Source organism: Centruroides vittatus, unplaced genomic scaffold (genome assembly GCF_030686945.1).
Source record: "Centruroides vittatus isolate TY-2023 unplaced genomic scaffold, ASM3068694v2 contig_364, whole genome shotgun sequence".
Taxonomy (NCBI): Eukaryota; Metazoa; Arthropoda; class Arachnida; order Scorpiones; family Buthidae; genus Centruroides; species Centruroides vittatus.
The window spans coordinates 3,846,043-3,918,131 of NW_027122188.1; the positions used below are offsets into that span (position 1 = coordinate 3,846,043).

The 72,089-nt window shown below is 27.1% G+C and overlaps 1 long non-coding RNA gene across 1 annotated transcript; it reads left to right on the plus strand.

Moving 5' to 3' along the window:
* The first annotated feature begins 21,776 nt into the window (after positions 1 to 21,776).
* LOC136975186 (uncharacterized) lies at positions 21,777 to 30,692 on the plus strand. The gene is made up of 3 exons (XR_010880763.1): positions 21,777 to 21,944; positions 28,580 to 28,730; positions 30,192 to 30,692. It is a non-coding gene; the product is annotated as an uncharacterized lncRNA (long non-coding RNA).
* The last annotated feature ends 41,397 nt before the right edge of the window (positions 30,693 to 72,089 follow it).

Here is a 72,089-nt window from a genome sequence, read left to right on the forward strand (position 1 = left end):
TAACTGTTCTTACAACAATAAAAACCGAGAATTGTGTTGAAACTCGGCTAAATTTACCTGTTGTCATTTGACTAACGTCTTAGAGGTGGTAGGCCAGCATTAATCTTAAAAGGGAGGAATAGGGTCTAGTGACAGCTTTAGTGACAGTCACGTGTAAGAGATGTAAGGAGGCGTATCGAAGGTCTAATTATCCATCTCATGACTAGTATTCCTTGCGTGAAAGAAGTGTTACAACAAGGAAAGCAATCCTTCCTTTTATATAAATGGTCTCCACTTATATCTTCACTCACACTCACATACGCCAACAAATGAAGTTTGACATGTTATTCAACTCATTCTATATTCTATTTTAAGCCATAGATTAATTTTCTATTTAAACAAAGTGTAAATCAATCTTTAACGCACTCAATTAATCAATGTTAGTTTAAAAACAGCTTAAATTAATGATTAAATATTAATTAAATCAGATATATATTCTTAAAATAACATAAAATTATAATTAATATTATTCAATTTTCTTTAATAATTATCCCCTGAGAACAAATAAAAAGAAAATAAATTCTATTTTTCTTTCATTTCTTCAAATCTAGTTTCGATATAAACAATTTTTTCATCAAATATGTCTCACTTTTATTCGTAAATATGAAAATTATACATTAAAAAAAACATCTTGTAATTGTAAATTATTTGCGAAAGAATAGAAATTTAAGTTTGATAAAACATGTAGACAAAGATAAAATAAAAAGAATTTATTTGCAGATCGTTTGCATTATATATTTCCAGCAAATCTACTTTGTTTTTTTAAGATAAAAGTACATAAATAACTCCTAACTACATAATTTCTTTTAAAATATTGATTATTTAAAGACAAATTTACCAATTTTTAATACAGAAATTCTTCTATATTAGATTTAAAATTATAATTTAAGCTTATTATTATCGTATCACAAATTAAGCTTTAAATTATGGTTTGAATAATTATTTGATAGAAAAGAAACATCATATTTTATGTTAAATTATAAATAAAAAAAATTTTTTAAAATAAAATTTATCATTTGTAATGATAACATTTTACATGTGCTACTATTTGTTTTATTTTTAAATTAAATTATGGTTAAAATTAATGCAATCCTATTTTCTTTTCGACAAATATTTATCAAATATTTTTCTAATTTCATTTATTTTCGATCGATAAGAATTTTAAATCGTTTACGAACTGTAAACTGTTTAATTTTCTTAAATATTATGAATCTAATTTTATTTTTTCTTTTTCCAAATTTGATTTAATTTATTTTATTTTTATTTTTTCTTTTATAAACTGTCAAAAATTAGCTTCTAAATCAGGCGTGTTCAATTATTTTGTAATATTAAATTTTATAAAATATATATAAATAAAGAATTGTCCAGATTTGTATAAAAATAATCTTTTCTATTTATTTACAAAAAAATTATAATTTATTAATATTACAAATTTCATAAACAGAAAAGAAAAAAATATATTTAATCTTTTATCTGAATTGTATTCATTTCATTTTTAAAATGTTATAATATATATATAATTTTTATTGCCGTATTTATTAATATTTGATATTAAATCTTACATTTTTATTTTTTTTTTCAAATGATTTTCAATGATCAATATAAAAATAATAATTTAATTTTATATTTTTAAAGTTACCATTCAATTGTATAAAAAAAAAGAAGAAAAATGCTGTTTTGAACGAAAGATATTACTATAAATTGAAGTTTCAATTTGCAACCATTTTTTATATTATTATTATTATTATTATATTTATTTATAAAATGCGGGGTATCTGATGAATTATTTTCTGTGTAATTCGATATCACATAAAAAGTTTTTAGATAGACCATTGAGTATAAAGGATTTTCTGAACACTTCTATATAATCTTTCAATAGCTTACAATATAAATCCTTGATATTTTCTCTTATTTTTTTTACTATTATTATTATTTTTTTAAAGAGGATACGTTAAAAATTTATAGGCGCATCTTTTAACAAGCATTTCGTTTTTTTACTTTAAAAGTTACTTAATTTAATTATAAAATGATTTAAAATCGGACTTGTCTTTAATGCGAATTATAAATTATCGAATAAAATAAAATTCTGAAAGTTCATAGAATTATTTATATAAATTCTATGAGATTTACAATCCTTCGAATCTCAAAAAAGGCCTTTCTTTATTAAAATAATTGGAAATTAATTTGGTTAAGTAGCTCATTTTATAATCTAAAATTATTTTAGTTTATATAAATAATATTTACATAATTTTAAAAACATTTTATTAAATCTGTATTAAATAATTTAACATAGAATTAAAAGCATCATAAATATTTATAGAATATTAATGCTTCGTGACGTTTTTAATTATAAAATATCAACTTTCTTGATTTAACACAGAATTCTTGATTTTGACAAAGATTGAAACATACAGTCAAAGAAGCGAGTGTTTTTAGTGGATAATAAACAAAATTATATGTCTTATTAATGTATTTTTCCTTCCATGTAGTAGAAAAAATATAAGAATAAATCGGTATTATGTCCCTTTTATGAGCATAAATGTAGCAATCTTCAAATCACGAAAATCCCTGTATAGCCTATATGAAATAAATATCCTTTCTTTGGAATGTACAGAATAGTTTTCTTTTTCTTGAATTTTCGGTTTGCAGACATAGCAAATAACTTAAAAAATAAAAATCTTCCTTTTTCCCTCCCTTAAAACTGTACTTTCTGTGATATAAGATCAGAAAATGGGATGCGAAGTAACAAATGTTTCTGTCCTTTTTATCTGACCGCTTTTCTTTGATAGTCACATTGATAATTTACGGAAGGAAGACGAAAAACAGCGTATAGAAGAGAACGAAAATCATCAATTTGTCACTAGTTCACCGCGTGACTCAGATTACGATAATTTGTTACGTACTTGTCACATATTGGTGCTGGGTTTTCTGTCAACTTGATTGTCGACACATCCTTCACAACGACAGACCAAAAAAATGTTCCTAGAAACTGTTAAAAGTTATTTTTTTCTATCAAGATAGCATTCATATACGAGAAAGTTATTCATAATCATACATTCATACACAAATGCATTACATGACTTAAGATCTCTTACTTTCTCTTATTACAGATGACGTATTACTTAACATAACTTACGTCAATGAAACGTGTAATCCTTTAGACTATAGTAAAATAAATGTCAAAATAGTTTGAAAATAGTGACTATTAAGAGTCACTAATATGATCAACTCTTCAACAGAACATAGCTATTATTTATCTCCTCTACCTGTCAAAGAGCATTGTTTGACGGGCCGGAAAATTTAATATAAGTGATGATCGCTGTTCTTCTTTCCTACAGTCATGCAATGGTCATAAGTTCTCATATACAGCTATATGCCATTTATAAATGAAATATTAGGCCATTTTATATCATATAATTTATCAGTTATTAAATTATAATCGTTATATAATAGCGATATTAATATACAACCGATAAATTTAAATATTACAATTAACTTTATTATTTTAACAAGTGTTGAAGGATATTTATGAATTAATAAGCATCGAAAGAGAGTTTTACTTAAGAAATTTAATTGATTTCATCTATTTTAAATTTATTTTTATGTAAAAGAATGTCAGATCAATGGTAAATTGTATTATGAGTAGACATTTTTGAAGCCATTCCACGAAGCAAACTCACTGAAAATTTCATTTTCTATTCGAAACAAACTGATAAATTATATATTATACGTAAGATAAAAATCCTCAAAATGTATAAATATTCATAAATATATATTTTATAATGTATTTACACTTGAACACGAGTAAAATAATCATAAAATTAATTTTAAATACTAATAAACTTAAAAATTACTGAGTTGATATTATAAAATATTTAAATCTCTTCATTGTTTATCTTTAAAATAAAATATATGTTTATAAAAGTAATACTATAAATAAAAATAATTAATTCTTAGAAAAGTATATATAATTGTAGTAATTTTTCGATTAAGATATGCATAAAAATATTGTCTTCTAGTGTTTTTATCGATCTTTAAAGGTGGTCTAGAAGAATACAATATTCAAAAATATCACACGAAAAAATTTATTAAATATGAAGTTAGATTATGTCACGCTTTTATCCACTGGAGACCTAAACAGAATAAAGGTAGTGACATTTTAGCTATTGTTATTTACAAGGCAATACGAGCTAAAGTAATAGGAAAAGATATAACAAATTTTAACCAGGCAGATTCGGAAGGGAGAAGAAATTCTGTTTATGACGTTTCCGAGTAGTTCAGAGATAAACTGGATGAGTGAACACGATTTTGTCGTTTTCGATGTGAGAAGCAGATATGCGTAAAAAACGCTTAAACAGTAGAATATATAAACTTATAAGTTTACACGCTCCTGTTATCATTTTTCGATATCTTCATTTAAAATCAGATTAAATGTATCGCCTAAGGAATGGAAATTCTTTTTTCTCCTTTATCGAAAAATGCGACAGTAACGTTTAACTATTAAAACAAATGTAAAACTATAGATTTTGCTGGTAAATAATAAAAATAGCGATAAAAAAAGGACAAACATTTTTGACAAACATTACAACCTTTCGTCTTTATCAGCTGTAGAAAAATCGTTTTAAACACAAAGTAACATTAGAGTAACGCCTTTCCATCGGTGGAAAAAGAAAATAAAAATATAGAAACAAAGCTAGCGAAACAAACGGACGAAGAAAAAGTTTTCCCCCTTTTTTTATTTTTATTTTTCTTCAATTCTTTGCAAGACAATCTGTTTTAAATAACGATGTCGAAGATTAGCATACATTTGAAAGTCCAGTCCAAACAAATGTCATTTGGGCGATAAAAGAAGATGAGTAATAGCGAGAGAAACGAAGGGGTCGACTCCCCTCATTTCCATAGACTTTGCCATGATAGTTTGACCTCTTTCTTCTTATTCATGTGCATTCTATAGCCCGCAGCATCCAGATTGTCGCACTTTACGGATTAACATATCGTTAAACTTCCATTTGACTAAATTTCCACAACAGAGCTAAACATTTTCGTTTTCTATATTTGCCATACTTTCCATTAATAAGTTATTACAATGTATAAACAAGAAAATTTCTACCAACTGAAAGAAAACTAAAAAAAAATCAAATTTCTACATACCTGTAAATAGTGCTTTTTTCAATTTGTCAGTATCTAAATCTTTTGATAGTTCTTTTTTTTTCTTTGCTCTTCTATCCTTTTTTTCCCTTTAAAACTTTTTTCAAAGAAAGTTTAACCATTTGGGGTTTCTGTCAACTCGAAAAGCTACCTGACTTCACTTTTAAAAAATCTTTCTTATAAGTTATTTCCTTCGGTTCAACATTTGGCAACTGGAAGTAATGTCTCGCGAGATTTTCGTGAAATGTTCAAAAAACATGGAAACGGTCGAATTTCTGCTTGGATTTACTTTCTCCTAAGCTATTCACATTGGTTCTCATAATATATATAAGGGTACCTCCAAGCCCGAACGATATTTATGATCGAATATCAACTTTAACATTTTCAAAGTATGATGACCTTAAGAAGAAAAAAAACACCCTAAAATTTATTTTGATAAATTTTTTTTATATTTTTCTCCCCTCCCTCCTACGATTTTGCCTAGTTTTAAAATCAAAATGCTTTAAAAATATATATATAGAGGGAGAGAAAGAGAGAATGTTACACATCAAATACTAAACTGGCGTACGGGTGGATGAAATTTATATAAAAAATACTCAGTTTTATTGATATTTTTAAAGAAATTTTAACATAAAAATATACGAAAATAACAAAATATATTAAATAAATAAAAACAATATAAATACAGAAGCGAGAGGGGGAGGAAAAAAGTAAATTTTTCCATAATAGTAGGATTTTCATCGAACAGTACGTTTTGGTATCTCTCAGGGTTGTCATATTGAAAAATAATATACGGGCTGTGCAAGAAAGGTAAGTGTCAGGGCCATGCATAAGTCTCGTCAGTTTCTTATCTCGATTCAATTTTCTGCCATCGAACATAGAGAAGTGAAGGTGGGAAGCAGTTAACTGAGGGACAATCCTTATTTATTACCGACTGGGGGTAGTCTGGTCAGTAAGAGATAACAGTGTCCGATGTACAGGCGCTAGTGAAAAATGTCTCCCCATTCACGAAAAAAAGGAAAGAAAAAAATGTCGACAAACATACTTTTATCTTTGTTTCATTTTTTTCTTTCCTTAGGAACAGTCGTTATCGAGTTAAAAAATATTTTTTTTCTTTTCGATTTCGTATAAGCTTTAGTAATGGAAGATGCTATGTAAATAGAATTTTTTAATGTTTATATGTAATTTATAAATGTAATTTTTAATTATTTTCTTTCGGGAGCTCGATATATTTCGATTATAAATTCGAAAGTAAAGTATTTAATGCAGTCAGATACAATAATTTACACACAAGACAAGTAATTTGTGTGTAAATTATCGCACCTGGCTGCATTACTTATAGCGTTTTTTTTCAATGTTTCTATATTATAATTATTTGTTAAAATTAAATTTTATGGACTTAAATTTTGCATTAAATTAAACAATTTTGTTACATTAATTAATTTATTCTAATATATTTTCCTATAGAATTTGGATAAAAATTGAATTAATCTTGTTATTAATAAGCGAATATAATAAACTTCGAAATTATAGAAGATTATAGAGTAAATAAAGTATAGAATTAATAGAAAAATAAGATAATTTATAGGATTTATACATTAAAAATAAAAGAAAACCGAATTTTCTAGTAAAATAGTTCATATAGAAAAATTTTCGTTTAATTAAAGTTATGAAGTAATTTGAATATTCCTGGAAGAAAAATAACACATTAAAAATATTTTATCCGTTTTTTAAAGGAGAATCTATTTTTAAAACTGTCTAAAAATATAATTTGAAAGTTACAAAATCTAAAGTTATTACTTTTTAGCGATTATAATTTTATAAAAATAGATTTTTGAAACCATCCATACGATACTTTCAATGAGATAGAAAAGGAAAGAGAAGAAGGGAAAAAAGAAACAGAAAAAGTCGAGAAAAATGTTCTATTAATGAGTTATAAAAACACTAGGCGTCAGGTTTAACTAAAAACACTTTGAAAGGAAACAACATATGTCTGATTTTTTCCGTTAAGACGTCGATATAACGAAGTTAAAGCATTCAGAAAGAAAAGTGAGGCGCAGAAAGGCCTTATTTTGTCATCAAGCACACCTGGCGATATTCTGTCGCATTTTCCGAGTGTTGTCGGTTTTTCAACCGCACCACATACAGAAAAAATAAAAAAAAAGAAAGAAAGAGTAGAACATATATGGGATTTCGTTATACGGTTTTACGTACATGGCTATCTCGAGAGAGCACTGTTAACGATCGCTGCAAAAGTATCAACTTGGATTTGAAAGTAACGGCTTGTCGATATCAGAAAACATAAAACGGAACCCCACAGAATTGAATTGGAGTGGAACTAATATTCGTCCTTCACTGTTTACAGCCTTCGGATGTAAAAAGCAGGAAAATCGAAAGTTTAAAGTTAGCTTTATCTGCATAAGTAATGTTGTCTACGACTGGCCGCCCGTATGTTTTGATATCGCTTCCTAGAAATCACTGATATTTCTTACAGAAGATTGCCAACTTTGAATATTTCTATTTTCGGAGATAAATTTCAAATTACATTATAGATGTGGGTGTCGCCGTAAAAATTTGATGATTCGCTTCCGTTTCCTTTAAATTGTAAAATATAATAATAATAAATTTAATGTGTTACTTCAAAATTCGATTACATAGAAAAATATTTTAACGCGTGTTGCAGGAATTTTAACACGAAATTTTTTTTATAATTTTTATGAATAAAAATGTAGTAAGTTGTATTATAAGGCCTACTTTCGCTTTAAATTTATAACTTGTAAATCAGGCCACTGTTTAACACTACATTCAGTTAACTTATGGTCACAACTATGTAAATCGATAAGTGCAGAGTAATCAAACGCATTGTAAAAAGTATCTTAGAATTTTTCAGCTTTTTGTGGTTCCTCACTGCTATAAGTTAATTACCATAAGAAGAGTGGATGTGAGGTAATCGGAAACCACCAATGGTGTACGTACCACAGATTAATTTAAGGAACATCGATTCGGTTTCAGATGGTCTACTCTATTAAGGATGATCGGATTTAGCTGACTGTCTCCGACAATCAATATTATCTAACCATGCTTAATATCTTTACTATAACTACATTTATTAATTAATTACTTGGATCTGATTACTTCAAGAAGAAGAAGAAAAAAATTAATAATTAATTGCATACGAAAGTTTATTTTCTAATTTTAATAGGAAAGAAACAAGAAAAAACTATGAATTGTATGTGTATTTTATGATATTATTTTTATCTCTAATTATATAAAGAATTTTATTTATATTTATACATTTTATATATGGTGTAGGATTGTTATTAGAGTCAACATATTGTTTATTGCCCAGACAGGAATCGTTTTTAGGGGTGAGTGAAAAATGGGTTTAAAATGACTAAACTTGATTTATTTTTTTTAAAATTATTTATATCTTGCCCTATAAATTGCATCAGAAGACCTATAAAATGGTTCCATTTAAAATTTTATTTATTTTTTAGGGCTGAAAACAGTATAAAACCGGGACGTATAGTCACCCCAATTATGGTAAGTTTTACATAGCTGCCATTACAATTATGGATTAAACTCATCAATTGACATTTTAAATAAATTATTATATACATGATGAAAAGCTAAGTATTAATATTTTCTTATTTTCTAAACTTAAAAGTAATTCAAATTCTTCGACAGGTTACATAACTTACTTTTGTAGATTTTATAATCATATTTTTTGAATATTATTTCAACTTATTCTCAATTAAATACAGTCGAACCTGTAATAACGTCCACCTCTCAACAGCCACTATATTTTTCGGGAAGTTTTTCTTTGAACAAAAATGCATACAAAATAACCTCCAAACAACGGCCATTTTTTATATTCCCGTCGGCGCCCGTTGTTCAAAGGTTCGATCGTATATATTTTCAATGGAAACTTGGAAAGTGTAAAATTATTTTTCTACTTAAATCGATTTAGTATTATAATAATTCAAAAGTTAATTCAAATCAATATCGAAATTTTCCAACTCTAATTTTACTCATCAACTTCAAAAAGTAAAAAAGAAAAAAATAATAATAATAATAAGTCGAGATACAATTATAATTTTGAAGTGCTTCGTCCCTTTTAGAATAATAAATTTGCAATTTAGATGGCAATTCAGTTCATTATTATTTTTTTCCCTTTCTCTTAAACGAAATTTATATCATTTCGTACGTCTTGAACTGATGTCCTCAATTCCGATAATTGGCCTATAAATTTTAATGTCATGTTAAAATTATAACTGAATCAACTTCACTCGCAAATATCAGAATTAAATAATATTTCTTTATAAATAAAGTCTCGAAAGAATTATAAAAATTATAAAGTTTTAACATAGATTTATGCCCAATTATTCATATCCTTGGCACGTTTTTCCTCCCCTTCTCTCTTTCTTTCGGCTTTGGAATATACTGAATAGGAAAACTGAATGTTAGTTGATTATCAGTCATTCATTTATTGCTTTAAAAGTATTTTAGAATGAAACATAAAATGCTGTTTTGTTTATTGCTTCACATACTGTTGATAGAACAAAAATGACAGCTTGACAAGTTGCAGCTGTCACGTCTTTTACGATTTGACATTTCCAAACTGTAGTTGACACGTCACCTGACAGGTCTGTAAACTTCGAGAGGTGTTTGCACTTTAACAAATAAAAACACTCTTTCAGAATTGCAATAGTTTGAATAGTCTATCAGTTTTCGGGGGATCATTTGTTTGAATTTTTTCAAACTTGAAACAAAAACATTTTTCTTAAAACTTAAAAATATCACCAAACTTACAACAAAAAGTAATTTTTTTTTAATAAGAAAAATTTTACTAGTAATTTAATAGAATTTTATTCAATTAATATTGATTTAATTTAAAATTATAACTGCCTGATAACGTCAATAAAAAGTCTTATTTTGGTCTATTTATTTTCTTGCTTAAATTAATCATTTATTAAATTTTACACTGTAAAGTTAATGGTTTAAACTTGTTAATTTGTCCCGTTATATATTTTATTAGAGGGCAGAGTGTTTTAGGAAACAGATTGTATTTTATTTCTAGACCTTTATCTTATAGTTGAAAAAGATAGAAAGCATTTTAGAAGATAAAAATTTCGACAATCCCAAAGATGTTACACATGGTTTCTGATGATGCTAGAAGAAAACGTTCATCAAAGTCCTCAAATGGACCATCCGATCACAAATCGCTATTTGTCTAGATTGCATGAGATTCAATACTTTCTTTTGATATCCTGTGTTACGACTTTTGTGTTAACTTGTTTACGGATGAAGTCTAAATCCAGGATTTTTCTAAACAACCAACATTTATTTATTTTATTTTATTTTTTTTTGTTTTTTGCACGATGATAAAATTCATATTGATACTTATAACGATATTTTGTTTTTTATTAATAATAATATTAATATTTATTTTAATTATCGAAAATTGATTACATAATTTGAGAAATTTGAAACTAGGTCTTTTGAATATAATTCGATTCTTAGAAGAAATGAATGGAAATAAAATGATACAAGATCGTATTTCTGAATAGAATGAGGATTCAATTATTCGGTAAATATATTTTTTTACAAAGAAACTCTAACATAATTACAGTTTAATGTAATTAGAAAATGCATTTTCATTTAATTAGCATTAAAATTTGCTTGGCTTTTATATTTATCTACTAAATCTTATTGACATTTTTCAAAGTTTACATTGGGTTCAATCGATAATACTCGACAAAGAGAAGAGCATTCACCAAACATTCCTATCAGTTCGATATTTTATTGTTTCGTTCTGGAACAAACAAAACGATCTTTCGCATTACTTAACACGCTACGGCTAAATACAAATTACATTTCAAATATTTCCTTCCGTGGCAAACATGATTTTCCGCTCGGCTGATGTCTTCCAATGTTGAACTAGACATCTGCAGGCAGATTAAACATAATAGATTCCAGACGTTCATTAACTATCTTATCTCTTCCATTAATTTCAGGTCATCTGATCGTTGAATAAATATAACTGAATCTGCTTAAATAATAGAATGCTAAATTCAACTTTGAGATAAATTAACGACATATTTTCATTTCGTGATGTTTGTTGTAATTCCTGACGCTACCAAACTGTTCATAAAGCAAAGCATTAACACGAAACTTGTCTTCATTTTAAGAGTTTAATGAATACGAGGTCGGAGATCGTGTTCCATTCAGCTGCTTAATATCAACGTCTACATTTGTTAAGTATACTCTACGAATATTAAAGTGTCAGCTGTGTTTTGCGCTTTCAAAACGATTTTTAAATGTCTTACTAACCTAATTTTCTCCCCTTTTTTCGGGTGTAAATCGATTTAATTTTTAATGTTTATTTCCTAACGGCAAATAAAATTTAATCACTCTTTCAGTTATAGATTAAAGCGTATGCTTATACATCGATCTAAAAATCAAAATAAGATTTTCCAATGTTTATATTAAAGGGTAATGATTTTATGTTTCGTTTATTGCTTACGGATTAGTCAGGTTAAACTTAATAATACACCAAAGAACTCGTTATATTTTGCATATTCTTAAAAATGTTTTGGATTGTCCATTAATTATATGTACCGTTTAAGATAGAGGAGAATTTGAAAATAGTACACATCATTGTTCTGTACAGTACATGATGGGAAGAGGAATCGAAGAATTATCTACACAAACTTTTTAGTGGTATTAATGGCAGAGAAATTTGTTCTTATAAGCCTACTTACTAGTCATGTAAACAAAGTATCAGTTGAAAAATATTTGCAGAACTTTTAAAAGGCATTTCTTTGATGTCGGGGGTCCGTATGCTACAGTACTGTAAGCGTAATTAAAGGAAAGAGTACATTGACCAAAAGTACATTGTTGTACACAGCAGGAAAGAAGGAAGGAAAAAGTGCTTCAATTCAATTCATAATTAATAAATGGCCCCTTTCAGTTCATTTATGAAAATTCAAATTTAATACACAGTTTAAATTTAGAAAAGATTAAGAATACTTTATCAAGCAGTCAATAGAATATTAGAAGTCTGTTCTACGTCTATATATAACATTTGCTGTAAGTATATTACGAACTTTTGTGCTGCAATTTTCAAATTGCAGACTTATAAATTCCTGCTGGCGTCCGTTTGTCTGTCTGTTATTCCTTAATCTCAAAAATAGAACAAAATAAAGGAAAGCTTAGGGCCAGGACGTCTCGATTGACTATATACGAACTTCCTGTTTGGAACGGAAGTCATGTTATTTCAATTCAAAGTTCTCTCCAGGACGGAGTTACATAGATAACCGCATGACTCTATTGTTAATAGGAAAAGTACGATGTACAGGGGCAAGACACTACTAAAATCAATACAAAAAATTACAGCCTGGCATTGTAACGATGTCACAACAAGCAATTTCTCGTTCAATAATTTGTATTGTCATTAAAATTTTTTAAAATTAAAACGTTAATTGTATAACGTTGTACAGTATATGCACGCAATAAGAGTTGCATTATATTTTAAGAGATGTAAAAAATGTAATGCTATAAATATAATTTTATAGTCATTTTCATTTCTATTTCCACAGCACAAAAAAGAAGAGATAAGCTGATAATATTTTGTTTTAAAATTAAATAAGAAATTATAATAATATAAAACAGCTTATTACTTTCATTATAAAAATAATTTAATTCTTTTCCTAAAATAAAAGATCATGAAAAAGTCGATTAAATATAAAATGTACGGAATTTGTCATTAAAATCTACATTTATCTTTGTATACGAGGAATTCCATTAGAAAACAGATTTCTATAACTACGTATAGTTATGATTGCTTATTACATATTAGGGTTTAATGTTCCGGAGAGGTTAGTTATAACTTTATAGCTCTGTAAAGGCTATGATGAGATATTAGATAATAACTATAATACTACATCAGCATATTTATTATGATGTTTTCAGTGAAAATTTCTATTGATGAAAATTATATATTGATTCGTCAATGCTGTAAATTGAAAAATTCTCATCTAATTGGTTGTGTTATGAAGTAATTTATTCAATTAAGAACATCAAAAATGTAAGATTAATAGCTTATTATTGTGATTTTATTATTTTTCACCTGTAATATAAAATGCAATTGTTTTTCTGACAAATTTATGGTATTTGTAATAAATTTATGTAGAGTTATAAATTTAAAATTATAATATAAGGACACTAATTCGCTTTCATCAAAAAAAAGAAAAGAAAACTTAATTATCTTATCACGTTTCTATTCTATATTTATGAAGTCTTTACCTCTAATTACATTGTAAATAGTTCATTTATTGTTTAAACGATGCTATTATGTCCATAAGTACTATATAAAGTGTCAAATATTATAAACATATAATGAATAATCAATGCAATGCACTGAAGGCCTTAATATATTTTATGACTCCAGTATGTGAAAGCTTTAAATATCTCTTAAAAGCATTTATAGTGCTTTAACATAATAGCATAATATACACTACTATATTATTATATTTATGAAAATTTATAACGAAAAAGAAGATATAAATACCTTAACATAGCTTTTGTAATTGATACATGCTTTATCTTTAAAAACTTTCTTTACATACTTTACTACGTATAGAGTTTGTATCTTCTGTATGTACTTTAGAACTTTAGAGCGTATAGTTTCTATATGTAGTTAAGCTTGAAAAAGCTTTAACTACATACAGAACAATAGTATATTAATAATGTACTTTTCCTTCTGTAAAGCATAATTAGACTATAAGTATATACATTTATTAAAATGTATTTAACGTTATCAAATGGTAAAAAAGTTCAGAGTATAGAAATAGCATTAATTACAATAAATCTGATGCAAATTAAATTAGTGCAAACTTCAGTAGTCGTTGTTGGTTCTTAGCTTTTAATGGTAATGATGCTTATCCTTTAAAATCCTTAGATAAAATCAGTTTTATCAGTTCTTGATCTCACTAGAATAAATCTTGTTGTTCTGTTTGTATTCATTGGCAAATCGAGAAAACTTGATGTAGCTACGGAATCTCTATTATGTTCGCGGCATTTAAAGTATTTCTCTTCGAGATTTAACGAGAAGAATCAATTATTTCACTTAACTCTAGAGAAAGAAGAACTCTAAAGAAACAGTGGTAAACTATCTGATAAGTTTGTCACAAAAGAAATCTTAATTATTCATGAAATTTTAATTCCTTCGTTTATTTCGACTTTTTCACTACAAAGCTTATTCATTTCGAAAATAAACTTTCTTTTTAACTTAGAACTTGAATTCTCTCGGATTTAAAGTTACTTTAGTTTTCTTCTAACCGGTTAAAATAACGAATTTTTTAGGTTTTTATGCGTGTAAAGTAGTAAAAAAACAAAAGAAAACTGCCCTTAATTCTTAATTCTTAAACAAATTTGTAAGCAGGAAAAGTTGCTTTTTAGATAACCAATGTATATAATCGAACTTACAACAAGGTCACCTTCTAATAACGGCCATTTTTTTCACAAACTTTTTTAAACAGAAATGCATACAATATAACCTCCATACAACGGCCATTTTTATGTTCCCTTCGGTGGCCGCTGTTTGGAGGTTCAGCTTTATTTTATTTAATAGATTTTTATGTTTAAAAAAGAATATTAAATTTTATAAATATAATACATTTGTAATTAGAATTGTTTGTAGAAATTTATAATATTACCCCGAACGAACATTCATCTTGCAGTATTGAGAATTGCTGATATTGTTCTGTGTTCACATTAAAACTGATATGCAAAGTTACTTTATGTTTACTTACAGTTTAAATGAGGATTATAAATACATTAAATAAATTATACATTCTGTACACAGTAATATGAACAATGCTTTAAATCAATGATTAGAATTCTCGCTTGAAATAACGTTTAATTATACATTAATTAACGTCGTTGTCTGATTTTTAAGTTTTATAATAGTAACGAATATTTTAGGCAGCCTAACATAATTATAAAAATTCATTATTTGCTTTGACAATATTTATTTTTAACCTTGAAAATTTCGTTTGAAAAATTATGAAGTAAACGATACGCAAGAGTATATTTGAAAATTACGTAGTAATTTATTACGAGAATTATTTACCGGAGTGAAAATAATTTCCCTTCTCTATTCCCAAGGGAATAAACTCATTGGTAACAGTGAAATTTCTATCAGAAGTAGATCTTCTTATCTTAATGACAGCTACAAATTAAATTTTACGAGATCAATTTATTAAAGAGAAAAATGGATTAACATGCACCTTACAGATTCCTTAGGTAATTTGTATCACATTTAATCAGCAATTTTAATTTTAATAAATAATTATTTCAATAATATCATAAAAATATTATGTAGATAAATTAGCACGGCTCGTATAAATTAAACTAGAGAATAGTGTTATATTTTGCTGTACTGTTCATCAGCCAGGCGAATGTAATAGTAAAAGTATTGATTTATTTAGTTACAGAATTTTTAGCATAAATACTGTAGAGTCTTCTGGGTATATAACAACTTTAAAACAGAAGAGATACTCATAGGAAACGATAAAGGTCGCATCATTTCTGAACAGTCTTCAGCGATAGATAACAGTTAATTCTCGACCTTTTCCTATCACCTAGGCCCTGGTAAAGCCTGATTTAGTACCTTATCGGCTCTAGTCACTTTGATTTACGAGAAAGGAAACAGAGCTCTAGGCAAACCTCTTCTCATGCTTTACGTAATAATTAAATCTCTAGCTGGATAATAAATAGATCCCCAGAGGAATTAAGAAACTTTCTCTTTTGCATTTACAACAAGATGGTAAAACATCGAATGCTAGACAGAAAGGGTTATAAAGACATAATAGAACATCTACTCGAGTATAAATGTTAAAGAGATAACGACTAAATTTATTTATTTATTTTTCTCTGCCAATCTTTTATATTAACAGGAAATACATAAAATAAAACTTTCTGAAAGATGAGGAAGTTGGACGAAGAGTCTTGGCAATCTGTGCTTTGTAAGGTAATAAAATAATCATACTAAATTATCGTTTGAAGTGAATTGTATATTAGTGCTGATAAAATATGCTCATATAAATATAAACTTTTTATATTAATATATTTATTAACAACAGATTGTTGTCCATAGAATAAATTCAAATCTATGATGCTTTTACATAGATGAGTTGTGCCATTAGATCAAACACCGGTTTAATTATATTTAGAAACATTTAACTCTTCGTGTTGTAAATAATATTTTATTAATCAGTCAAACTGTCGGGCAGGAAATAACTGTAAGCTAAGCTTAATTTAATAAGATGGATATTAATAAATTCTAAAGTCACTAAAATTAGGAGAGATAATATCTCTAATCATAAATAAATAGCTCTGTGTTGTAATTTTAAATTACGGCACTATGCAAAAGTCATTTTAGGTTATACTCTTGTGATTAGTTTTAGTCATTTAAAGCGTTTTTTTACAAAAATAAAAATTGATTTTGACCAGGAAAGCGAGCTCCGTATTCATGCATCGTTTTAGTTTCTGAATGCATCAACTGTTTGGCATTGAATCGGCTGACGGTTTCATCAGCGAGATGTCCACGCATCAAATTTTCGTTCCTTGTGCAGATCTAGTAATTAAACACCATCAGACAAGATTTATTAACTCTCCGATGAAGGGGTATAGTCCCGCTTACCCCCAGACTAAGGTTGCTATGACAACTCGGTGCGGTTTTGATTTATTAGCCGGAATACCAATTAAGTGACTTGTCAGAAGGTCCGCGATTGGTTAGAAATCCAATTACGTAGTGAATTGCGCATTAATGGTCCGTGTGACGTCACGTCATCAGATGCTGGCAGGGTCGCATCGGTCGCAGTGGTAATCCAGTTAATGTTGGAACTGGTGTTTAAACTCCGAACAGGGACTTCTATTAGGATGTATAAACAGCATCCAATGTTATTAAGCGAGTGCTTTCAGGTGTTAGGATTATGTTTAATCTTGTTAGAAATGTTCTTAATTTCCAACTTGTTATTTCAGAAGATTAACGTAATAAGAATAAAGAAAAATTTTCTGAAATTCTTCTTTTGCACCAGCGGAAGAACGTCTTTTGACAAAAATTTTCTGTATTTAAACGCGACTTCTATAAGATTAAAAGGACGTAAAACATTTACGAAGACACAAATTTCTTCACATTAGATTAACGTAATTAACTTAATAAAAAACAACTAACTTCTCAAGTGATTTATAAGCAAGTTCCAGCATGGTCTTACAGCTACTGATGCATCTTTACTAGCTTAGGTTAGCTTTTCAGACCACTATTTACTGACGAAACTCGCATAAAAATAGAAAACAATACAGCAATATAACACTATATTTTGCATAATAAATGATATCAGAACTTTTTAAAATAATTTTCATTCCTTGGAATCTTTAGAAAACAAATCCAATAATTTGACAAGAATACAAACTTTCGACGCATATCACAAGTAGAAAGATGGTGATTATAGTAAATTAATTACCCATCTCACAATTAACGCCTCAAAAGAAGGTTGAAAAATGGTGTTAGAGCTCATCGATTAGTCATTAAAGGCTAGCCACAATCAGCACTTCTAATCAGTTAAGTGTTTGGTGTGGCGGACTTGATAAATGACCGACATTGTTGTGCATGATGTTTAGAAAAGTCTCCGACTGCCATTATTATAGTAAATGATATAATTTATAGTTTTGAAGAGATGATATGACGGCAGAACGTCAATTGTTTCTTTTTGCCAATATTGATTTTACGTAATTCCCCAGTATGAGAAATGTTTGACGTACTGGATGGATAGACTAAAAAGACTGTTGATTCTGCAAACAAGTAGCAGAATATTCTTTACATGTACATTTTATAAATCTCTACTCAATTGTGTCCTTTACTCGATAGAAAAAAAAACTTGCAAATCACCATTATCAGATGGAGTAATTCATTATTGATAAAGGGATGTAATAAAAATTACAGATTTATAATAATAATTATAATAATTGTGAGACGATTTATGTTTCTACAGTTTGAAAATCGTTTCAAATAACATAATAACTTTTTCTAATTGAGCAATATTCTAGAAAAATTAGCTTGCAATCCCTTATTCTTCTAAATTAATCTATCCGATTTATCGAAGTAATGCTGTAAATACATTCGGTAAAGCAAAATTTCAGCTATATTTTCTTGTTTTTCTACGTTATTATAACTAGTTTTTTTTAATTGCTAATTTTTTTAACAGAATGGAAAATCATAAGAATAGTTTGAATGTTTTTATGAGCCATCAGTCCGCAATGGGTTATACAATTCATCTAAATCTAGCTCATTGCAGGTTAATTTGAGTTACAATGGGGATTGAATACTAGAACGAGAAATGGAAGGTAGCCATGAAAGTCCCAAGAGTACACAGAGAATTCGAACCCAATCCCTAATGGCTGTAGGAGAATACCTTATCGCGTAATCATGTAGATATTTGACAATATTTCTGAAATGGAATAGCTTAGAAACTTAATACTATTTATCAGATTAATTAATAAATTGAGATCTCTAGAGGGACATAATTTAATATTTAGAATATTTCTAAATTGTATGAAGTGATCAATAGAGAAATGATTTCCTTAAAAGTTTAAGAAACATTCTGTGGATGATTTCAAGATTGTCAATTTTTAAGAAATAACTACATCATTCAGTAATCTTAACTTTGATTGGCCAAGTTTCGTTAATTTTGCGATAGAAAACTATTTATCTCGAACTACTTATTATCATTAATAATTATACGACGTATATAAAATCGTTTTAATTGGACAATAAGTAATTTATAAAATCCAAATGACTCGGATTCTTCTGAATTACGAAGCCATACGACACATCTTTGGAATTGGAATTTCAGTGGAAACTGGACGATTGTGTTTACCTCGTTTCACAATAGGAAGCCAACATTAATGCCAGAAGGACATTGCTTTCCTAGTTAGTGCCATAAAGCTGAGTTGATTACGAAATGCGAGGTAGAAGTGCAATAGTCATTTGGGAATGTTCATATCGGAATTGAGATACTGTCATAATGTTAACCGCAATAAACTAATAACTTTCCCTTACCAATGCGTCATGTTGTTTGAAATGTTGCCCCTTATTGGATATTTCTGTCAAAATCTTTAGTACATACAGATGCTAATTTGTCCTTAGGTGTTCCCCTTTAAGATATTGGACTTTTGCTGATTATGTCTCGCGGGGTTCGTATCCTTCAGCGCAGCAATATTTGTTAATTATAACAATGAAGATAAATAATATTTGAAAGCAATAATCCTTCAGTCTTATCAATTCAGAGAATATTAATTTGCTAAAGATTTGTTTGTATACCAGAACTAGTTTATCTGTCTTACTCTTCACAAAGAACTGTCTATAAGAGAACACATTTTTATTATCTTAGAAGATAATAAAAATATTAATCTCTTCATCGATGCTGATGTTATTGAAGATATAAAATTTTTTTACGAATAATTTCCATAAAAGTTAGTAAATTTTTTCATCAAATTAATTTAATAAAACTTTGGAAAGTAAACTATGAAATAGCGAACATGTCCTTTATTAAATAGTTAATTTTCGATCTGCATTGATGTGCTGAAAATAAATTTTCTAATAAGACTTCCCGATTTTAATATGGAAAATTTAATATAGAATGATGGACCTTCCAACAAGCCAAAGCTTAACAAGTGACTTAATTGACTGATGAAAACATTTGATATAAGAGTAATAAATAAATAAACCTCTTCATAGATATGTAATGTTTTTTTTCTAATTAATTTATAAATATTTTATATTATTTATAAAGTAATATTAATGCAATATTTATTAATTATTGTAATTAAAATAATTATTTAATAATTTTATTAAAGATTTTATTTATTTCCTGACAAATTGTTTAGATTATTCAAAAACGATTATAATAAAAATTGACTGAAGGTCTACTTGTTAAAATATTTTTTATTCGCTGATATAATTCTTCGGCTAATCAACATAGCATTTATTCGTCTTTAAATATATTTGAATGTCATGTTTATTTTTGTAAAATGTCTTTGTTAATTGTAAATTATTTTCCTTTAATTCCATAGGTTATTTCGAATTTAAGCAGTAATAGAACTTGTGTTATTGCAGCAATAACTTTAGTAAGCAATTCATTTTATTCTAGACACATCGCAGTTGAAGTTCTTTTCCTCTTAGGGACACACTATTTGCCAAGAAGTCTATCATCGTGAGTACTTTCTTTCTTTGACAATTCTCCTTTCACCAAATCTTCACGTGTATTTTAAGAGCATACCTCTAAAATTTCCTAATACAATTATTAAAGAAACTTTTCAGAATCTAAAATTCTCAAATTAGATAATATCATTTGAAGTGCAACTGCTAAATAATTTCTAGAAATTGTCGTAAATTATTTAGTCATGAGTAATATATATCAAGTGTTTAGATTAAAGAACAATTTATTATTGATATTTCTTAGACAATAATTTACAATTTATTCTATTAATTCAAAAAAATCTCTTGAAGTTTGTTATATAATGTTAAAACGACAAATTAATTCTCGTCATTTTAATTAAATATTTAAATACCTTCATCTGATTAATCAGTTTTTATTTTTCATATAATTCTCGTTATAATATAATTAAACAATTCTAAAATTGATTTAAAAAATACTATTATTCTTTAATTATTTTTCTCTCAATGTAGACTTACTCGTAGTTCTTTATCAGTAAGTTGTTTACTTATAATTCTGTAATAAGCATATACAAATGATATTCTGAATAAACATCAGAAAAATAAACAAAATGTACACCGTCTTAGCAAAAAAATATAAAGAAGTTAATAAGTTAATGGACATATCTTGTTTCTGATGGAATATAAGATTATACTGACTTTTAGTTAAAAGGTTACATATCAAAGCTTATCATAAAGAAATAATTCTTTTCAATATGAGTAAATGAGAGGATTTTTTTTATGTATAAGATTTTATTAAGTATATTTTTAATATATTATAGAAATACTGTCCAACAATAGTGTCAAAGAAGTAATTTACTTTATCAGTTGCTGTTAGAAATAAAAATAAGAAAGGTAAATAAATTTTCTTTCTAAAAATTTGGAACCAAAAGTAAACACAGTAAAAAATCTTATTGAAATATTTATTGCCCACAAAATTGCATCGATTTTTTAAGTTATGCGATACAGAAAAACGTTACGAGTCTATTTGATTTTCAAAACGTGTTAATAATATATTATCTACTTCTATAATAAGACATACTCTTAAGATAGAAGAGAAAAAACAACTCCATTAAAGGTAATTTAATCACGAGGTTACTTAGAAAAGTTTGGTATGATTTAATAACATTTTATTATATTACTATAGTTTCTGAACTTATATTTTAAGAAAATTATCAAGACAGATTGTTAAGAAAATAAGAAAAAAAATATATATATATAAATATATATGCCCAACGCTGTTAGGGTGAAAAATAATAATAAGAAACATTTGGTTATCTTAGTCTACCATTGTTATGTTTATCACGAAATGTCAAGAGAGGAGTAGGATACCTAGATTGCATGTTAGCCTATATTTTCTTGAGAAGAATTCTGACAATCAAATCTGGAATAAATTTAGGAGTTAAGAAGGTGGAAGAAACTTGGAAGGAGTGTTGAGATTCTATGGTAACATATATTTTTCACAGAATCCTAGAGAGTAAGTATGAAAATTTGGTGCATATCAGTCAAAGGGTTTAGAAGTGTATAGAAAACAGACAAACATTTCATTTTATATAACGTAAACATATATTCTGAACTTCATTCTGTTTTTATTTCTAATTGATTAATTTATTTGTTATTTTTGATATTTTAAATTTTATAAGATACACCTTTATGAACGTTAACATTTTTAAGAGTTGTAAATAGTACATAATTATATTTGTTGTCTATTTGACAAGAGAGATTTAATTTTATTTTGAAATGAATGACGGTGTGTAATATTGAATTACATATCATATTAATCTAGTTTTCATTATCGACAATTGTCAGAAATTAAATACTAAAATGATAACTTTAGAAATTTTAAAATTATTAAATTTTTTAAATCAGAATCCATTATAGAACGATTGGTAAGGAATATTTTCTCTAGTTGGTGTCGAGAATTTTATGTCTTTTTGTCACGAAAATATTCAGTTCAAATGAATCTTTTTATTTATGTTTTCGAAGTGGCTCATATTTTTTCTTACTTTCTTCTAATCTAACATCATTTATTGTGTTTATACTTGTATATATATTTTATCACTTATTTATGAATTTATTTTATAATTTTTATTTATATTTTTGCCATGTTTTCATATCATTTTCCAATTTAGTTGATACATGCTTTAATTTTTAAACCTCACTCTTCTAGTTACAATTTATATATAATTTTTAACACTTCTCATATTTTTAATTTGCATTTTTACAAAAATTATAAATATTATATATTTTATATCATATACAACGTTTACTAATTTACAATATATATATATAAGAACAATTATAAACAATTAAATAAGAGAACAATAACATTAAAAACAAATAAAAGTAAAACTTTTTATTGCAAAATGTAATTTCTTTATGTAATGTTAACATAAGGATAGATTTTTAAATGTTAATTCAAAGTATAGAGAAGTATATTTAAATTAAAATAAAATTTTAAGAAATCATTTTGAATAATGTATGATGTCAACTGTATGTAAATCTTATTTCTGTCTTTGTTAACATGTATTTTATTTAAATATTTTATGTAGTCTTACTTATCTCTCTCTCTCTCTATTTTGTTGCAATTCAAATTTTTATTTATGGTACCTTTTCCGATTCTGTAACTGTGTCCGGATTGTCCTATTAAGTCGGATGATGTACAGTACAATTCGTACAAATATAAGGTAAAGTTTCGATCTCGGTTAAATTTCCAAATATATCATTTTGCAATTGTGCAATTACGACAAAGAAAATGAAACTTTTCTTGAATTATTACATATTTTTAAATGCGTTTTTTATTTTGAAAACTTTTATATATTGTCATTATTCTATGTTTTCCTTTTAAGTATTTATATATATATTTATTTATTTAATATTTTATATAACGTTTAGATATATTTATGAAGTGTTTATACTTGAACACTTGTCATTTACAAATCTATTTTTTTTTTCATTTTTTTTAGTGATTCAATCGATATTTTAAAGCTGCCTTTACGTTAAAAAATTCGAATATTATATAAGCAATAAAAATATAATAAATTCATAATGATGTATATTACATGATATATAAATAACTAAATGTGACAGCGAAAAATAATAATATTTTAACGCAAAGTTAACGTCATAAATCACATTGTAGTTGCATAATTTTAAATTAATTTTTTAACATTTTCTATATAAATTTCTAATACTTTTTTAAAAATTTTATTCAACCTATTCTAAATGTAGAATGAAGAGTAAATGATAGATCTAATATGTGGTCTTGGAAAATAATAGAATATTTCTAAATTCGTCGTATCTTCTTATATAGTCTCTGAAGAAGAATATTTTAATGAGGTATATTGTAAGTATAGTTTTATTAACGGTGATAACTTAAATATGGTTTGATATACTAACGAATTTATTCTTAATAAATGCATGTCCTTACAATCTTCATTAAAATGCATTTCGGACAATATCTTATAATTATGAAAATTGCGACGAGTGCTTGTTTTTCTTAATTTTACTTCCATTTATACAACGTTATTTACTTAAGTTATTGAAAATTGTGTTTTTCATTATATTTAAAATTAATTGTCTTCGATTATTATTTCTTTTTCTTCGTGTTTTTAATTTTTTTTTCTGATTAATCTTACTAATTTGTTTTCTGTTTTCAATATTAATCGATCTTGTAATTATTTTTATTGAAAAGACATTAGGTTTCTATGAGGTGGTAAAATTTCAATCAATTTTCTATGAATAATGTAACACACCATGTTACTTACATATAAAATTTTGATGTTCGTCACAAGTTCAATTTCTTTAACAGTTTCGTGACACTAACGTCATGCCGATATATTTTTAATATAGAATATTGTTTAAGTTTATTTCCCTTTGGTGGTTTCTTCCATCACTTACAATAATCTTCAAACACAACCGGTGAATCGTGTTACAATATTTATCATATATATTATTATTTCTATCATATTACAATATATTAGTATTATTACATGTGTCTTCAATTGTCTTATTAAGTGGATTAAGTTATATATATATATATAACTTATATTTACATATCTGTTTATATATTTGTGAGTAATAACAAACGTTTACTTTAGTATATATATATTTCTAAATAGCTTGTTTACACACGTTATTGTTCATCAAATTTCTCATTTATTTTTTATTTTGCTCTTCTTTGCTCTTGGTTATTTTCTAATAAAATTAGAATAGCCTACTACATAATGATTATAGGTCTCTATTTTTAGTAACAGAAACGAAATTACTGTATATTCTTGTACTTATCCAATTTTCGATAAAGATTATTTGCTGTTTTTATACGTTATACGTTAAAGAAATATAAAATAATTATTTTTTCTCTCATGACAGAGTCATACCGATCATCTATGTAACTCCATTCTGGGGAAAATTTTTGAATTGAAATCACGTGGCTTCCGGTCTGGACAGGAAGTTCGTATTTAGTTAATCGGGCCTCCTGCCCCTAAGCTTTCCATATCTGGTCTCGATTTCCATCTATCTAACACTGTTCTCGAGATTAAAGAAGGCAGACAGGCAGACGGCAGTGGGAATTTATAGGTCTACAGTTTTTTTTTCAAATTGCAGCCCAATAAATTTAACAGTTGTTTTAATATTAAACTATTTATATACTTTGTTTCTTTAAGTATATCTTTATTAAGAAAAATTATAGCTACTATTGATACTATATTTTGAAAACAAAAGTTTACTATTACAAAAAAAAAATTGACTACTACTACTAGAAATTTCATTATTTTCCCAATGTTTCGTGAATTATGCAAGTTGATAAAACTCTATGAACGAGTAAAAGTTGACCTTCTCTAGGGAAAACGACTGACATTTAAACCAAATTAACTAATATACATTAAGCTACGGTCGGTTCAGTATGCAGATTAAAGTTAACAGATCATTTATTTCTAGATTCAAAGATTAATGAATTTGTTTGAAGAGGATGATCGTTCAGTTTTCCTTAGTAGCAAATTTTGAAAAAAATTTTATTTATATCTCCATAAAACAAAAGAATTAACTAAGCTTTCTATATTTATAAAAATGTCGTGCACGTAAGATTTTTAATTTCCAACAATACATTGACTACTATTTATAAATTAACGTTAAGGTTTATTCGACCACAAAATTGCTATTTCACCAAATGCTAGTAATAACATTAAATTCAAATAATTCGGTTAATGATAATTGTTGAAGAAAAATAATAAAAGTTCATAGAATGCACGAGAAACTTGGAAATGTAGAAAAGAAATAAGAGATGGATCTATTATATTCCTGGTTAGATATAAAAGAATGGTAATCGATTATCAATATTTCTACCATTTTTTTGGTATTTTTTTTTAGAATCTTATGAATGGAGTGGAAATCTCTTATCAGAAATTCTTGTGATCTTTATTTTGTTATAAAAGTAACAAGGAAAGAGACCCGACTGATTTCTGATGACACATTTGTGAAGTAGTTTATATGGATATCCTACTTAACTTTTTATCAGCTTTAAATTGCCCGAGAACGACGAGATAATTTTTAAACCAATATTAAAATATCTTCCTTTCCTCTGTAAGGAATGTTGAAAGAATAATACTTGAAAATAATTTCCTTCGCAGTTTATTGTACTTTTTCGCTACTACTCGAGACGTTTAACTTTCCTAACATGTCTGAATTTAATTAATTTTTTTTCTTAAGAATATATTACAAGGAAAACAGACGTAAACATAAACATTAATTAAAATAAAATAGAAGACATAAAAGCTCGGGAGTCCGTATCATTGTAATATTACTTTATGGCACCAGAGGGCAGATACGTCTCTAAGGGTGCTTATCGAAAGGAGACTTTATCAAAATCCGAAGATGATCAATACAATGTTCGTGTTCAACAATCTTCCTTACCTGACTCTAACATCTGACGGTCATTTTACCCAAACCATTCCAGTATCAACGATGCTATTGTGGTAGTTTTACCAGAACAGGAAGTTGTAGTCCTTGGTTCACTACACTACAACGTAATGTCATGGATTTGCTGAGTGCAAAAGGAAATTGAAGCTACATCTCTTCCTACTTCAATCATTCTGTACAGAAACTGGATCAACTCGAGTGTGCACGCGTTTAATTATCTATCATTCAAAGCTAAATAAAGATTTAATTATCGTAACTTCTCCAACTCGGAGATTTTTCACAGACAATTTTAAATATACGAAAAAATAAAAGTTAAAGGAGATAAGTGGAAAAGAATCACATTTTTATCATTATTTTTTTTACTTACGCCAGATATTTACTTTTTAAATATTCATCTTATAAAAAGAAATAGATGAAGTTCATCAATGTGAAAGTTAGAGAGATGACGTGTTGATATTTTCTCTTTTTTTTCGCCTAAACTAGCAAACTAATAACATATCAACGTAAAATGAGTTTTCTGAAAACAAATTTATGCTAATATTATTGCGGGTATTTACATAATTACCATCTGAAAGTTTGTTACGAGTAAGATCGTGGTAAGACTGAATGGTAATTGCAGCTATTTACACAGAGACTAATGGTTTCGTTCAAAGTCAGTATATAAGTCATAGATTCTATCCTGTAACTGCTAACTGAAGTAAAATACTTTTAATCGTATCGGTTTTTACATATAATAAAGTCAAAAACTGAATTAATATTTATCAAATTAGTCGACCATAAATGCTGATTTATAAGTTTATTTTTAAAGTTTTCCTGAAGAGTTAGATAATGATAATGCTTCACATTAAGCACATTTAAAATTAAAATACATTTTAAAATCATTTCAAAACTTTTACACTGCGAAAAAGAAAAAAATATATATGTCTCTTTACATCACAAAAAATAGAATAAGTCTATTTTTAATTTACGTTCTCGAATATTGATTTTAAACCATTCATCCAGGAATAGTCTTTTATAACAAACTTCAAAGTATCTATATATACATATATATATATAATTATACATTTTTAAAACTAAAATCATTAATTAATTCTTTAATTGAATGGGAATTTAATTTAATAAAAAATACTTGAAGAAAGTCCAAAGAGCAACATCTCTCAACAAATTCTAAATTACGCTAATTAAGAACTTCAGACATTCATAATAATCAAGTATACTTCACATTTACCAAAATTCTGTAAGAACTAAAAAGTTTTTAAATAATTTTAACCCAAGCGTAACTAATAACATTATTAAATTCATTTTAAATTGTAAAAATTCTCCGAAGTTATTTTAATATAATTTTTAATTTATTTAATTATATAATTCCATTTTTTTCTCATATAAATACGCCGAAAGAATGTTAAGAATATATTTTTTAATATTAAAAATAATATAGAACTTATCTAACTTCTGTTTTCTTTATGCTAACTTTCTGTGACCGAGTTACTTTCGTGGATACTTTAAGACATTTTATATGTATTATGAGTTAAAACTTGGGATTTTTTTTTCTGATGAACTTCTCAAGCTGTTAAAATTGGCTACTATAAAATTAAAAGGACAAATGTCTTTTTAGAATGACCAATGGTTTCTTGTTATGTACGTCTTGGGAAAATATATCTTGCCAAGTTGCCACAATTGATGTTTATTACACATTTGGAGGCAGAATACATTTATTTTTCTACATTAAGAACAATGTTATTGTAAAGAATGATCATACTACAATACTGAAAGACGATATAAGCTTTGCTAGTACTTGCCTAGAATGTATTAATTCTCGACAGTGCTATAAATATGTCAGGGAAAAATTTTATTAATTTTTCACCACGCCAGTTACATATTTTATTTAATTTTAATAATATTATTACTAATGTTATGTTATTTACTTCATTTTAGATTAATAAATTAATATATATTTTTTAATGTAATTTCTCTGTGGTCGTAAAGAATTAAAGAACGTAATTTAAATAAAACCTTTTTCTTAATAGACTTTATTTTTGTTTAAAATGACTGAAATGTTTGTTTCTGTAAGATAACAGTAATTAAAAAAAGCAAATTAAATTATTCATATCATAAGAGTAAAGAATTAAAATTAACTTTTTATTCTTAGAGTAAAAATAAGTTTTACAGTTATCTATCAATGTATTTTTTTTTCAGGAAAGACAGAGAAGTTGTGAGAGATCAGTTCTCATCCAAAATTCATTTCGGGTTAAAGATAGTAGTCGATGATTATGAGAAGAGTAAATAAGCTCGGGATGGAAGGAGGGTGAGATTATCTCAAAGAAATCGAATAGCGGACGATGCTGAGGTAAATCCCAAAGCGATAATTGTCTGTGCCTGTCTCCGTCTGTTTGTTCAGCGACCGTCGAAAGGACCAGTAATCCCAACTCTAGGAGGTTTGTCGGTTCAATGTAACCGTCCAATCCATCAAGAAACTCCCCGGCGGTCCAACTGTCCTGTCTTGTTACTATGGACCTTGTTAGCCTTTCTGTCAACCGACTTTTCCACAATTACAGCGCGTTTTCTTTTTCTCTCTATCCATACAACACTGGCAGTTTGCACTTCCCTATATATTTGTTAGGCGTTCTTCTCCAGATGAAGTTTTCTCCGCCAAGGTATGAGACACATCATCCCGAATTAACGTCAACGGCTTTGAGAGATTACTTCTTTCAATGAAATATATCGTAACAAGTAACAAGCTTGTTTTATTGGCACGTTTATATTGGCGACAGAATATAAAAAAGAAATTTTCACGCACTTTCTCATAATGAGAATCATTTTTTTTAATTATATTTCAAACTTCAAATGACATATTATATATTGGAACGTATACAATTAAACTAAAAAGGTATTTTTATAGTTTTAGTATATATAAATACATAAATAGTTCATATACTACTTAATTCTTCCCAAGATAATATGTTTGATTATGTTTTCTACTGATTAGTCTACGGCATTAATAAATATATTTATAATAGTTCAATCATAATGAATATAAATAATATAGAATACAAAATATCTTAAGCAGTAGCTGTTTAATTACTAAACTGTAAAATGGTTAAATTATTTTAATTTTATTTATAAATAATCAAGTTGTTTTAGTTAAATTAAATCCAAATAATAAATATATTAATTATTTTTCATTTTAAAAATACTAAGTAAAAAGAATTAAATATAAAATAAACTAAAAATTTAATTATTATTTTATTTAAATTAAGCTGTAAAATAAATTGTTTTATATTTAATTATTCAGTTTATTTTCATTTAATTGCTCTTATTCGGCGTTTTTAAAATGAAATGAATTGATATACTTATTATCCGGATGTATTTTAATTAGATTGTAGATGATTAATTAATGTTGTCAATGTGTATATACATTTATCTTCCTTTATCTTTTAATAAAATATTTTCAAATCACTAAATGAAAACAATAAAAAATTCATACTGTTAAATCAGTATTGATATTGTATACTTATATATTATAAACGTAAAACTGTAAGAATATAAGTATAAATATTTGTAGTGTAACATTATATCATTGGTAAAATTTATAAGTTATAAACGTATTATATTCTTCAATTTTTAATTAAGAGAATAAGTAATTAATTAATACTCAAATATTATTAATTATTTACACGTAAAATGACGAAGACTCTAGCTTTGAAAAACTGGTTTACTGTAAAGAATAAAAAAAAGAGGAAACTAGTTTAAGGGGGGATTTTCAAAAAGACTTTTATTGGTTTAAGATCTGATATCATTTTTGTCTCAGATTTAGAGATGAAGAAACTGGAGCTTGATTCTGTGATGTGCAAGATACATACAAAGAAGAGGAAACGTTCAATGAAAACTTTTATTCTCGAACTGTGGAAGACGATAAGAAGTCAGAAGATTATTTATAAAGATAAATTGAACATTAAATACAGTCCAAAGTATGGTCCTTTATACCGAATGGCAAGCGTGATAAAAGTTGGTTGCGAGAACTATGACACTCGTGGGAACAATTTGCTGTCAATAACAATGTCTCTTATTGTTTCTTCTTAGGATCTCTTTATTCTTTATGATGTCCCATTAAAATAGAAAGAAGAAGTATCATAATAGAATAATATTACTCCTACGATATACATTATAAAAGCACTATTTTAACACTATGATTAAACGTCATGAATTTTTATTGTCTTCATTTAATCATTCGAGAATTCTCTGTTAAGCGATGAAAATATTGTTTGTAATTAATTAGTGTAGAAATAAAAAGCTTTAAATAATTACTTTAACCGAGTGTATAAAACAATTTCGTATTTAATTAATCTAAAACAAACTTTGTTTCATTTCATCGAGTGTTTATAAAATGAAAAGAGTTAACTCTTTTCATTTATACGTTGTAAATTGGATATTTTGATGTATAAAAGAATAAATAAAAAAGCATCTTCTTTTCTTCATTAATCATTAATTTCGAGTGGTTTATTTTCTTAAGAATGACAACAATAAATAAATTTCTACACGAAACCAGCAATCTACTTTTACAAAGTTTCATGTTCCAAATATCAGATAAGGGAAAAAGTAAACCTATTTAAAATGAAGATTTATTAGTTTTATGTAAAAATATTACTCTTAATTCCCAAATGGAATATAATTAGATACTTCCTTCAAAAGCTAATCAAAAACATAATTGTACGGCTCTTTTTTCCTGGTTTCCATCATTTCTGGCATTTTCCTTAATCTTTTGGAAAGCTATAGTCTTTCCTCTTTTCTAATCTTTCAAACTTAACATTGTGTTTTTTAGTTGTTGAACGGTCGTAAATATGCAATAAACCACCAGTCTGCGGTTTGATGGAAGTCATTTATGATTTTAAGACCTCAAATCCGCAGCGTTTATATACTTTAACGTTCAATCTTTTTCATGTTTATCTCTTGATGAGATATTCTCATTAGACGAATGATTTCCTTATCCAGACTCTACGCTTTCTCTTCTCGTCATAAAGTCACCAATGAAGAGTTTCTAAGATAAAATTGTTTAACAACAAGGAAAATCAAGGACGAAGAAAAAGGGAAAAAAACGGGGGAGAGGAAATAACTAAGCAAATCCTTTAGCTTTTAACAATGTTCCGGCCATTCTTATTTATCCAACTAAATTAATATCATACTAAAACTTTGCTGGGTTTTATGGATTTTTATGGAAGCTTTGATTAGACTTATTTTTATGGTACCAATAAAACTGTTAATGTTTCAAGTTAGCAAATTAGAAATAACGTCCGAGGTAAGAAAGAATATTTGAATTTGCCTGTTATGTAAAACTCTGAAGTGCGAGTTTTATACTTGGTCGAAAATTTAGACTTTAAAAATTTACATTCTAAGATAAACTTCTATTAAGGAATGAAAACATTTTTCGATAATTAATAAAATAAAAATAATAGTTTATTATTTAATTTACTACACGGCACTTTTGGTAGAAATTAATTACTAATTATTCGTCAGAAGAAAAATTATCAATAATGCTAATGCATTGAATTATTATTTTAGTTGTAAATAGCTACATAATTTATCAATTTAATATATTGATAAAATGATGTATTTATTGCATAAATTCGTGGCAATTTATCTTTTATGTTGGATTTTTAGCTTCTAATATATTAAAGTCTTGTTCTAAAACTAAACGCAACAAAAATAGCATTATAGATTTTAAAATTTTGCAAACTCATATATTATTTTCTCTAATTTATCTCGTAAATTTAAAAAAAAAAGAATCGATAATGAAGAATCTCTAAAGATATTTTTCCGCTGTTTAATGTCATTTTAATGATGAAATTTTCAACATTAAAGTTTCACGAAGTAGCCTAAATCTGTTGCATATTAGCAATACGTGTTTTTATAATGTCTGTGATTATAAGAATTGACCTCTAAAATACTTATTAGCTTCTTATACTTGTTACCTCTTTCAACTCTAATCCTTTAAATGATAATTTGATGATGAGAAACAGAGATAAGTCTACGAAAAAAGGAAAAATATCCGATTAAATAAAACAAAAACTGTACATTTTGTCGTATGAGAAGCAAAAAGTGGACAATACTGAAGAGTTGAACGTAGTTAAAGAATCTTTCAGTCGCCAGTCTTTTTCTTGGGAGTTGTTTCATGACTCTACAAAAGCATAGAATACCTCCTTTGGGACCTTCAGTGACAAAAAATAGAAAGATTGTAACGTTTAAGAGACTTTGGCTACCGAGAAATAGAATTGACCATCCGGAAGAATAACTTTTGATTGGAAAGGTACTTTTCTATCAGAGCATGACATTCTTGTTGAGAATTAAACTATTTAATGTTAGAATTACAAATATATTTAAAGAAAATTGTAATATAATCTCGTCTAAAACTTATCTTTTCACTAATAAACGATGATAAATAATGTCTTTAAAAAAAAAACTTTAAATTATTTTTAAAATTTTCTATCTTAATTTAACGTCTTTTAAATATCTAAATTTAATGACTTAAAATCCCTAAAGTTAATCCTCTCAATTTTAGTTACTGAGGTTTTTACGCGTATTATTTTCTAATTTTTAAAGAGTAAATTAAATAAAACTACGGTTTAAAAATCATTTAAATCGCTACGATAATTTCTAAAAAAATAAACTAAATTAAAACTTTTAATACGTAAAAAAAAATTCTTGTTAAAAATCTTAATCAGATTTCTAACAAGATTTACTTCTGTGATTTTACCATAATAACTCAATGCCATAAACAGTAAATAATTAAAGAGGAAAATTGTTTTAAAACTTTAATAATGACACATTAAATTTTCTTCTTACTTAAACGAATAAAATTATAGTAATTCTGAAAATTAAAAATTAAAAAAAAAAAAAAAAATTATGGAAGATGAAATTTAAGTTGTGACGGTCGGAAGTGGAAGGCTGACGTCACTGGAAAAGAGGAAGTCATCTATCAGGATGACGTCACACGCTGTCAATCGAAGAAGACGCGATAGCAACCGGAAATTGGAGAGAGTCATTAAGTTAATTTCTTTCGGTCCCCCCTTTTTCTTCTTCCCTCCGACGGTTACCTCTCTATCTATCGGAAGTGCTATTTAATTTGCACTGACGTGACGTCATTTCAACGATGGCAGAGGGAATTCTGATCGCAATTAATTGAAGTGAGAAAATTTCTCAAGTCGAAAATTAAAGAAAGTTTTGTCAGCTCAGCCTTAGTTTAAATATAGAACATTTTTAATTTATATCCAGTTATCTCTTTTATTCTCTCTAAACGTTTTAATAAAAATTTTCTTTTAAGAAATTCTTTCGATTCTTCTTTATAACTTATCGAATGAAATGTTACCTTTGAACAGCTTCTTCTTCTTCTTTTTTTTTAAATAAAGTTTATTTCCTGTCCTTGAATACTTCTTTCTATATTAATGCTGAAGCATGAAAGTTTGAGATGAAAATTTAAGAAATTATTTAATTATAATCTCTAAAATTTGCATGATTTCCTGATTAATTAAAAAATTTCATTCTTTTAATGTAACAGTATGTCTCTTACCATCTTAGAGGCTCTTGAGAAATATTATTCGTGAGATCTTTTATTATAAAGAGATTTAAGTTTACGAGTTTATTTTTGTTTTAATTGACTTTCTTTTTATTTCTTTTATTCTTTAAATGTTTTTATCTAATAATTTTTAATTTCTCGCTGTTTCTTGGCTTCTTTTTTCCCCTCTTATGTAAAGATAAGCCAAGTTATAACAGGCCTGTTTTTCAAATATATAACATTTTGGAAGGATTAAAGTCTACATTTTCGTGTGATATAAACTAGCAATTAATTATAATTGCTAGTTTATATTTATCTACAGTGAAATTCACGAATTTTATGCTGTCATTTTGTTTTTTTTTTTTACTCATTTCGATTTCTTTTCTAGATACGAATCAAGTGACATTCGATAAATGTAGATGTATCTGTTTCAAACTTTAATTTTTCTTTCAGTTTTACTTCGTTATTTCTCTGTTGTGTTTTATTTTGTTACATCTGGCAATGACTTTCGACATTGTTTAATTTAAAATATTAAATTTTAATGAAAAACATCTGCTTAAAAATCCATTTTTCTGTAGAAAAATTATATATTTCTAAGATATTTTTCTTTGATAAATGTTTCGAGAAACTAACTTCATCAATCGTTACCAGCGAAAAACATCACTACTGTACCAATTCGAGATTAAAAACCGTTTCGTCGAATTTCCTCTTTAGATTTTTGTTAAGTTTATAATTTTCTCGACATTTTATTTCTATATTGATAATACACACGGTCTATATAATTATTTTCCTGCATTTACAATGATTTTTAATAGCTTACATGATGCGGGTTATAATAGAAAATGCCATTTTAAAACTAAATTATGTTACAATTTTGGCAAATATTTTCACGTTCTTGTTACGATATAAATAAAGGTATTTATTATTATTTTTTATTTTGTTAAAGTTGTCTTTGTTTTTCTTCTTATTTTCGTTATATTTATTTTCTTACATTTTTTTTTCTTCCTTGCTGTAGCAAACAATTAATGGATGAAAGGGGAAGTGAAATGCCATGAGAGTTAATAAAAACTTAATCTTTATAGAACACTAGTTCTAAATTACAACAATAATTGTTAATAGTTATTTACGCTCGAATTGTTAAAGTCTTAAACTTTGTTCTTATATATTTATTCGCAACAATTTAGCAAAAAAATTTTAATGAGGATAAAATAATCATTCCTAATTTTTTTTTAATTTAAAAGTAAAGTTATATACGATGAATAAGAAGTTCGTAACAAGTCACTCCACTTAATACCGGGAAGACTTCAGTTTTTTAATGTTTAACACCATTTTAAAGTTAATTATTTTGTTTTTCATACTTAATATAAAGAATAAAAAAGATATTGTATTTTTTACATTTATAATAAGCTTTAAATTATCATTATTTTCCATAAAATTGTTCATTTAGAAAAGTGATTTAACACGAAAAACAGCAAGAATTGCAAAGTAGGAGTCGCGTGCTATCTTTGGTAGCTTCGTATTTTTTTTTTCATGTGATAAATTCAGCTCATGGTCTAACATTTCATGTCGAAATAAGTTTAAAAATCTTTCGCTGGGATAGTCAAAGAGATTAAGAATGGACATAAACAACATCTGTTTACCTCACTTTTGGATGGCCATAATAGTAGAAGAGTTGCCTTGGGAAGGGTGACAGCTGGTCCGAGACCGCGTGAGATCTTGTTACTTCTTTCACACAATCGGTACGGTTATTTTCAACACGATCCATCATACTTAATGATGCATGTAAAGTAGTTGGATATCTTATCCTTACTTCAATAGCATCTTTAGGATGTCAAACGATGTTGAGTATCTCGATGGAATCTCTCAACAAGTCTCATCTTCGACACGCTTTTTGCTTACTCTCTTATATTTAGAAATGCAGACTCAGATAACAAAATAATTATCCGGATAATACCGTTTTTATCAAAATTACTATTATATTACAACATTATTTTTTAAAGTTATATTATAGAAGATTAACCGATGAAAGGATGGAATTTAAATGATGAAAATTAGGATTACATTTTGTGGGATTGTAAAATAACTAAGATTAAATTACAGAATACATTTTTATTTAGATTTAATTTAGTTTATACTATTATTTTTATTATTATTATCATCATCATCATCATTATCATCATATGCTGAAATTTAATCTATTTAAAATTTAATTTACATTTTAGAAACATTAATTATAAAGATTCTGTTTACGACACACGAAAGTGTAACTGTAACTGATAATTAAAAGAGTATAATTGGTTATTTATAATAAGAAATTTAATATTAGAAAGTTTTACTTGAAAATTATTTTATAATTATAAAGTTTCGAATAGATCTTATTTTGCTAACAGAAAAGATTTTAAAAGTGACTTAATGCAAGCTGAGATTTTAAAATTACATTTTTTTTTATAGCAACACGCTTTTAATTTTTTTTTTAAGTTATAAAATTTTTTCAAATAAGTATATAAAGTAACTACGTCAGAGTGATTCAATTTTTTAAATAGTAGAGAGGGGAAAAAATAATCACCTAATGCGCCCGTTGTAACAGAACCGCGCAATCAATTTATAAGTTATCATCCAAATCCGCAGAATATTTGTATTCGTAGTTTCGGCAATAAACTTCAAATATTTGACAGCTGTCGTCTATGACGCAAAGGGACACGAGAACTATCAGTTACACACTAAGCCAGAGTCAGTATAAGATTGTATCCCAATGTACCGAAAAATTGCCCCACTGGCTTGGGCATTCGATAATTTAGGAAAGCTATTGTCGATAAAATAGGAAATAGTTGTAACGACTACACAACAGATGGTTTCGATTACAAAATTGCTATTGGATGTTCCCCCTCCACCCCTATTTGACCATTTTTTCCAGAAATGAAATACTCTAACCGATCATCAATCTGAAAGAGAAATTTGAACCAAAATGTTTTCAGTCGACTGATGCGAATATTTTTCCATTTAAAAAGTTTTTATGTATTACTCTATCGAAGCTTATTTTTAAATTAATATAGACTTGTGTTTATATATATATATATATCCTATCAATTCTTCGATTGTAATTTTTACCGGTTATTTCTTTCACTAACCTGTCAATATTTCTTGCTGTCGTCATCTAAAACTCTTTCTTCTTATATTTATATATTATTTATTTAAAAAAAAGTTATACGATTTTTGTTAAATATTTAATAAATTTTATGCACGATATTAATGATCATAATCGTTAATTAAAGCGAATTTTAATTTATTTTAATAGTTTTCTAGTCTATAGAGATGTTTCGTCTTAAATTACCATTTTTCACATTTTTAAATTTATAATTATATTTGAGGGAATAAAAAATATTTTTTAATAAAACATTTTAAGATATTTGATCTGAAAATTTGATTTTAAAGAAGTGATTTATAATTACAAAGAATAACTTTAAAAAAATTGATGAAAATTTGATTAAAAATTAGCATTAAAAATGTGATAATTATTTTTTTAATTTTGAAATTCGTTTCGTAAGATTTAAAAGAAACGTATTTCTTATCGGTGAAACGTATCGAGTTGGCAGAGAAACGGATGTTAAGGGATAAACGGGAGCAAACCAATGCAAATCACAGTCTATAATGAAGATTTGTTAAGTTCACTCCATCACATCTGCATCTTTGCCAAAGCTGAATTATTCCGGAAGAAGTTCCTTCCAAATGTTTTTATTTTCTAAATATTCGGATTTAGAAGGAATTAGAAATGGTTTCATTAATGAATGTACTTTAAGCAGTTTAGCATTGGTTAAAAATAAAACAAATTTGATTAATAAAAATTTCTAGTATTAAATTTTCACTTCAATTAATTAATATTTTGGAAAATTGTAGAAGTTTATTTTCAAATTTTTCAAATAATTATTCTTTAAACTTTAATGTAAACAAAATTGTCGACGATACGCTTTAAAAAAAAAAATCTTTAAAGTATTAAAGATTATTTTAAAATTTCTGCACATTAATTATATTTTAATAATAAATTTATCTTTAGCAATTAATTGGATAATTTAAATTAATTTAATATTTTAATCACTTTTACATGTAATATTACTTTTACATTACAAGCCGATTTCTGTAAATAACATGTACGTACAGGTACTGTACATTAGACGTGTATATTTTTATGTTTTCTGTTATTTTCTTATCGAAACTTTTCTAAATATCAACACAGAGTTCAATTTTCGATCCTATTCACTTATATAAATGTACCTTATACTTTAGACACATTATCTCTTGTAGACCTATGGATTTTATCATAATTTCATCTGCATACGAAGTACATTAAGCATCATTTCAGATGATAAATAGTAAGCTACTACTCATTATACTACATTAAATATTTATCACTGGATAAAACTATTCATTAAAAAAAGGGGGAGAATACGTCCTGTTTCATCCAGTCCATTTTATCAGTTCAGTTCTTAATTAATTTTCTAAACATCCTTGAATTCACATCAATTCAATTTTATCGAATAAACTGTCCATCAAATTTAACTAGAATTTTTTACCTCTTTCTTTATAGAATTCTTTTTTATATATATATTTATATATTGAATAGAAGTAGATAAAAGAAAGCAATTTTTAATTATAATTACTTAAAAATTGTTTCGTTTTTTAAGCATTTAAACCTTAAATTAACTTTAAAACTTATTAAATGACTTCTTAAACACGAAAATAACATTTTAAACATATTATAAAATTCTTTATTTTAGACAAATTAATGATAATTTTATTGGAGGAAAAAACTGGAAGAAATGCTTCGTATACATTTAATTCAGAAATTAATTGTTCGGGAGATAAATATTAGACATATTTATTTATATAAAAACTAAAGAATGTGGAGAAAAATAAAAATAGGAAAGTAAAGGAAGGCGTTGGAAGTAATATTTCATTCAGACCAGCGAAACTGTCTTTCGCCATCACAGGATAGTCACTGTTAGGACATCCTTTCGCCATTAATCTGTGTTACCTCGGAAACGAAATACTGTAACAATTTTTCTTCTTCTCGCATTTTTCTTTTTTTTCGCATTCAGAACAAACACGAATAATTCTTAAATGGTAGTGTTATATAGATTAATATATTAGCTATAAATTCAAATAGATTAATATTAGAAAAGATTTGCGGTTATCCATCAAAACTGACAAAATGATTATACTCTAATTGCTTTAATGTAATACAAAGATGATTTATAATGAACAAACATGTTTAGATAAAATTTTTATCGCATTCCTTTAAATAAATACAGTAACGCTAGTGATTAGGAAAATCTTCATCACATCATCTTTCATTTCTTACGTTTAATAATAATTTATACGGTATATATTTATATAACTGATGATAAAATTTATATTTGAGTAAGTTTACGCTAATTTTTTTTTTAAATTTAACATAATAAAAGTATTTTTTAAAAAAATACTTGCAGCTTTATCATCTTTCTAGCAGGAAAAATTGGTTCAATTATAATATATGAGCTATTGTTTTACTTAGTTCACTTACATTGAAAATAAATTATACGTCTGTCATTAATAATTAAGGTTATAAATTATGTAAAACATGTTATTTTTTAGTGCATTTAATCGTATGAAACTATATTTAGAAAATTTCCAGAAATTAGTTATAAGTTAATGTTAAAAAAAATCACTTTTAAATATTGTTTTTCTATTAGCAAACATTGCTTTAGCAGTAACGTATTAAATATTTTTATGGTAAATTGTCTTCTAATTTTATTAATTGCTTTCGAATAACGGAATTTTGTACTTTAAACTGTTTAAAAAAGATTAAATTAGAATTAATAAAGTTCATAATTTGCCAAATCAACAATTTTAAGTGATTTAGTTTACAAAATATAATTCATATTAACACAAATTTAACGTTTTGATGTTTAAATCTCCCTTTCTGGATTTTAAAAACGTAAATGTTTTGATTCTTACTTCCTGAATTTTTATTACGTGAATTCATATTAGTGAAAAACTAATTAAAATAATAAAGAATTTTAATGAATACATTTCTAAGTAATAACTTAGCATCAATAACTGCTTACAAATATGTTTGAATGAATATTTCCGGGAGAAGAAACTACTATTTTTCTATAGAATATTGATATAAACAATAAAATATTCCAAAGCTTGTTGGATTTATTCGAAATTTTCCCCGACGATGTATGTAGGCACGAATTTAATTTCCCAGAGTAATATAGAATAAACATGAAAGGAATCTGGCCCTAATATTGTAGTGACGACAGCGCGACAAAACTGCTCTCTCTTCATTCCTGTTTCTGCGTGAAGTGGGAATAAATGGCCCTTGAGTATGAAGGAAAAGAAATGAAATATTGTTACTTCTATACCTGGCTTTGTCTCTATAAAATCTTTTTCGATTCTAAACACAAATCTCTGCAAACAAATCTTATTTAAGTGTTAAAAGATAAAATGTGTTGAAAAATTTTCAATCTTCTAATATAAGTTTCCATTCAACTAAAAATTCTTTAAAATTTTTTTCATTTTTAAATTCTACTTTATCAAATATTTGGATTTTTCTACGGTTAATCGATTTATAAATAATAAATTTTTATATTATTTATTTAAGTTTTTATGTATAAAATAACTTTATCTTCGTGATCCTGAACTTGAATATTAAGATATGATCAAAGATGCTGACGTCTGTTTTTCTTATTGATGCTAATCAATCGAATTAATTAATTAAAATTACTGTGTTTCGAACTCCAAATATTAACATCTCTTGTTCTAAATTTTCGTTTTTATTTTAGTGGACACCTATGCTGAAAATATCCGATTTACATACATTAATACATTAAAAACTTTAGTTGAAATTTCAAATTAAAATGAATACATATACTAAAAACTTTTATAATAAACTTTACTACAGTTTAAAGTATGGTTTTCATTATTTAATCCACTAAAATAATAAATTTGTAGTTGTCAACAAACTGGAAGTTATCGTATGTGACACAGAAACATAGATGAGTTTGAAAACTACCATAGAGCATCTTCAATAATCCACCATCCTATATCGTCTGTTGTTACGACTAAGGTGTCGTAACCCTAGCAACGTTGATGGATGAGGTAAGTTGACGCTTGGAAAGACGAAGAGAAGAGAGGATGCTAGAAAGAAGAGATTCTAGGATGTATAATACATGGTGGCAGTGGGGGTCTGTCGGATATCCAGTTGTCAAGACTAGAATGTTACTTCGTGTTAGTCGAAGAAGAGAGTGTGAAATAGCTTCTAAATCATTGCTGAGACACCAACTACTTCAATTCAGTCTAATGCACACGGCCGTATTTTGTTCTTGTAGCCGTGCTATTCTTTTTGTCGCATACCATAATTAAGTTATCATTGTCGACAGCATGTTTGGAGCTAGTCAAATTTGTTATGCAAAATGTTATCGCATCGCCCTTACAATCTAACGTTGTTAAAAATCGGTGAAAACTCGAGAACATCGATAAGAAAGAAGATGGAATTATACTACGCATGAATATGGTTATTACAGTAAAAGAGCAAATTTTGTCTTAGAAATTTGTAAATTTATCTGTCGAGAAATCAATATGCAATTACATCTAACAAAGGATTTTACGTAGAAGTAAAAGAGTATTTGAAAATTTTATTTAATAGACAAATATATTGATAGAAAAACAGCAGCGTGCTAGAAAAGACGATAGGAAGCAATCTTACACGTATTTAAACAAAACTGATGAACTGTAATATGACTGACAAACGTTATACATTAGCTTAATGGAACTCTCCGTTTCTGTTTAAACTAAAACTAGGTTTGCACACACAAGTGGATATTTTTTTCTCTTTTTCTATCTACTTTTATTTCTTTTAACAACTTTTCATCGATTTAGAATCACGATAAGGTATTAGCAAACTTTTATGTAAGCTGACATACACACACACGCACACATATATATGTATAATATGCCTATAGCTCGTTACACCTTGTTACAAACTACAAATTTATCAATAAATTTGTAACAAGTCGCCATTCTGTATTTATTTAATCTACAATGAAATTTTGTATAATTTTTAAGAAAAGTAAATGTGAAAACATAAGATTTATTTGAAGAAGAACACTTTATAGAAATTAATACAATCATTTAGTTTTCAACGATAAAAAAAGCTGAATATTTTTGTAACTTTAAAATTATTTAATATATTTTTTTTATCTGAATTAATAGCGAGAAAGTATAAAAACTGATTTTGATCCATTTTTAAAAGTTGGGATTCCGACAGGAAATTTAACTTTAATCTCTTGATATAAAGCAAAGAATGTATAAATAGAAAGTACAGGTAAAGAGGAAGTCTTTGGTAATCAACTGCATACTGTTGACAGGTTAAGTAACTATCTTCGATATTCCTTGTAAAAAATGATATAGAATATTATGAAAAATGAAGAGTTTTTGCACTAATATTCATTTAATCTTGTTTTTTCCGTTAGAAGTTTAGAATTTTAAAATTTTAGGACTTTTCACATATATGAAAGTAGTATTAAGTGTGATAATTATTAACGAAGACCTAAAAACTTATTTTAAAGTTTAAATAATAAAAATTCTGGCTTTAATTCTACACGACTCAGTAATAATAATAATAATAATAATTATTATTATTATTCTCATTTATTAATAGATCAGTTGAAGCTCTATAGAAAACGAGAGTAAAGATATGCATTAATGGATTTATTTAAAATTTGTGTTAAAATATAATAATTTGGAGCGAACTAATAGAAGTAAAATGAAGGAGAATTTCGTGATTGCATGTGTCGTTATCCATGCGTTTTATTATCGAAATTTTAGAGCCGAAACAAAACTCTTGCAATTCTTCTCACATGCGAATTTATATCTTTTTTTGCCTCTCCTCTCCGTTGTTAAATCGATGGAATTTAGTTTCTTACTTTTTATTTTATTCGAAGTTTATTTACTTCTAGCCGAGAGTTTTCCGCTTTGTTGGAGCAAAGTTTCTAAACGTAAAGTTCGGTTCGCATCTTAGTAAAGAAGGAAATACAAAATAACTTGTCTTTTCGTAGATTTCGACGCCATGGATAAAAATTACGGATGGTTGGATGAAAACAAGAAGATAAATATTTCTTGTTTCTGTCAACGTAAGCTTTGACAAGCAAACGGAATCATCATTTCGAACTGACAAGAACCAAAATACTGGTTCCAAATAAATGCGGGTATTACATGTCCTTTGTAACAACCGATTTTAGATACTGGGTGTGCTTTTATTGCACATAAATCTCAGTTGTCGTTTTTTGCCAATTCGTCTCCAGTTGGAAAGACAATTCCCTCTTCTGTTTTGTCGTCTTTCCTCGCTGGTTCCGAGGTCGAGTTAAAGACACCTTTGATGAGATTTTGATTGAGTTCTGCTTCAGCTGCTACAGTTTCGTTTTCAAGAACTGCCTGAACTCCATTCACCGTTTTGCTATTGGATCTACTTTTGTAGAATCTTTTCTAATATACGCTCTGTCGATTTGGACCAAATTAACTTTGATTTATTTTGTATTGTCTACTTTCTTCTTCTGCAAATTGAGCCCGAAATGAAGATTGTTTGTACTTTAATATCTTTAATTGTGTTTTCGTTTCGTCTCTTCTATCGAAATTAATCAATTTTCGTCCTGTTAACTGCATTAAATTTGCAATTTTTTTAAATTTAAATTAATTTACTACGTAATTTATATAAAACTTATAAATTTTCTTGCATACATTTAATTTTTTTTTTTTTTTTTTGTAATGTAGACATTATATTCCGATATCACAAACTTTTAATTTTCGTCGTTAATGTTAAACATTAATAACTTTTTTTTTCTAAAATGCTATTAAATAAATTCGATGACATTAATATAAAGTGTATTAAACTGTTTCTCTTCGTCATTTGAAAGCGTTCATAATGTATGAGAAATATTCTTCTGCCCTTCTCTATTTAGTCTCCCATCTGACATGGCGGTGCACTCACTTTAATCGTCTTCTGACGTGACGTCACAGCTCAGCCTCTTCCCAACGGGCGATAGGAGAGTTGGTTATCACAATACCCTATCCATCAGCGTTGTCACGTGATCGGAGTGGCTTTTAGCCATTATGCTGTGCAAAGATAGCCTTGATAAGATCGTCCACAACCTCTCGAGGACAACGGAGCATTTATGTACACTTCATTGCACAAAATTGTTTCAGTTTGATGTGATGGGTATCGTTTTATCAACATAATAACGGTAAACTTTGAGACAAAAGAAAGCTTTCTCTTAAAGTAAATATTTAAAACTAGTTACATATAACTAAATTTAGAGTACACACAAATATGTAGAACAATGAATATAATGTTTAGTGTAATAAAGAGGAAAAATACATAACTATTTTTTTTTTACATTTCCTTCATTTTCACGACAATGGAATAAAATAAAATAATTATTAATTTATAATATATATACATATATATATATATGTGTATTTTTTTTTATTCGTATCTATCTAAAATACGTATATTATATATGTATGTATGTAATGTAAGTCTATATAGAAGACGAAATATATGCATAAAAATAAATAAATATATACAGTATATATTAATATAGTTGATTTATATGCAGTTATTTTATTTCGAACGAGAAAAAATGGCTATCACATTGAGATCTCGTATAAATAAAACGGAATAGTTAGATACGAACACTGCATCAAAAAATTTGTAATAATTATTAAAACGTTCTTCAGAATTATCTTTTCAAAATAAAAATAAAATATATCAGTAAATAAACGTTATTTATTTTGTTTCTTTTTTTTAAGTGACTTAGAGTTTCCTGCTGTGTAGCAAATAAAAAAATATATATATATTTCATAGCAACCGAGCATCTGTCTCTTGCAGACATCTGTGTATGGTGCCACATATTGAGTATGGAAAACAAACTTCCGTTTTAGTTTATTATGAATAAATATATTCATTTGGGGATATTATTGACTCCTTCTATATTACACCTTATTGAAAAGCTATAAAAACTAGGCAAATTATCGATAAAATTTTTCAAATGACAACATAAATTTTGATAGCTCCTCGGGGATGTTGTGATTGGTAAAAGTTTCGTGCAAGATAATCATCGTCGGAGGAATTACAGAAAAGATGTTAACTAAGAACAAGCTTACCAGTTCCTTGTCACCAGTTTATTTTTCCCACGTTGCTAATCTGGAAGTGTGAAAGTCGTTAGAACATTTCCAAATGGTAGAACAAATGTTCTGTCATTCCGAATTGGTTCGATCGTTGAAAGGAAATGGACCGAAGTTATCATCAAGAGGTCTTCAGATGGACCAGATGATGCCGAAATTTCTCGCGTCATTGAATCAACACTCGTGTTGTTTCAAATCTGTGATTTCTTGTGAAATATAAGCCGTTAAGATCATTATTATCCTTTAATGAATTCGTCACAGCGCTATTCAACACTAATGGATCGGTTATTAGAAAAAAAAATTTTCAGCTTTAGATTGCCTCTCCCATATAACGACTTTTACCAATACTTCAGCTTGTTACATAATAGTCCAGCGATTAGACTTATTAATAAAATTAGATCTTAATTATATTAATTCTGTTAGATTAAAAATAACTCTTTGGGTAATTTGTTAAATTAATTTGTAGGAGATGACATATTTTTAATGTTATTTAAAAGTTTATTTGGGAGTTTAATCGCTACTTTTTTAAACTACGGATCAAAATTTTGAAATGACTACCGATGTTTTTAACGCTTCGAGTCTTTATATCTATTAGGAGAAACTTATTTGGTTTTTTTAAATAATGGTAGCTATCCTTTCTCCTTCCAATGTTGCTTTCCCTAAAGTGTTCTGTTAATTAGGAAGGGTCTAAAGTTGGTCACAGTTCACCTACCAGCCTAATCTCACTAATGTACTTCAGTTTGTTCTACTTTAATCGCAGTTTGTTGTGAAGGGAATTCCTTGTTTTTAGATGATCTATCTTAGGGCTTTGACTGATTGTCTCTTCTTGTTTACATGACGTTTTGTCTTTTTTATATATATACATATATTTTAATTGCCAGCTTCTCCTTGATTACCGATATGAGGTCATTCAATCAATATTTCTATTTTTAAGTCGGCACTAGAAAAGCAATTTAATGAGTTTTTCACTAGTAAAATTAAATTTTATTATTATACATTATCCACGACGACGGAACAGTTAACGTGAATAATATAATAAATAAAAGTATAATATAAATCGACTAAGCAAATTTTTTAATTTTTTTATTTTTGAAATTATTGAGAAATGAAACTTTGTAAAAATATTTCAAGATATTTTTCGAATGTTTGCTTTTCTAACGGAATTTATTTCCCAGAGGTGGACTAGTAGAATACAAAAAGTAAACTATACTTCTCCATTATAGGCAGAGAGAAATAATTGTTTTAAACGTTGGCAGAATTCCAATACCCCTTTTCTTAAACTATGTTTGCTGTTATTCGACTTGCAAACTTTTTCGTGTTTTTATTTTGTTTTTTCTTTTGCTGAATTGTTAAACGTTATAATGTATTCTTTTATTCCTTGAAATTGATATATTAAATTAAATTTCTAAAACTCTTAACTGTTGATAAGACTTTTTTTAAAGGCAAGACTAGAAAAGAAAATTTTAATGAAGTCATTTAAGTGTTTGATATAATTTTAAGGAAAAAATATTTTCAAATATTTAAATCTGTAAAATGTAAATACTATTCGAAGTTAATTGTTAATGAAATATTTGGGAAATAAATTTATTTTCTATATATGTATATAAATTTAATTAATAATTGTTAAAATTTATTTCATCTATAACTTTCAATAGACAATTATATCTATGTTAAAATTATAATAAACTTATTAATATTTATAAAGAATAAACAATGTGATTTAAATTACGTGTTACAGTATCTTTTTAATATGGTTTCTATGAAAAGAGACGTATGGTTATAATATAAAAATGATTGTCATTCTATTGTTAGCTTTAAAATTAACTATAATAGCATTTATATTTGCTTTCCTTTTATTATTATACTAATACAAATGTGTTTGTACAATGTAAGTGTAGAAGTAACATGGATATTTGATATAAAATTAAAATATATACAAAGGATAGTTTAAATTTTAAAAATGTTTTTGTAAGTTTTTCTTGTTTCCTACCATCTATTTCCAAAGTAAGGTACGATTTCTATATATATATAATTGACAGATAATTGTTACGAATATATGAAGGACCATCTTTTTATAACTAATATGAATTTATATACTTATCTGCAATATTCTGTACACGTATTCGTTATATAGGCTTATTTGTGTTTAATACGTGTAAAATCTTTAAATTAAGTAGATCTTCTTCGTTTAAGTAATAGTTTTAATACGTATAAACAAGTCAATATACGCTTTCAGAAACTATAATACGATCTGTTCATTCATGTTTTTATATGTATATTTTTCAATAATTTATATAAAATTACTTTAATATAAACTTTAGCATTTTATAAATATTATATTTTAGTTAATTATATAAAATAAAATTTATTGTTATTCTAATTAAATACTTTCTAAAATGAATTCAAAATTAATAGTTTACTATAAATTAATAAAGAATTAATATCACAAATTTTTCAAGAGCATAATTTAAATTTCAACAAGTTAATTAAATATTTATTTTAAACTAAACTAATATATTAACTGACGTAAACAATTTTTTTTCTAAATTAAGAATAAAGACCGTTTACGAAACAAAAAATATTTAAAGAACCTTTTTTCCTACTTTAATAAATTCTTAATGTTATATTTATATAATGTAATTCTTTAATTTTATCCCTCTTTCTCGCCTATAATATTTTCTATTCGAGTTACGTGATGACCATATTGAAGAGAGGAATTCCGAATTTCTCATTCCGATCACGTGATCTTGGCACTTCATGCCCCATTAGAGGTGATCTTCGACTCCGTCTGCTCGTCTAACAAATCTTTTCTGGGTTATAGCTAAGAGAACAATCAAGAATGAATGTGCGAACATAAAATCTAACCCATAAATGGAATACATCTAACATTTGCATAATGTTTAGTTTAACATATTTAACATTATAGGAAGATGATTTAACACCGGAAGTTTCAAAAAATATTTTAAATTCATTAGATTTTTAAATTTACAAATTTATATTTTTTATATATGAAATATTTACATTTTAGGCCTACGCGTGTATAAAATTGTTACAATGATTGGTGTAATTTATTGAAATGCATTATATTAATGTTAATGTCGGAGAGTAAACATCTCATCGATGGCATTTCATCATATATAAATAGATCAGATGATTTATAGCTTCCTTTCTCACATTACATCTAGGTATTGAGTAGCTATAACTTGATCTGTTCATAAAGAAAACAGAAAAGTAAATGAATAAAGGACAAAGCAATGTCATAAACAGTGATATTACATTTTTTTCTTATAAAGGAATAAATAAGAACGACACGACTTATTTATTTATAAATAATTTTATAATATTTCAAGAGAAAATCATTGAAAAATTTGATTAATTATTAAACGATTCCGATAAAATTTGCAATTTATATTTCATCTTTTCATTATTCAAACTTGCAAAAATATAATTTAATACGCGAATTTTTACATAAATAATATAAGTTTGCTACATAAAAAACAATAATAAATGTTTCAACAACTTATACTTTAAAAAAAAATACTATTTAATTATTTTTATAAACTATGTTTTGATTTTTAAAAACCTTCTTCTACATTAATAAAGTTATTTTGTTTTTAAAAGATTTTTTTGCCGTTATATGAAATTTTTTTTTTACGAAATCATACAAAAGTATGGAGAGTTTTAATAATCTTTTATTAACAAATATGCAATGATTCATGATGAGTTATCCTTTATTACTTCTCAGACATTATCAATCATTCACAATTTTTCAAGTTAGAAATTTTATTTAAAAAGGAAAAAACAAACAAAAAAATCTGTATTATTTTGTGTACTTTCTTCTTTTCTCAGAATTTGTTATCTTTTCTTTATTATAACCAGCATTTTGAATATATTAAATTTTAATAAATATTAAATTTGAGAATGTATTTACTACTTTTTTCAAATGTTCTTCAACCTTTAAATTTTTCATTTCATCATACTTGCATCTTACATCACTCTTTCCTTTAAGCTAATTTTCTGAGAGATAAACATTTATATCATTTTTATGTTTTTGTATTAACTAGAATTCCTTTCCTTATTCAAAAAATTCTTTTTCTATTTTTTTTTTTTCTAAAATTTTGAAAGAAATTTGAACTTAAAAATGGCAACAATCGAAAGAAACAATAAACAATTTTTTTTTATTATTTCATATTAATTGGCGTGAAAAACTTAGCGGATGAGATGTTCGTCAATAACTCAGGATTAGAGAAAGAAGCAGTAAAATGCAAACTTGCCTTTCGTATATGAAATATTTACTTTGAAGATGATTGCAATCCATGCTGTTTTTTTTTTTAGTGCTATATTGTCAGAAATCGGCAGTAACCTTGAGAGATAATCTGCACAAACAGCAGTTTTATGTGTTATATGTCAATAAACTTGTTATTAGATGTTTCAAACTATTAACTCACGAAAGAAGATAACTGATTCATTAATAGACGATTATACTTTCGTCATATTACGAATTATACAATATTGGCATATTTTCTATCTCTTATAACTTATAATAAAAGTGTAAAATCATGTTTTTTTAACGAATCCGGATGCTTGAGAGCTTTTTTAAACTAATACTAATCAATAAAAAGTCATCAACTACTAGCTTTTTACTATGGCCTGTTGCGACAATTGAATTAAGTGCAATATTTCCATGCCTTTTCTGAGCATCTTTTACCCTTTTTTATCGTTTTTTTATCGATCCTACATTCACTAGTTTTTTTTAACTATACTGTATTTTCATTATTCTTATTTTAATTATTTTTCCTTTGCTTAAAGCTGCGATTTATTATAAAAGTTTACATTTATTTTAGTTTTAATTTTATTACATGAAATTAATGCTTAATTTTCTCTATTTTCGAATAGAATTTGAGTAAATTTTTATATTTAGTCTCTTCAGTAGCGTGTTGTAGCTTCGTGGGGCCCATATTGATGAGGCACCATTTTGCCCTTAGGATAACATGCCACTGAGAATCTATTTTTCTATGTTATATAAAGACGATGAGTTATACTTATTTTTTAATTATTCAGCTATTATATTGTGATTTATGGCAAGAATATTTTTATAAGTTCTTTAAAGTTTCTTAATTACCTTTATAAATTTTTTTATTCTTTTTTAATAAATTCGTAAATCCATTCTATTTACCTGCTTATAACATACTACTTATAAAAAATTTGAAAAGAAACATTTTTTTTGTGTGTTAATTGAGGCGTTGTGCTTTGTTTAGCTAAAAGAAAAGAAATTAATTTTATTCTGTAAAGCATACAATGAACAGATATAAGACAAAAGATTTAAAACAAAATGATTTTTCATAATGAAATTTTACAATTGTTAAAGAAACTTCAAAATTGTAAGAAGTTGACAATAATTGGAAGGTTACAATCTGACAAATAAGTATCTCAGTACTTGACAGACAAAGAAAACAACAGAACAGCTATAGAAAACAAGGAAAAAACTTTTCTCTGCTTGTTACCGAATTAAAGATAACACCCACTTCAACGTGTCTTCATTGTAAGTAGTCGAAGTAAAGGCGTCTTGGATGAAACTATATTTTTAGGGTACAAACTTTAGAACCAGTTGTCCCTTGTTGCGAGGATTTAGTCAGACGCCCAAACCCTGTCGCTTTGACGGAGATGTATAATTCAGGATATTTGGGACGTGATTATGCTCGTCTATCGATTCTTCTCCTTGTACCACGGACGTCATGCTAATGTCTTTCTGCTTCCTCTCTTCCATAAGCGTAAACAGATGGCTGAAGACGTTTCCTCCTCTTGTCAGGATTTTCTTTAGCAATATGTATGTATATGTATGCTATGTGTAGGTGTTGAGGTGGACTGAATCGTTGACTGCCGCTGTTCTTTCAGATAAGAATGTTAATGGCTTGAATAAGAAATGACTCCCACAATTAATAATACATTATTTTCTTATGGTTTTTGCTAACTTTCTCACTAATATCTATCTTCGAAGAACTTTTAATAATATACACAAGAAAATAATCACTTTGATAAACATTTCCAGTCGAATTTTTTTTCCATTATTCAACTTATTTTTATGTTTTTCACGAAAACTACTTATTATCCAATTCATTTCTCGCTTTCTTTATTGTACTGTTGCTATTTTCATAAGTTATTTCATTTTCTGAACCATTTGTATATGTATATATCTTACCCAGAAAAAATTCTCTAGTTTTCTAGATTATAAAATTTATTTTCAAAAGTCTCAAAATGAATAGAAAATGATAAATGGTATCTTTTAAAAACGAAAAATATCCTACTGAAATTTTTTTTCATATTATTATTATTTTTTTATACAGAGTCTCATTTTTGTTTTCTTAAAATTCATTGTTAGAAAATTTCACTTGCATTCATAGTTGAGTCTACTTCTTACATCTTTTTATTATTAGCTGGAAAAAAATGAAATGTTTCAGTAATTGTAATGCATGGAAGATTTAAATATAAAATATAATTTAAATATTTTTAAAATGAATTTGATCCTATAATATTGAAGAGAAGGAAAAGAAGAAAAAAAAATACTTTTTTAATTTTATTTTTATTTCTATTATTATTTTTTTACTTAAAAGTTATGCAGATCTCTTAGCAAATTTGTAACAAAAACGTTGACCCAAGGAGGGAAAAAATAAAAGTAAAATAGAAAAAAAAGGAAATAAAAAGAAAACCGAAAATGCTGTTTACGTGCAGACTGGTCCCCGCCTTGTTTTGACAAGGGAGACAGGTGGAGGTGATGCAACGTTGTCATGACAACGTGGAGCTTCATCCAGAAATAGATTCTGAAGCGTTTTCCCCTTTACTTCCCCTAGTGGGTCAAACGTTATGACTTATCATACCCGTCTCTCTCAAGATGTATTATTCTGGACAAGACAGTCGATGTTTTGACAGATCGGGTTTAAGTGAAATAACAATATTGCTTGAGCGGCAAACTTCTTATTGCATTTTTACATCATTGTTTGGTTTTTATTTTTATTTTTTTCTTGCGGAAATAATTAAAATATCTATACATGTTTTAATATTTAGTAAAACGAACGAAGTATTTATAAATATTATTTAAATTTTGTTTTTGTAAAGAATGATAAATGTTAGTAAATAAATTTTAGAGAAAAATATTTATTTAGTAAACTTTATCGCTATAAAATATAGAAAAAATTAGGAACTATTTAATTTTTATCAGTAGAAAACTTAAGCGTGAAACGAAATTGAGAAAATTCAATCGAGTAAGAGCCTTAAGAATTACAATTAGTTTAGTCGATTCTTGTTTTATTTTAACTCGAAAGTAAAATTTTATGTTGAAGAAGTAATTCTAAACTGTTTGAAATTATAAATAATAAATCTTAAATTTACTTAGAACAATTTTATTTATAGCATTTTATATGCAAGGCGTTCACTCTTATCTCTTTTATTGATAGTGTTTATTTGAGAATATCTACGATAAAAAAAAACCTAATAATTAAATTAATTTTTATTATTTGAATTAAGTTTATTATATTTAATTTTAAAAACAATTTTGATATTTTAACAATATCGAAAAAATAATTAATCTCTGCAAAAAAAGATCATCTGAATGAAGCTATACAGCGGTTTTTGCATATAAAACAGTATTCAACATTTGTAATTTGGTTTAATTTTATATTATTTGAAAGAATCAATAAAAATCAGGCATATTTCTCTACTTTATATTCCGAGTTGGAAGCATTTCTATTCATTTTGTCCTTAAGTATAGCCTAAAAGGGCATCTTTGAGCGGATATGAATGTTCCTGCCATATTGAGAAATGAATTTAACATCGATGACAATTAAGTTCCGCAATAATTCTTGATATTATGATATTCATGATATTAAAATTGAACATTACATCTTATGGAAGAACACGATGTAGCTTGGTACGAGACGATGTATTTTAGACCTTGTTTGGACGTGTATCTGCCAGTGTTTACTCCTATATCTCATGAAGTTAATGGGCTTTCTGTGTAACTAGCTCCTCTTCAGTTTCGGGAGATTGTTGTTTTTGTTGAAAGCACATTTCTTGATTGCTTCTTTCTTCCTTTTGTATCGTAGACAAACCAGGTGACTAAATGAGTTTCTTCATAGACGTTTTATAAATGCTCACTTCTTTATTCTTTACCAATATGTGCTGTCTTTGTTAAGTAATGTTTTTAATATTTCATTTCGATACTGTTTAATAAATTAACAACTAGTACATAGGCCTAACAGTAATATATAAGACACCATATTTTAGTAAAAAATTCTGATATCAGCGAACGTATCAACTTTATATTCTCTCTTATGAAAGTTAATGTACTGTGCAAGATACAAATGCTGAAAATTCAATTTTAGATTCAATAATACATCGAGAAAAAAACAAAAATTAGCTTTTGTTGACTTTCTTTATTTGCTTTTCGTGATTTTTAGCAAATATTCTGCTATAATTAACTTAAACTACCCACAGAAATCCCCTCCTCACCTTTTTATTTTGAAAAACAGGTAATATACTGTAATATGTTAGGCATAGTATTAGAATATTATTTTTTCTATAAATAAATATTGCATAAACTATTTTTATAAATAAATTATTGACATAATTCTTATTAGAAAAATTATAGATTGAATTATGTTAAATGGTTTGGATTAAAAAATGTAATTATTATATAACTTTTCGTAGATTTAATTATATATTTTTTGATATTTACAATTTATTATGTAATTTTAGTAATTATAAAACATTAAATTAGCTAGAATAATTTTACTGTAATTATAGGTTATACAAAAACTGTTTAACTAAATTTCTAGTTTTATATAAGTATATTTAGATATACAATTATATTATTTACAAAAATAATCTCTTTTAAATATGTAATTTTTGCTGAATAAATTATAAATAAGTTTGTTTTTTACCTATAGTATTCAAAAACTTAATGGATCAAAAGGGGATAATTCGATTGGAAAAAATAGAAGAAAAAGAAACAGTTACTCCCTGGAGTTTAACTTTGAACAACACTACTTAGTTGTAGTTCAGAGGAAAAATGCCCCTTGGGTGAAGCACTGAGTGGACTGTGATGCAATTACAAGAATGTCTTACCTTCTGATTGACATTTGTTGACAGGTAGTTACCTGACCATACCCACAAACAACACAAAATACTCCAAATGTGGATGTATAGGGCAATAACTTTTTGTTACAATTGTGAAAACATTTTGTTTATTTTCGTGTTTTACAGCCAAAAACTGCATCCGGAAAACTCAAAAAAAAATTGTTTGAAAATAAAAATAATACTTCGAATTATTAATAATGCGAGAAGTAAAAACTTTTCAGAAGTTTTATTGTCACAGATACTAAATATTATTAAATTGTATTCAATATATAAATTTAGTAGGAAAACAAGAATTGGAAAAGCTGTTTTCCATCTACCTTCGGGCAAAAGTGTTTCAGACACTTCGCATCTGTAGTGGACATATTTCTTATAACGAGGTACAAGTGTGGTGAACGTGTTTTGTTATCTTGTTGACATGGCACTCAATTTAAAACCAGGCATTCAACAATGGAAGTTATGAGAATCAAATTGATTATTTACATTTTGTGATTCTAAATTGCCTTAGGAATTTTTCTAAAGTTTCGAGTCTTTCTAATTTTCAAATAAGACATCATCAAAATAATTTAAAACTTTAGAGAAGGTATTATGTTTAAAACAAATTAATTTGTCTTTCTTATCTTATACATGTTCATTGTAAAGTTTTTGAAAATATTTTATTCGTTAACTGACAATTAAATTGTTCTCATTTGTTATAAACAAAATAGTCTTGGAATCTTGTAACATTGCATATCAGTGTCAAACCAGATAACTAAATTTACATATGTCATTCTTGTAAATATTTTATTATTCTGTTTTACCTTTCAAAAATTTCCTTCGTTAAATAAATAAGTTTTTCTGAAATTTGAATAAGGAATTATCGAAAAAGCATTAGCAATTCTCAAGAGAAAATAGAAATTTTACACATAGTCTGTTTAAATGTTAAATTGTTGTTTCCAAATTAAACACAAATAAAAAATATATAATGGAATTATTAATTATAACGTTACATTTTGTGTTTTCAAGAATAATGATGCATAATTCTTTCCAACGAGTAAATTTGTAGGAAAAAAAGACTTCAAACAAACATCATTTCTTTTCAAGATGATCAGAAATACAAATTTAAATATTGACTTTAAAATCACATCTAATCCAACATTGTTTTTAAATAGGAGTAACAGTTCTCAGTTTATTTAAATATACTGTAAGTAGTATACAATTATTTGCTTAGTGGGTATATATTACGGTTAAAGCTCGTGAATCGGATAATGCTAGGATTAAACGGATAATGCTAACTTCATCTAAGTCTTTTATTTGGTTAAAGCAAGTATCCATTAATTTTCAATTTTATTCATGTAAAGCGGGCTTTATCTAACTCATAAGCGGATTAAGCTAATATTATCTAAAAGCTGATGGATGAAGAAAGAAAACTTAAAATACGGGCTTTATCCAATCCGTTATGGATGAAGTAAGGAAAAAAATTAGAGTCTTATTGTAGCCAGATAATTTGAGATCGTTACAAAAGGGTTGAATGGGTAGAAAAGGAATTTTGTTTTCAAATCAACTAGAATTTATTACGTCTCTGTTGCATAGAAAATGAAATGATCAAATATGTTGCCAGTTTTTTCATTAAAATATCACCAAATTTACCTAAAAATATTCTAGTTTTAAAGCTGAAAATTGTAGATTTAACTTTAAACAAGTACCTGTGCGTTCATTTACAGAATACTGATATACACTGTACAGTACAGTACATCTTAAATATCATATACCAGAAGGGTTAATCATAGTAATAAATACGGTTGAAAATAAGCTAAAAAATAGTTAGTAAACTAAAGTGGTATAGAAAATCCTCAGATGAAGATTTTAACGTTTTTTCATATTTTTGTGGCACTTACCTTAAATAAAGCGAGTAACGCAGTATGTTTTTACATGATCTTGTGTGTGTTCGAAAGGACTTTTACGACACATAATTTTGTATCTATCAATATAATGCAGTGCTGATATTTACAAGTAGAATTTATAAGTTTATCATAGATATGAAAAACTCATCAGAAAATATCGTCGTCATATCGCCAATTGGCTTAAAATCTGACAATAAGTCAGACCCGGTAACATTGCTGTTCTCATTATTCACGTAGTAGCTAAAAAATGAAATACTTACACTTGTAAAAGGATAACACCTATATTCAGTCCAAATTTTAAGTGTTATCCTTGTTTTATCCGTCCGTTTTTAAATAATGTCAGTTTTATTCGCTTGTGACTTGGATAAAGCGCGCTTTAAACGGATAAAGTTGAAAATGAACAGATTATCATTTACTTTAACCCCCCCCAAAAAAAACACTGAGATAAGTTAGCGTTAGCTGGTTAATTCTAGCTTTATTCTATTCATGAGCTTTAGCCGTAATATCTATACTAAACACGATTATCCTATGTAATTTATATTTAACTTTGTTTTATTTTTATAATTATCTCTATATCTTATATGGAAAATAATTTTATAGTTCTAGATATAAATATACAGTAGAGCATCGATTATCCGACCCCCGATTAACCGACTTATTGGTTAACCGACCGCGTTCTAGTCGGCAAATTCAAATGTCCGCTAGTGATGTGGCGCTACAATATTTGGTTATGTCTTGGCTACTTTAATATTATTTTTGTTAAATTTTTGCATGTTTTAGCTGGCAGCACTGGCTCGACCATGAAAGGGAGGATAGTATTTAAACCAGGCCTAATACACTATACTAATAATGTATTTTTTCATACTTTTCGGTTATCCGACTTTTCAGTTATCCGACCAACCCCAGTCCCCAATTAAGTCGGATAATCGATGCTCTACTGTATTTATATATGTTACAGTGAAAACCCGTTTTTAGTTAGAACGCGTTTTAACTAGTTGAAACTAGTTTATACTGGATGTCTTTGTTAAAACCCGTTTTGTCTAGTTAAAACTAGTTTTAACTCAAATTCATTTTTGATTAGCAGTAAATTCTAGTTCTAACTAGGCAAAACGGGTTTTGTCTAGTTAATTTACTGCTGTACATGTTTTGATTTTAGATAAAACTAGTTTTAACTTTTACCAGTAGTTAAAACTAATTTTAGCTACATAAATATGTTCGGGAGAAATAAATAGTTATGTATAGTGATTCGGGGAAAGATGCCTAACATTTTGCTTATGAAGGAAATTGTAGCGATAATTTGGAGGCCTCTAACGAAAATATCATATTCTTGAGCATGTTTTTCAAATAAAACTTTGGAGTATATGAAAAATAATTGTATATTGTGTTTGCAATGACTTTTTTACTGTCTGGCATTTTAGGCATCTCACCCTAAGTATCCGGGTGAGATGCCAAATGCCATTAGGGTAAGATAACAAATATAATTGCATAAAATTAATTTTCGAATATCTTAACCAAATTTAATTTATTGCATATGTAGTACAAAGTACTTCATAATAAGTATAACAGCGCAGTATAAGTATTGTTAAGTTTCCGCCCGTTCTAACGTGCTCTATAGCTAGCTGAAAGCTTTTTTCAGTCCAAAAACCTTTTTGAGAAGTCCCTATGTAATTTCTATGCATATCCTGCAATAAAACGAGAAACAAAAATTTATTAAAAATAGGCATATTGGTATTCAATTAACAAAATTAGGCATGTTATCCCAAGAAAAATGTGGCATCTTTCCCATTTGTCAGGGTAAGGTGCCTAGGGAGTCACGTGTTCTAGCATGTCCGATCGAGATCGGCGGTAGCTCACAATGGAAACTTTAGAACTTTAACTCACACATTAATTGTTTTTAGCATTTTTTTAAAAATTTTATTTTAACTTTTAGTTTTAAAATGATTCTAGAAACATTTCACAACAAAAACTTCGTTCTTATCTTGCTTTTATTCTTCTCAGATGTAGAAAATGAGGTAACGGTAGCTAGCCAACTACAGCTTTCCGCACTCAATATTGGCCCAACGATTCATTATACAAACACATGACAATATCTGACGTCACCGTTTGAAAATATCAAAAAATAGGCATCTTCCTCTGAATCACTCTATATGTTAGTCAAAACCAGTTTTTAGTTAAGATGCGTTTTAACTAGCTGAAACTAGTTGATACTGGATGTCTTTGTTAAAACCCGTTTTGTCTAGTTAAAACTAGAATTTACTGCTAGTCAAAAATGAATTTGAGTTAAAACTAGTTCTAACTAGACAAAACGGGTTTTAACAAAGACGTCCAGTATCAACTAGTTTCAACTAGTTAAAACGCGTTCTAACTAAAAACGGGTTTTGACTGTAACATATATATTCTTCTATTGAACAATCTCGAAAACAATGCTTAATTAAGTATTTGTCGTTTATTTATTTCCATTACTCTGTTTCCTTTCATTACTTATTCAAAAAGTATTCTTTGCCACTATATCTTTTAAATAGACATGAACTATAGCAACATCCATTACTACTTTAATCGATGCTCAAAATAAAAAAAGTAGAATTAAAGAATTATTGTTATACAGATGTTAATTATGTTATCATCCCCTCTGTTTAGAATAAATGAATAAAATAAAAGTCTCCGAATAATTTATTTTATTTTATTTATTTTTGAGGCGGAGGGTTTGTCAAACTTCTTCTATATGGTTTACAAAATCATGTTCGTTCTCAAGATTCGATCGATCGATTTTGATTAAACTTTGCCACTTTCCATTATTTGCGATGAGGATTCCTTAAATGTAATAAATATAGAGGTCTATGATTTCATTTTCGGGATGCAATGGGGTCGAAGTGACAACGTCCGTGCTTCCTGACGTAATTGACCGCGCTTAACAGAATTTAGGGGACAAAAAGTACCTGCATTTCGCGCGCCTAACGGAAAATAGGTGGCAAAAACGAACAAAACACAAGAACAAGCAATCGACACAGGGAGAATGTAAGGATCGCCTCTGTGTGGACGACAAGTGTAAGGAGATTGCTTTCTTGTGTGGCCAGCAACCGTTTTCTTCTGATCACATACACACAATATCTTTTTCTCTCACTGTCACACACACACCCATACACGTACGCTCTTACATATACATGTATGGATTAGATGGAACGAAAGATAATTTATATGTGCTAATGATAATTTAAAAAATTTTAACTACCAAAACGCAATACAACAAAGTCGCGTGGTGTCCTTGTTAAATTTCTGTAAGAAACGTGAAGTAGCCTAACTCGAACAAATATTTTTATCTATTGTTATTATCTAAGAATATTTTCAGAACATAGAATCAATGAGAAGAAGCAATACTTCATTTTTCTCCGTGTTATATCTTATTTCATTTTTCATTAAACAAAACTCGCTCAAATATTAAATAATTTATTAGCATTTTCAATTTAACGTGAGCGTTTACAAAAATAAATTATTTGATAAATAATTTTTATGCACAAATGAATAGCAAATATTGTGTTTAAGTTCTAAAACGTTATCAGAAACGAATACAATTACTAAATTAAACGTTATCATTTAATGGACAAAGAAAACATTAAAGCAGAATAAACATTTTTATACTAAACTAGTAATTGTTAGAATAATGAACTATACACAACTTTGCCGTTCTGAATAACAGCAGTTAACTTTTACCATATCAATACAACCAAGCGTAAAACTGCATATTATCAGCACGCATCTTCGAACTTCTTCCAACAATTTTCTGCTAACGAGAAACTCTGACATTATCTGAATTGATTGGATGACTTAGCGAGCTGTTGACACTTTCTGGCCGTTGTAGTAGCTCCGTTTAAAGACTTTCGCTCCAATTAATGTCCATCACTTCTATCCTAAATCTAACACATTTAGCTTACTCGAGATTTACAGTCCATTTCTATATCGTGGGTTTTAGACAAGCAATGAAAGTTGGTGTCGATCTGAGCGTACGGCCACCACACGATCCGTCATGCGGATCTAAATGGCCGTATAGACTACCACCTACCACGTGCTGCTTACGTCAGCAGCCAGAGTCATCACTAACATACACACTATACCTGTATTAAGCATGGTGGTCGACAACAAACTTAAACAGCTAATTCTTCCACATCAACACTCACCGTTTACTGCTTCAAGTGGTGTTTGCAGTTACGTCCGCTTTATGTCCTTTCGACGTCTCTTGCTCACTTTACGGTCTCCGACGTTATTTCCGGGGTGTTAACGGTCGTTGACTTTGTTCGTGACGGGATTTCTGCTATAGTTGTATTTTCTATATTGTTTTAGCAAAATAAAAACGAATAGTTTACGATATAATTCTTGTCCAAATACGTATTTTCATATTTCCATTTTCGAATAAACACATTCACTCTAATGTTTAATATTAATTAAAACTGTCAAACTCATCTGAACTTCGTTAGTTAAATTTACAACTGAAGTATTTATGTACTGTATATCGGAATAATCGTTGTACATAAATATTTTATTTATTTAGCTGTTATTGCATTTAGAAAAACTTATACAGAATTTAATTACATAAATTAACATTATAAAGCGGTCAAAACAACTAGTTAACATCCTTTAATTTTCTTTCACAACATTTTAGATTTAATTGCAATTTTCTTAATTAAAAACACATCTCGTTATTCGTTAATTTTAACAAATTTCTATAATGTGAAAACATAAACAATAAATTTTTAACATAAAAATATAAATGTTGATATTATCAATAAGATTTTAATTATAAAAGCAATAAAATTATATTTGTTAATCTATGAAATATTTGTTACAAATTATTGATAATTGATTAATGTAGACTATATGATTATCCACGATTACGTCGGTTTGATTCACAAAGGGACCAACAGGGAAATGAGGAACAAAGATCGTAACCCATGCTAACTATGATGAAGTAAAGAGATTTAGACTGGGTTTAAATCCGAATCCCCATGGAGATAGAATAACTTCTCACCATGCGACCAACTATGCCAACAAATAATCAATGAATTCCCGGATCGTATTGAAATTTTCCCTGGCCAAGTTTCTATGGACTTGAAATATTGGAAAGATTACAGACATTAAATTATTCGCTAAAAATTTGAGTAGATGATATTCTGTTTAAGTCAACACTTAAATCTTTAGTATAAAGTTTGCAATTCTGGCATTTGTTTCTGTAGAATTTGATTCACAAAATTAAGAAACATAATGATATTTAAATGAAATTTTTCTTTTTCTTCTCCTCTTTACTTTCGCAGTGCATCTAAGAAGTAGAAACACGAAGTCCATCCGAATGTATCGGTCGGTTAAACACGAGTAATCTTTTACATCTGTAAAGAATCCGGATTTCTTACAAATGGAAGCAAATTCTTACAGCTGCGAGGAATGTAGCTACGAATTCAATTCGAATAATCAAGATTTCATTGATAGTTCAGCTTGAGCTGATTTTCTTCAACAACTGAAACGAGTATCCACGCTAGTCCAAAACCGAAACGAAAGTTGTCCTCTAAGCACAAAATTGAGAATAACCATTTAGTTTACAAACTAAAATCTCATATGGTAAATTCAGTCCGATTTGTTCTATTTTAATACAAACACGAACAATCCTATTTATGTTTCTAAATATAATTCTCTTATTATTCGACTGCTCCTCTTTTAGAACTCTGTAAAAATGTAAAAAGCTCACCAGGAAAATTCTACAGTGAAATCATCGAAGTGATATCTGAACCATGGCCTTAGTTCATGGGAAGCTCACTTTCATATAGCTATTGAAATGATAGATTATAATATTGTATCAAATAAATATTGGCAAACATTTATTTGATATCTATAATATAAATATACATTTATAGCAATAAATTATGATCCGTAAAATAAATATACTCCTTTAAAATAAAACTTCAAAAATTCGGGAAAATGTTAACTTGCAGAAAAGAAACATATTTTGTTCCAATTGAAAATATCAAAAAAGTTACTTAAGAATTATAATATGCATTTTTTATTATATAATTTTTCCATAATGGTTCTATATGCGATGTCATGCAGTTCAATCTTTATTGGAACATTGTCACAATTCTGGGCTGCAATTTTTAATCAAATTCTTGATTTATTTAATTTAAAACGTATGCTCTCGATCTCAAATTAGTATTGTCTTGCCTCTGTGCATCATACTTTTTCTGATAACAACAGGATCATGCCGGTCATCTATCTAACTCCATTCTCGAGAAAATTTTCAATTGAAATCACGTAACTTCCGGTCCAAACCGGACGTTTGTATAAAGTTAATCGAGGCCTTCTGCTCCTAGGTTTCCATTTTATGTATCTAACACCGTTCTCAAGATTAAGAAAGGACAGACACAGGTCTTAATTTTTTCAAACTGCAGCCCAAAAATGCAATGCAATATATTTAGAATATGAATGAAATATAATAGTAATAAATTCTTCTAAAAAATCAATTAATACCAATAAATACAAATAAAAAAATACGAAATCAAAAATTTTAAGTGTTTGCTATAGCTAAAAGCAGTTATCGTAAATACCATAATCTTATTATACGATTTTACATAAAAGAAACAAAATTCTCTTATTCAGGACATTTTTAAACATAATTCTGCCAAATTCACAGTATTTGTTTATATATTTAATGCATCCACACATCACCATAACTGTAAATATTACATTCAGAAATTCATGTATCCATATGTACAGTACGTTATTCATTTATTATGGAGAAAGCAAATTTCGTAGTTGCGTGTTAACATGTATGCATCCTTGTAAAAAAATTATAGATATCTTTTATATTCTATTTATGAATTTCCTTCGTCACTCAGCCATGCATGTATCTTTATACATAACATAATTAAGTCAATAAAAGTCTACTTTTTATTAATAGTAGACTTATATAATATGTAGATTGAAGCCTTTCTAAAACTTTCATATTTATTACGAATAAGATTATCTATATGAGTTGAACAATAAATGCAATCTTGGCATAATTAATTCAGGAATACAGTAGAGCGTCGAAAAGTGGAACCAATTGGAGACTGGGGTCCTTCCAGTTAATGATTTGTTCCAGTTTCCGACTTGGAAAGGACAATGAAGGTTGAAATGAAATGTTTTTAAAAATTAAGAGACAGAAAATGAAAATGTCTTAGAAATAAAACTAGGAGTTTAAACAAATATCAATAAATCAATTAATCAATACTCGATTAACGATTTTTTAAAAAGCTGAACTAAAAATTCATTAATTTTTTAATCGAAAAACTGGTTTATAATATAAAACAGAATTCGAGAAGATAGTTTGAATTTTTAACTTATTTGCAAGCTGATTTTATAAATTGTTTATGAATATTCCAATCAATCAATCAATTCATCTTTATTTGTATTAGGCCTTGGCCTGTTACATGAGGAGTTTTGTTCAACATTCATTAATTAAACAGTTATGTAGTTACAAATTTTTTAACAAAATTATACAAGTTATAAATAAATTTTAACTTAGCTACATGGAAAAAAATATACATTTCTTTTTCCGAGGAGCACTCATTTAAAATATTTAAATCGAAACTTTGTCTTAGGAATGTTGCTTTTTCGCATCCACAAACCAGATGAAATTTAGAGAAGTCTTCTGGAAACCTGGGACATACAATTTTAGAATAGATATAAATCTTGTTTTCAATCGTTATTTACGTCATTATTAAGGCGAAGCTGGATGAAGAACCTCTTAACACCAAAGGGAAGATTAAGCAACATATAATTATAAATATTAGGGTAGTCCAGTATTATATTATATGAATTCGGCAGATTTCGTGTCCGGATATCCTCGACATCAAGTATCAATAAATTCTCCATTACATTTCTAGTTAGTTGTTTACATAATTCTTCACTAATTTCCGGATTTATGAATATTAGTTAATTTAGGATTTTTCTGTAATGCTCTCCAATTCTAGTCTAAAATATTTAAGTATCTGAATGTAAAGATTTTAACTAACTTTTCTAATGAATTATCTGTCGTTAAATATGATATACACTACATAACTTACTTTTTTCTTCCTTTCTGTGCAAAAGGGGTACTTTTATCTCGCTTCGTACAATAGATAAAAGTTTGTCTAATTCATGAAATTGGCATTTGATTTTTTGACTTCAGGAATTTCAAAAAGTTCCTGCCAAATCCACAAAATTCGCAATCTCGTCAAGTGACATTAGCGCAGAAACTACTAATTTGAGATGGAAAGCATATGTTTTATGTTAAATAAATTAAAAAATATGATTAAAAATGTAGTCCTGCATTGTTTTTGTTGTAAGTAGTTATTGCTTTTATTATACAGTATATGCTTAAGCACTAATCCAGCATTTAATCATCTACATCATGGCTAACTAATGTAAAATCAACGTTTAATTCTAAGAAACGTTCAATCCAATGCAGCAATATCTCTTTGCAGCATTGGGTTGAACGTTTCGAATGTCTTTTATTCGAGGTACGGTACTATATTTTGTTCAATGAAAGATGAGCTTTACGAAGTCATTTTTGAAGAGTGGTTAGACTCGTTGGCGGTTAAGACATCAGATGCAATAATCATTATTGGGCTGCAATTTGAAAAACTTGTAGACCTATAAATTCTCACTGTCGTCCGTTTGTCTGTCTCACTCTCCTTCCTTAATCTGGAGAACGGAGTTAGACAGATGAATATCGAGACAAGATATTGAAAGTTCAAGGACAAAAGGCCTCGATTAACTATATACAAACTTCCGATTTGGGCCGGAAGTCACGTTATTTCAATTAAGACATTTTCCCTTGAAAGGCATTAGATGACCGTCACGACTCTATTGCTAACAGGAAAAGTATGATGTACAGGGGCAATAAACTACTAATTTGAGGTGAAAGAGTATTTTTTAAATTAAATAAAATAAAAAATATGATTAGAAATTGTAACCCGGCATTGTGACGATGTTATAATAAATAATTGCCCGTTTTATGTTATAAACTTATTATATTTTTACATTATTTAATATAAAAGTAAAATTATAAAAGAATAAAATAATCATTAATTAAAAACTGTTTATATTATAATTCTTTCTGGCATCTTACTAGTGAAACCGAAACTAAACGTGACATTATTACCAATCAATTAATTTTTTTAAACCCTAGAATGTACGAATCTATTTTATATAAACAAATATCATTAGAAAGTACTATATAAAATATCATTAAGTAATTTTCAATTGAGAATATAATACTAAAATAAATCTTTTCCTTACGTATTTATATGTACGAAAATGTATTTACGTATTACGTTGCTTATACGGACTACAATTTTCAAATTGCAGACCTATATATTTTCATTGTCGTCTGTCTGTCTGTCCTTCGTTATCTCAAGAAGCTAGATGAAAATCGAGAGCAAATATGGGAAGCTTAGGGGCCTTAGGCTATGATAAACTATATACGTTCATTCAGGCGAGACCGGAAGTTACGTGATTTCAATTGAAAATTTTCTCGAGAATGAAGTTAGATGACCGGCATGACTCAATTGTTATCAGAAGAAGTATGGTGTGCAGGGGCAAAACACTACTAAAATCGAGACTAGACATAGAAAGCTTAATTTAAATTAAAGTATAATTAAAAATTTCAATTCGCCATTCTGACGATGTCACAATAAATTTGTACGTAAATACATTCCCGTAACAGAAATACGTAATACATTCACGGATTCAGCGTAACAGTCACACAAACATCTACAAAACTTATACAATTGTTTCTGCATATATGTATACCGTATTTTATTAAATAATTAAATCTAACAATATATTTAAGTTTTGAAAAAAAAGAAACTTAATAAAACAATTTTAGAAATAACAATAATAATATAATAATAGAATCTCAAGTTTATATGAAATTATTATTAATTTGTATTACAATTAAAATGATTAAAAAAACAAGTAATTATTTATTGTCACAATGCTGGGCTACAATTTTTAATCGTATTTTTAAAATTTATTTAAGTTAAAATATATGCTCTCCACCTCAAATTAATAGTGTCTTGTCCCTGTAAATTATGCTTTTCCTGTTAGCAACAGAGTCATGCCGATCTTCCTTTTAAGGGAAAATATTGGAATTGAGATCACGTGACTTCCTCTCTATGTCGGACATTTGTATATAGTTAATCAGGACCTCTTTATCTTAAGATTTTCATACCTGATCTCGTCTTTCATCTATTTAACTCCTTTCTTTAAATTAAGAAACGACAGGTAGACGGACAGACGGACGGACAGTGGAGTTAATAAGTCTACAATTTTTTTCAAATTGCATCACAAAAAAGCTGAATATTGTTTTATGCTATTTATATAATCTAGTTTCTCGATAAAACCACTCACACTTGTGAATATTTAATGACGTATAATTGTCTTAAGTAGCAATCGAGATATTTCCCTAATTTTATGCAGAGAAAAGATTATTATTTTTTTTACATTATTTCTTTAATTATGCTTACGTGGTTTGTAATTTCCTATAAAGGTTATTTGCTGCAAATAATTTTGTCGAGCTCCATTAAAGACAAATGAATTACTTATACAGTACAAGAAATAACTCAGGCTTACATTTGTTATTTAGTTCTCGAAATGATCCTTTTTATTAGTTTGTTCATTAGGTTTTACCCAATTCTATCACAAATTGCATTGTCCAGAAAGCTTTTGTCCAATGTAATTTGTGAAAATTGCGGTGGAAGGCTTTAGCATTGAAATCATCTACTCCTGAGGTGACAGTTAGACATTTATATTATTCTTTCTTCTAAATTTAGTATTTAGATTAACTTAATTATCGTCTTTTCTTTCCTGTTTGGTGGAAAATCTGAATATAACGATAAAAAAAAGTATTATACTCTAATATAAAGTCGAAAAAATCAAAATAATATTTTTATATATACAGTACAAATAGCTACATTAACTCAGTATATTGCAACTTAATGCTTAAATTAGTTAATATAACTATTATTTTTCAGGTAAAATGTTAACTTAAAACTTATACAAAACTTATAAATAAAATATCTAATAAATTTTAATAATATTTTATTTTTGAAAAATTTATTTTATATTCTTATAAAAAATGTACTCATTTTTAATATAATTAATCGGATTCACAAAATATTAAAAATGTAATTGCTATGTTTATAGAATCGGTCTCATAAAGAAAAAAAATGAATTTTCTAAATACGAAATTATAATGTTGTTTGTGTTTTTGATATAAAATTAAATAAAACAAAATAAATATCCATTGTTAATGATTTTTCTAGAAATAATTCCTTTGTTCTGACACACTAAATGTAAATAAACGGATAAAATTACTTTTAAACTATAAAAACTTTTACAATAGTTTCATATTTTTCTTAATGCATCCATTTTAATAAAGTAAAATAACAAAAACATTATATAATTTAGTCTAGTATACTTTTCTGTTAATAAAAATGAATATTATATCTTTTAGAAAATTCATTCTTTAAAATATTATCAAACATAACTAATAATTAAATATGTTTTCTTTGATTTTGTAACGTGATATTAGGAAGAAGTTCGAACTTTATCCCATTCTCTAATATTAAGTATATTGTCTAAAAAACTTATTTTTTAATTCTATACCGGTGATTCTTTAAACTGATTTACAGGAAATAAGAAATAAATTTATACAAGAACTACAAAAAATTAAAAGAATATTTCTTCTATCCGCGTTAAATAATATTTTATTTGCCTTGTAATTCAAAATATTACGTAAAAATGTAGAAATGGTAAATGCGAATGATTCTAAAATCTTTATCTGTATATCAATAATAAATTGAATTAAAAAATTTAATAAATTACATATCTTGAATCTTTTACAAGAGAAGAACTTAATTTAATTTCGTATAAATAATATAATTAAAGGTTCATACAGTACAAGTAACTAATAGTAATCGCATATTTCTATTCTAAAAATATAAAAATAGCTTTGGAATTAAATTTAAACGGTCTAAATATATCATTTAAATTTAATTTTACAATTTTAAATTACAAAATATTATTTTACTATATTTTAACGTTGGAAAATATATAATATTTCAAAATATTATATTAATAATTAAAGTAATTAGAATGGTTTATTTCGATTATATTTTGAACATTAAATATGATATTTGATGTTGTGGTTATAACGAAAAGAGGAATCAATTTAAATTTCTGATTGATTATTCTATTAAATATATTTTTAAATATTATTGATTGAATGATGCGAAATTAATGATAAAGAATCTTATTAAACAAGAATTTAATAGATTCAAGTTGTGTGTCGATTGTGATGAAAGATTATAGTATTTGAGGAATATATTGGATGAAATCCTATCCTCAGGTAGTTACAATTGTTGGATTTTAATTTGGCACCGGATAAAATCACGATTGATTGATATTTATCAAGAGTTGGCTCGTTCTTAATTGCTAAGTTCAACTAAATTAGAATCTAAGTACACAGTTAATAATATATAACATTAAAATAAAGGATAAAGGATATAATTTCACTATCTGGCCAATTTATTTTAAATATTAATTTACGAAATATATAATTAGTATAAAAATATTTAAGTAACATTTATTTTCCCTTAAATATTTAAATTATATTAATAATAATTAATAAATAAATAGCGAAACAAATGAATACTTCATTTAAAATTTAGTAATAGTTAAGATAATAATACGATTCATAAAGATGCTGTTACATTTTAAATATTATATTTAATAATAGTATATATAAATTTGTATATATATATATATAGATTTCGAAATCTATATATATATATATACAAATTTAATTTAGTTGCTCGCATCCAATACTGCAATAGGCACTTGAAACCTCTATATAAGGCCACCCCAATAACGAAAATATTTCTTCAAATATTTGAAGTAAACAATTTTAGTACTTTGTTACGGAATTCTTTTTATTTATTTATTTTTTAATGAAATTTGTTCGTTATATATATATATAAAATATTATATTAAATATTATATATATATAACGAACAAAATTCTTTAAAAAAATAAATAAATAAAAAGAATTCCGTAACAAATTACTAAAATTGTCCACTTCAAATATTTGAAGAAATATTTTCGTTATTGGGGTGGCCTTATATAGAGGTTTCAAGTGCCTATTGCAGTATTGGATGCGAGCAACTAAATTAAATTTGCTCTTGTAAATTATCTGCACAAATAGTTTCTCTTAACGGGTGTCGGTGTTAATCTAAGCTGAACTATTTAATTATCGTGTCTGTAGCACACTTTGATAAAAGCTAAACTAGGCTGTTGTAGTCGGCTTGTATCATTCTCTCTCTCTCTCAATAACTGATGTCGAATAGTTATTCGCTATTGGGTTACGAGATGTTATCGACTGATTAGTCCAATGGTTTAAAACTGCTAATTACAACGCTTGATATATGTATATTGTCGTGATAATGTCGAATAAAAACGCATCGTATTTTACATCGTAAAATTTCCGACTTCTTAAAATTGTTAATTATCCGCGCGATAATAACATCAGATAAATATTTATTAGTGGACGAAAATAAACTTTTTCTTTTATTTATTATCGTATTAAATTTTGTTGTTATAGTTAAGAGAACTTTAACATAAAATTTCGTTTTTTTCAAACGTTAACTCCATTTTGTTTTATTAATGGCTTTTATAAATTAGTTTATAGAATTTTTGATGTTCCTTTTTTATAACGGTCTTTCCCTCTGTTCTCTTTTAAAATAAAACATAAACTTTTGAAAATAGGCTTACCAGCAATGTTTACTTTAAAATATAAAATAAATTTATTATATTTTTAAACAATGTTATGTCGTTTTTATTTTATAAACGTTATTCGGACTTATAAATTAGTTTCAACTATTTTTCATGCCCTGTAAATTTTTATAACAATATTTTTTTCCGGGTTTTAGCTGTAAGACAAAGCGTAAATCACGAATATTAAGAGGGGGGAATGGCTCGAATATCTACACTAAAACAAAATTTATCTGGAAAAAGTCAGTTCCATTAACTTCTTTTTTTTCGAACATTCTCCAGATTGGGATAAGTTTTTGTAGACCGCAAGAAAGTTTGCACTATCGAAAGAGGAAAGATCGTGAGATGGCTGCTTCGATTTGATATCTTCCTTCTTCAGGAACCCTATTTTTCCATTTCCTATGGTCGATCAAAGTCGAGGATGAAATAGTTTACGTTTCAAATTTCCGTTTTATTCCGCCTTTTCGGTTACAGAACTCGTCAAGTGACGATCTGACGGTTACGGTACGTCAGATTTTACTATGAACTACTTCATTTCCTGAGGCCAATGAGATTTTTTTATATATTTGATCGCCTTTTGTATCTAAGAAATGCGATAGCGTGTATCGTAAAGTTTTAAAAGATGTTCGACTTACAACTTAACTTTACGCGGCTAAATAATTAAAAAATTGTTGGCCGGTATCGATCACCTAACAAATATAAATATAAAGAAAAGATAAAAGAAATTATCTACATTTTTGATCATAGGCTATAAAATAGCTACGTTTTAATAAGCTTTTTCTGCTGTTAGCTATTACTTTAACGATGCGATGCTTCTGCTCTAAACAAAAACCCCATACAGGATATTCTTTTTCCTAATATTTAACTGATTTAATGACCTTTTTACATTAGAAGACTCGACTTTTAAAAAAAATGTTAATGAAGGCAATTTTATCTGTAAATTGTGCTTGAGAACGAGTGTTTATAAATTTTTTTCTTGGTTAATAAAAACGATAAAGTTTTAAATTATCAGCACATTTATCAATAGACGAAATGCGAAATATAATTTTGAAATTAGCTTTACTTTGTGCTAAAATTACCTTTCTTTATATCAATAAATATCACCGCATAAAAAAAAATGTGTAATTATGATTTAGGTTGGAGAAACCGCTTCCATTTCTAAACTCAATTCGTTGTAAGAAATGGAAAATTCGCAAGTGAGATGTAGATGGAAAAAATCGGTATAAAGTCAATGATGCGAGACAAATAGAACAATTCGGTTGAATTTGGTCTGTCAAATAGTGTACGTCATCAATTATTTCCAAAGCGTACCTATAGAAGGAGTTATTAATGCCGAGTGAAGAAATGGCCAACATTAGTCACGGGTTGTTAAAAGTTGGTCGAGATAGCCGAAGCTCTTCAATTAGTAAGAAGCTATTATCTCACCGATGGAAGCTGCAATGGATATTCGAAAAAATATATATAAAATAAACAAAAATGAAACAATACGCTTGCTAATCTGTTATAACTCCTTCTTCCAGTCAAATTTAATTGGACGTGAGACCATCATTTATGTTTGCATCGTTTTGGTCGAAAGGATAATAAAAACTATACAAAATTTACTACAATCAAAGATATAAATATTAGCTTCCACTCAAAATTTATGAATATTCTAATATGGTAATTACCCCGTGTATAGATTTCGTTTATTTGCATTAGAGTAATATATTTAGATAGGGATTCTTACGCTAATAAAATTTCCTTAATTAATTCGCAAGAAGAGTTTATATTAAAAAAAGAGAGTTTATTTTTTTAAATGACAAAAATTACGCAATTCATTTTAAAATATTTTAAATTAATTTTAAAAATTTATATTTAAAATAAGATTTAGTAAATCTCTTGTAATTCTTTATATAGAAATTACAGAGTCGTAACTGAAACTTATTATTTTTAAATAAAATTTAAATTAAAAATTTTCGAGATGAATATTTTAATATCAAGAAAAATCATAAAATCTGTACTGGAAGTATATCAATCTATAAATTATAATTTATAATCCAAGACAGTAAATAAAAACTTTATTGACTTGTTAATATCACAGCATTTTCCATTT